The 63,621-nt window shown below is 49.8% G+C and overlaps 5 protein-coding genes across 5 annotated transcripts; 2 read left to right on the forward strand and 3 right to left on the reverse strand.

Moving 5' to 3' along the window:
- Positions 1-1,449: 1,449 nt before the first annotated feature.
- Positions 1,450-9,566, forward strand: CCDC65 (coiled-coil domain containing 65). Its single transcript, XM_059934572.1, has 8 exons — positions 1,450-1,772; positions 2,330-2,497; positions 5,672-5,841; positions 6,240-6,378; positions 7,541-7,738; positions 7,941-8,159; positions 8,560-8,712; positions 8,810-9,566. Exons 1-8 carry the CDS (start codon positions 1,641-1,643, stop codon positions 9,125-9,127), a joined length of 1,497 nt encoding a protein of 498 aa, XP_059790555.1. The 5' UTR covers positions 1,450-1,640; the 3' UTR covers positions 9,128-9,566.
- Positions 9,567-9,577: 11 nt separating this feature from the next.
- FKBP11 (FKBP prolyl isomerase 11) lies at positions 9,578-13,454 on the reverse strand. The gene is made up of 6 exons (XM_059934573.1): positions 13,207-13,454; positions 12,958-13,023; positions 12,502-12,589; positions 12,172-12,205; positions 11,750-11,820; positions 9,578-9,813 (listed from the first exon to the last, which is right to left on the reverse strand). The coding sequence occupies exons 1-6, from the start codon at positions 13,339-13,341 to the stop codon at positions 9,596-9,598; spliced, it is 612 nt and encodes a 203-aa protein (XP_059790556.1). The 5' UTR covers positions 13,342-13,454; the 3' UTR covers positions 9,578-9,595.
- A 7,234-nt stretch (positions 13,455-20,688) lies between these two features.
- Positions 20,689-40,619, reverse strand: ARF3 (ADP ribosylation factor 3). Its single transcript, XM_059935803.1, has 5 exons — positions 40,399-40,619; positions 25,455-25,694; positions 24,528-24,638; positions 24,166-24,290; positions 20,689-23,597 (listed from the first exon to the last, which is right to left on the reverse strand). The coding sequence occupies exons 2-5, from the start codon at positions 25,600-25,602 to the stop codon at positions 23,436-23,438; spliced, it is 546 nt and encodes a 181-aa protein (XP_059791786.1). The 5' UTR covers positions 25,603-25,694; positions 40,399-40,619; the 3' UTR covers positions 20,689-23,435.
- Positions 40,620-47,203: 6,584 nt separating this feature from the next.
- WNT10B (Wnt family member 10B) lies at positions 47,204-50,886 on the reverse strand. Its single transcript, XM_059934575.1, has 4 exons — positions 50,813-50,886; positions 50,428-50,690; positions 48,282-48,655; positions 47,204-47,662 (listed from the first exon to the last, which is right to left on the reverse strand). Exons 1-4 carry the CDS (start codon positions 50,884-50,886, stop codon positions 47,204-47,206), a joined length of 1,170 nt encoding a protein of 389 aa, XP_059790558.1.
- Positions 50,887-59,417: 8,531 nt separating this feature from the next.
- Positions 59,418-62,419, forward strand: WNT1 (Wnt family member 1). Its single transcript, XM_059934576.1, has 4 exons — positions 59,418-59,521; positions 60,253-60,506; positions 61,180-61,445; positions 61,931-62,419. The coding sequence occupies exons 1-4, from the start codon at positions 59,418-59,420 to the stop codon at positions 62,417-62,419; spliced, it is 1,113 nt and encodes a 370-aa protein (XP_059790559.1).
- Positions 62,420-63,621: the final 1,202 nt, after the last annotated feature.

The raw sequence follows: 63,621 nt of genomic DNA on the forward strand, positions 1-63,621 counted from the left end.
ATAAAATATCTTTGCTTTTCCCCTCTCTTATTCCTTATCATGTAACATAAAATGTATTGACTTTATTTTATAATATTTAAGTACTATGACCTTGTTATTGTCTTTATTTGGAGATTAGGTATGGTTTAAGAAGATGTGTATTGACGAGCGGTGGACTTGTGATGGTAAATTTTATGTGCCAGCTTGACTGAGCCACAGCGTGTCCAGATATTTGGTCAAACATTATTCTGGGTATGTCTGTGAGGGTATTTCTTGATGAGATTAGCATTTTAATCAGTAGACTGAGTAAAGCAGATTGCTCTCCCTTATGTGGGTGGGTCTTATCCAATCAGCTGAAGGCCTGAACAGAATAAAAGGGCTGAGTAAGAGGGAACTCCTCCTGCCTGACTGCTTGAGTTGGGACATTGGTCTTTTCTGGCCTTTGGACTCAGACTGAAACATCAGATGGATGGAAATATATATTTTATGTTGTAAATATTTATATTTGATATTTATATTTTAAATATTATACATTATATATTTAAAATATTGGTTCTGTTTCTCTGGAGGACTCTGATACAGGCATTATATCTCACATTTAAAACAACTTTATTGAGGCACATTTTGCATATGATAATTTGCCCTTTTCAAGTATATAATGCAATGATTTTTTTAACCCAAATTCATCAAGTTGTCCAAAATAAATCAGTTTCAGAACATTTTCATCAACCCAATATGATCTCTCATGTGCATTTAATGTTAATCTCCCCCCCTCCCCCCAAGCAATTTGTAGTTTACTTTGCATCTTTACAGCTTTGCCTTTTCTGGATAGTTCACATAAATGGAAACTTACAATATGTGGCCTCTTGTATCTGGCTTCTTTGAGCATGTTTCTGTGGTTTATCCACATTGTAGCATGCATGCATAGTCTGTTCCTTTTTTACTGTTGAATAGTATTCCACTGTGTGGAAAGAGCATATTTTGTCTACCATTCGCTTGTTTTGGGACATTTTGGTTGTTTCCAGTTGGGCTATTATGAGTAATGCTGCTAAGAACATTCCTGTGCAAGTCTTTATGTGGATACACTCTCATTTCTCTTAGATTGATGTCTGAAAGTGAAATTGCTGGTTCACACTGTAAATTTATGTTTAACATTTTAAGAAACTGCCGAACTGTTTTCCAAAGTGGCTGTACCATTTTGCATTCCCACCACCAGTGTATGAGGGTTCCTGTTTCTCCATATATCTCCAAAAATTTTATTACTTGTATTTTAAAATATGGTCATTATGTGAAAAGTAATCCAAAAAACATTTTTAAATGGTCATTTAGGAAGCTAGGGATTTTGAGAAGTAAAAGACCCTCTCTCAAAAACTGACTGCGGTCCTCCAGCGGGCAGAGGGCGCTCCAAGCCAAGACCTCTTCTCCTAGCCGTTACAGCGCCATCTTAGCGAGATCCCCGTTGCTAGGAGACGGAGATGCGTCTTTTGGTTTGGGAGCCTTGCTTCACCGCTATCCCAGGCTATCTCTTGCCTGAGGTCTGAGATCTAAGGTCCAGCTACCCTCCAGGGGCAGTTCCAGAAGTCACCGTTCTGGGGACATTTTCCTCCTACCCCCTCTAGCGCTGGCCTTGGCAGGCGGAGGATCCTCGCCCACATCCAGCTATGTCTAAGAAAGGGAAAAAGGCCAAGATGCCCCTGTCCGATGAGGAGCAGCTGCTTCTGTTTCAGCAGAAGTTGCTGGCAGAGGAGGAGATGGCCAAGAAGAAAGAGAGGCTCCTGAACCAGTTCTTGAAGGTGATGGATTTTTGCATTAACTCTCTGCCCAACCCCACACACCCCCTGCACTGGTCCTGTTGCCTTGACCCTGTCATTGTGGTAGCCTCATTTTCATGCTAGCCTCCGGTCCTCTGGAAATCTTAAGACCCAGATATACTTAGATTTCAGGCCATATTGTCTGGGGGAAGGGGCAGTCTCTGTGAAGCATGGAGGGAGGAAGGTGGTATAGAGCTTGACAATCACTCCTGAGCCCCAGAACAGGGACAGTAGGTGCTATCAGCTGTCTGAGCTGTCTGAAATTGTGATACTCTCCCTCGAGATGGGTCATTACAAACAATATCCTGCTCTGATGCTTCCACCCAGAAGGAAATTCACCCTAGCCCTCCCTAAAATGCCATTGGGCTGCTCCTGTCTTACTTCAGACCCTCCCAAAACAAGAACAGGAACTCCTGAATGTTAGCCATCAGGAGCTTTGGTCCCTCAGAAAAGAAAAAGGGTGACCTTGTTTGTTGTACTGTATCAGGGCTTTTAACCCTGACCTCTGGGAGGGGGTGGTTATTTGTTCCTTCACACAGGACAAGCTGGCCAAGGAGGAGCACAGCAGTGCTCTGAACCTTAATAAGATTAACACACAGTGGAGGACGGTCCTTCGGGAAGTCAAGACCAGAGAGCTTCATAAGGACATTGAGATCCTCAGCCAAACATTTGAACGAGTGGTGGACTGCAAGGACAGTGTCATCAAGGCAAGCTCTCTTCCCAAAGAAACACTTGAATACGACTGTCTTGATCTCTTCATAGAATGGGCCTAGTGAAGTAATTAATCTTAAAGCCCTCCCAAGACACATGAAATGAAAACTAGAATATTGAGCTGTCATCCTTCTCCCTCTGTTAGAGGAGCCATTCTCCTTGGTCATCTACTGCCCCAAACCAGTACTATATTAGAGTTGGAAGGCACAGTAGACATCACCCAATGACTTGAACTTAGTCCTATACCTTCATTTCAATGTGAGAAGACTCAGTTCCAGAGGCAGGAACCAGTTTGCTCAAGGTCACACAGCTAGTCAGTGAGAGAGCTGTGACTACACATGGATTTCTTGATTCCCACTCCAGTGCTTTATTCAACCAAATTCTGTTTGGCCTCTTTGATTCAACTTCAGTGGCCCTGGATGAGGTTGAGAAGATCTCCATCGGTAAGAGCAGTTCTGGATCTCTAAGCAATTCAATCAGCCAATCTTATGTTTTGGGGAGGTTCTTGAGTTGAGTACATACCATCTTCTCTTCTAAGGGATTTTTTCTCTTGAGTTCCAAATCCCTTATTCAGGATCCCTTGATGTCTGTTCCTGACTGTGTCACTGTCCTCAAAACTGAACTCATGAGCTCCTCCTTCTCTAGCCAGCCCCATTTCCCGTCCTCCACCATCTGATCTTCCTCATACTCTCTATTTGGGTGGCTGGTACCATTCACCAAATCACCCAACCCAGGAATCTGGGAATCATCCCAGCTTTTGCTTCCATTCCTAACTTCTGTTACTAAGTCTTGTATAAATCTTCTGCTTAAATATTTTTCAAAGTCACACCCTGCTCTTCTTCCCCACTGTCCTGCTGTAGTTGAGACGAGCATTATCTATTGCAATAGTCTCTTTTTTTAATTTTTAAATTTAATTTTATTTATTTATTTTGGGCTGTGTTGGGTCTTCATTGCTGTGCGCGGGCTTTCTCTAGTTGTAACGAGCGGGGGCTACTCTTCGTTGCGGAGAACGGACTCTGGGCGTGAGGACTTCGGTAGTTGTAGCGCGAGGGCTTTGGTAGTTGTAGCACACGGGCTCAGCAGTTGTGGCTCACAGGCTCTAGAGCGCAGGCTCAGTAGTTGTGGCTCACAGGCTTAGTTGCTCCGCGGCATGTGGGATCTTCCCAGACCAGGGCTCAAACCCGTGTCCCCTGCACTGGCAGGCGTACTCCTAACCACTGCGCCACCAGGGAAGTCCTCACCAGGATTATCTTTCTAAAGCAAATATCTGATCCTGTTACTCCACTGCGTAAATCTCCTTAGTGGCTCCCCTCTTCTACAGAAAAAAATCGAAACTCCTTGGAAGGAACATCAAAGCCCTTCATGATCTGGCCTCTACCTGTACCTTTCACATAGCCAGCCTTCTTTACTGTGCCTTTGCACATGCCATTCCCTATCTCCCCAGTTTTCCTGGCAAACTCTCACTCCTCCTTCAAGAGTGATACAAATGACATCTCTTCTATGAAGCCCTCCTCAGTGCTCTTAGTCAGATGTAGGCACTAAGTCCTTTATATCCCATTGTCACTGGGAAATCATCAACCTCATAGCATTTTCCATGCTGTAATTTCTTTTCAGAATTTACAAAATCGGAATTTAATCTGGACTTTATACCTGGTTTTTCTTTTTGTTTTTTGTTTTTTCAGAATTTATTGTAATTTTCTACTTATATAACTTTTCCTACTGCAAGACTTCAAGCTCCTTTGGGGGCAGTGAGAATGTCTTTTCATCTCTGAATCCTCGACATCCAGCACGGTGCTGGTACATAGCAGGTTTAGTAAACATTTCTTGAGTGAGTGAATAGTCTTCCATTATTAGCACCTATTTCAGATCTTTTTCATACTAAACATATAAGGTAACAGCTAGCAAGGTGGTAGTTTACAGTGAGTGGATCATGTGGGCATTTGGTAAATGTTTTTTCCCTTTATTCACTTTAATTTGTTTTACTTTTTTGAATAGGTAGTTCACTCACAATATTCAAAATTCAAATTCTATATAAAAAAGTTATATAGAGAAAAGTTCCCTCCCACTGGTGCCTTTCAGCCACCCAATGCCCCTCCCAATAATTTTAGTTTCATGAGTAAACCTTTTTTTTTTACACAAATGGTAGTATTACATAGTGTTCTTCCCCTTGCCTTTTTCACTTAATAATATATCCTGGGGATTATTCAACATTAGCCCATAAAGAGCTTCTCATTTTTTTTTAACAACTGCATAGTATACTGTATTGTAGTTTAACATGTTACCTTGTCCTCGGTATTTCCTGTGTCTTGGTAATTCGATCTAGAAGCTTGCAGGTGTTGTGTTCTTCTATTAGGAGGCACATTTGTGATGTTAGCAGCTGTTGATTATCCATTAATTCATTGGGGGTTGCAAAATGCTGATTTTCTAATAGTATCATTCTTTTTTCATTTATTAGTTTGAATACTTCTATAAAGAGATACTATCATTTACCATTCAGTTACCCAGAGGTATAGTTTATATAAGAAATGCTCTTTCTCTTCCCTTTATAAACCAATTAAAAAAAAAAAAAGAATCGGTTGTCTGGCATCCTCTAATGGTAACTGATTTTTTTTTAAAGTATCCTGATAAACTCATAATCAAACATATTTGACATGTTTTGATCCATTGCAGTTCTTATCCATATTGATGCTCACACGGTCCCTTTTTTTTCTAGTGGATGTGTTCTCGTTATTTATTGCTACATCACAAACCACCCTAAATTAGCGACTTACGACAACGGTTTATTTCACTCTCTCTCGTGGTTCTGCAGGTTGACTTAACTTACCGGGGAGGTTCTTGCCTGACATCTCTCGTACGGTTTTCAGTCAGATGTCATTTGGGGCTGCAGTCATCTGAAGGCTTGACTGAGCTGGATGTGTAAGATGACTGGCAGTTGATTCTGACTATCCACTGGGAGCTCAGCTGGGCTGTTGACTGGAATGAATGCTTCCACATGGCCCCTTCACCAGCACTGGCTTCTCACATTCAAAAGTGGCAGAGCCAGAGCTCCCAGAGCCAAAGAAGTGGCTTTAGGGACTAGGGAAAATAGGAACTAGCTAGCCGAATACATTTTTTATATTCTCACATAGATGCCATTCAGCCAAAATGGTAACTCTGTGTTTCCTACCCAGTCGTTAGCGAAGGACCTGTCAGAAGCTGAGGAGCAGTACGCCCACGCGCTGCGCAGCCACTTGCACAACATCGACCGGCTCTTGGCCCTGCAGAGATGCCGGCTCAGCCTCCTAGAGGAAAGTTACAATGTAGAGCTGGAGGCCCTAACCAAGGAGTTTGAGACAGAAAGGTATGGGGACCTAAGAGGAGATATGGGGGGGTTGAGCCCAGGGGACTATCCAGAGCCTATGTCAAGATGCTGCCTGTAATCAGCCACCCACTTTCAACTATCAAAATCCTACCCATCTACCTATCTGGGGGACAGGGATGGGAAGGAGACTTTTCACTGCAACTTTGTGTACTTTTTGATTTTTGTATCATATGAATGTATTACCTATTCAAAAATCAAAATAATCTTATTCATTCTTTCTGGCCCTGAAAAGAATAGAACCCGCCTTCCCTCCGTTCTTCTTCAGTACCTAAGAGTTTGTACCATTCATATAGTTTTATTACATACTGCTTTGCATTGTCATTATTGATCCCTATGCTTTATGCCTCAGAGCAGGGACAGTATCTTATCTCCTATAGGAAGACAATTATTGACCAACATGAAAAAGAGATTCACTACCTACAAGATGTCTTCATGGCCATGGAGCAGAACTGCATAGATTCTGAGTACGAAAGCAAGCTGGAGTTCCAGAGCATGTGGGACGATCTCAAAAACAAGGTACAGAGGGAGAGCAGATGGGCAGGAACTGGGAGAAAGTGAGAGAAAATCGCTCAAGGCTAGTAGAGCTAGAAGAGATCCCTTTAACCAACATAGCCAATAAAATGCCTGCTGCCGCTGTAGGTACCCCTACTGCTTTTTGTAATTTTGTGAAAATTGGTGGGGAGGGAGAACCATTCTGGAATGTCAAGGAAGTGCATTTTAGAGCTAACGCACACCAAGGAGATCGTCTGGCTTCACCCCTGTGATTTGTAGATGAAGAAATTAAGGCCCAAAGAAGTGAAATGACCTGCCAAAGTCATGCTGCTGGTCTGTGGTAGAGCCAAGGGGAGAGTTCAGTTCTCCTGTCCCTTGGCCCCAAGAGCTTCCACCACGCTGGAGGCTGCAGACTTAGCCAGCCTGCAGACCTGGGTTTGGGGGGTGGGGGCGCTTTGCTTCTTTTTTTTGGCTGCGTTGGGTCTTCGTTGCTGTGCGCAGGCTTTCTCTAGTTGCCGCGAGCGGGGGCTACTCTTCGTTATGGTGCGCGGGCTTCTCATTGCTGTGGCTTCTCTTGCTGCAGAGCACGGGCTCTAGGCGCGCGGGCTTCAGTAGTTGTGGCTCGCGGGCTCTAGAGCGCAGGCTCAGTAGTTGTGGCGCACGGGCTTAGTTGCTCCACGGCATGTGGGATCCTCCCGTACCAGGGCTCAAACCCGTGTCCCCTGCGCTGGCAGGTGGAGTCTTAACCACTGCGCCACCAGGGAAGCCCCCGCTTTGTTTTTATTTTGCCTCATAATGTTTCATTAAAATTTTTCATAAGCTTTCTACATTTAAAAATTGGAAGATTTCACATAAAAATCCAAATTTTCAGCTTCCCTTGAAAAATGTAAAGATCTGGTAACACTGGGCCACATTCCAAATGGAGACATTCATGTGAAGCTGAGCAGCTGTGCTCCCACCTCCCCCCACACACACACCAATGGAGCATTTCCTCTCTGGTTCGCCACAGGCCCCATCTAGCCCACAGCGCTTATTTATATCATCTGCCTGGTTTGTAGGCATTTTCACTGGCAACCTCTGCACCATGCTGTGCTACAAACAGTTCAAGAGGGGGAGGTTGCTGGTGGAAGTGAAAGGGTGTAATAGGGTAATTCCAAGTACTGGCTATTTTGGGGCCACTTCCCAGAATTTAGAAGAGAAGCACTTTCTAAGACTGCAACTGGAGCATAAAGTAGAAGATCTGTGGAGAAGGTTCCAGGATGCACTCAAGAATTACACTGATGCCACAGAGGATCGAAAGATCGCCTTTGAGACTCTAAAGGTAAAGGACGAGAAGAGCTCCAAAGAGATTGAAGCACAGATGAAAAAAATACAGAGACTACAGGTTAGTGCAGCCAACCTGAAAGACTCACTGCTTTACCTGTTCCACTATCCCCTGTTCTTCTTTCCTCAGTTTCTACTGGGCCTCATCACTGGTTGGGGAAAGATGGTATGCTCTGCTATCAGTCCCCAGACAGTCCTTTTACCTGCTCACTGAAGACTCTCACCTAGTCAAGTGTTTCCTCTAAACTACCCTGTTCCTCTAGGATTCCATAATTATTTTAAAAGGCAAGATCATGGTGCACGGCCGCGAGAGTGAAGAACAGAACCAGAACATTCGTGATGACAAAGAGTTGGTCCTTGTACAACTGCGAAAACTTAAGGCCCAAAGGACTCAGGCCCGGGGAATATCACAGGAGAACTTAGTCAAACTCACCCTGGAAAGTAATGCCACCCTCAAGGCCCTGAGGAAGATTGTCGACAAGGTAACAAAGGGGAGAGGGCAGCCAGAACAAAACCAAGGAACCTGGCTCCCTGCGAAGCGAAAGGGGCTGGGGAGACATAGAGGGCTTCCCCCTGCTTCCTGCCTGAGTGCACACTTGGAATGCCTACTGTATTCCATGTATTCCATGTATACAATTCCATGTATTGTATTCCCTCTCCTCTCACATTTTAAGTGAAATTACTTAATAATGAATGAATTTTAGAAGAATATAAAATACTTGGAATAGTGCTTGGCACATAGCTCTCTCTGTTGGATGTATTTATTACTTTTGTCTCCCATTTGGATAAGTAGCTCCCCTGGATTGAAGCAGGGGAACCAAATCCACTATTTGCCCTCCCCACCCCCTTTCCTAATAAAAGGTCTCTTCTTGCTTCCAATAGGGTGAAAAGATCCTTAAACTTGCTGAAATATGTAGGAAATTTGAAACAGAGGAAGAAAAAGTGCTGCCTTTTTATTCGTCGGTATTGACTCCCGAGGAGCAGGAGGAGATAGAGAAAATTGACCCAGAGGAGTTTAATGAGGAGCTTGGAAAGGTAAGGCTCCTAGGGCCCGGAGGCTATCGCCCAAGGCTGGGGCTGCACTTGCTAACGGGTCCTACCACACACCTTCTCCCTTTAATTCAATTCCCAGGTGATAATGGACTACATAGGGATGGAGAATTTCTGGAAAAGGTACAACAAAGTGAAACTGGAGCGACTGAGCCTTCAACACAGACGTGCCCAGTTGTTAGAAATCAATGAGAAGCTGCGGGAGATGCTCAAGCAGTACTTGGATGGCATCTCAGTGAGTGATGAAGTGCTGAGCCAGCTCAACCCACTCTTTATCGTCAATCATCGCAGCAACTTACCCCAGCCCCCGTCCACGCCTACAGCCCAGCCAGGTGACAAAAAACCTCCAACCACTTACAACATCATTGAAGCAGCCCATGTGATCTCCCACATCCTGTGATACAAGGAGAAAATCTCTTTTCAACCCCCAGAGAATGTTTTGAGAGACCTGAGGACTTTGCTATTAAAAATCTCCATGGAGTTTATGAGCTCCTTATATCTTTGCCATGTTGGATAGAACAGTCTACTTGGAGGACACTAGGAATACAGCGGCCCTAGGGGGTAAAGAGAATAGCTAGGCAACTACCCAGAGGCTTACTTCTCAATGATGGATTGCTCCTCAGAGTCAGGACACCATGGGAGCCAAAACACATACGTTCGGGACCCAGAGATCCTATGGTCCTTGGGGTAAGTTAGGACAGGAAGAGGAGGGCCAGGAGAAGAGATCCAAAGCCTCCAACCACCCCCATGCCAGGCAAGACCCAACTAAGAATGCCCTTTCTCCCCAGCCCTTTACCTTATTCCCACTTACAAAGGTAGCAGCAGAAAGTATCGGGTGAAAAATGCAAAGATTTTTTAAAATTATTGTTTATTTCTTTTTGCTCTTGTTTCGTTTCTCTTCCTTGAGCTTCTTTTTGGAGACTTTAGGTCTGCTGGCCTTTTTGTATAGGTGATACCCAATGAGGCCCAGGAGGGTTGGCACCATGGCCATGCCTACCAGAGGCAAAATGCCCTTCACCAGCTTTTGCCAGTAGTTGGCTCGGATCAGTGCAATGAGCTCCACGTCAAAATGCAGCTCTGCATCCGCTGGAGGCAGAGAGGAGGTGAAGGTTAGAATCCCTGTGCCTCTGACCCAGGACTCAAATCTGAATGAAAGCGGGGAGGGCAGACCACAACCACAGCACCAACTGTAAAGCTGGCAAGATTTAAATGTGGGGCTGAGTTCTCTTACAAAGGCAGAAGCAGAGGAGGGTTATGAGCTATCTAGTGACAGTCACATTTACCTCAAATATACAAGTGTGGCTTGTATTCACTGACAGGTCTTTGCCAGGACAGGAAAACTTTCTGTGAAAGACTTTACTTGTAAAGTCCATTTGTAAGTTAGAGACCTCTGTACTAACTGTATTCCATTTCTAAACAGCCACATGGAGAGAATCTTTGCAGGGCTGAAATTAATTGGATTTAAACTAGACTTTTTAAAATTTCACCAACCAATAAGCACACTCAATGTGATTGTTAAAAAAAAAATAGGTGTTTCAACATAAGGGCTAGAGAGGAAGAAGGATGTGGTTTAAGAAGTAAGGAGTGGGGCTTCACTGGTGGTGCAGTGGTTGAGAATCCGCCTGCCAATGCAGGGGACACGGGTTCGAGCCCTGATCTGGGAAGATCCCACATGCCGCGGAGCAACTGGGCCCGTGAGCCACAACTACTGAGCCTGCGCATCTGGAGCCTATGCTCCGCAACAAGAGAGGCCGCGATAGTGAGAGGCCCGCGCACCGCGATGAAGAGTGGCCCCCGCTCGCCGCAACTAGAGAAAGCCCTCGCACAGAAACGAAGACCCAACACAGCCAAAAATAAATAAATTAATTAATTAATTAAAAAAAAAAAAAGAAGTAAGGAGTGGAGGAATGGACAGGAATGAGTTGGGGGAGAAATGCAAACAAGCAGCACTGGAAATGAGGAGGTAACAGAATTTTGGGTAAAAGAATTTCTCTTTAGTCCCCTGACCTTCTCTATGGGTCTCTGTCTAAGCTGGAACTCGGATAAGAACTTTTATCCCAGTACTCTGAAGTACAAGTCATTTTCGCTAATAGAACATTTCTTATAACCAAAAGCAAGAGATATGCATCTTGGGAAATCTGTCCAGTCTCAGGCCTTCAAAAATAGGTATCAGCAGTGACCTGTGAGGGCTTTTAAAGTTAGGGGGTAGGCTTGGCCTTTTTTTTTTTTTAACTTATTTATTTTTAATTTTTATTTATTTAATTTACCTTGGTTACATCAGGTCTTAGTTGCAGCATGCATGTGGGATCTAGTTCCCTGACCAGGGATCAAACCCGAGTCCCCTGCATTGGAGGGAGGATTCTTAACCACTGCACCACCAGGGAAGTCCCAGGCTTGGATTTTAAAAGTTGTTTTTTGTTTTATTTTGTTTTGAATTACTTGACTGTGATCATTTTTACTATCTCTTTCCTGGTGGAGGCTGAAAGGAACGGTGGAGATGTGGTGAGAAGCCATGCCAACTGCACAAACAACAGTTTGGAGTTGTAGGAAAAGGGCAGGAAAGAAGTCCAGAGTTCTCGGAGAGGTGGCACAGGCAGCAGACTCATGTGGCTCAAGCAGGTGTCTCCTCCCTAAAAAGTTGCTGTCTGCCAGAGGACAAGCCAGTGGCTTTAACAGGTTATATGTTCCTAGTCCCTGCTGGTGATCTGAGGAGGAAAAAGGTGGCCCTGCAGAAGGAAGCCTCAGCCACTCCTGTACCTTTCAGCAAACTGGGTTTAGACCTTCTCAAGCTCCAGACAAAGTGCATAGCTCCTTGTGTGTAGCTCTTAAAGACTGGGTTTTTTTGTTTGTTTGTTTGTTTGTTTTTGCTGCACAGTGCAGCATGTGGGATCTTAGTTCCCAAATCATGGATCCAACCTGCACCCCCTGCATTGGAAGCATAGAGTCTTAACCACTGGATTGCCAGGGAAGTCCCCGGGACTGGGTATTTTGATAGCCACAGAGAGAGGCCTAGTCAGATTACCTGGGATAGATGGCGGAAATCCCCGTTTTCCATAGGCCAAGTGAGAAGGAATGATTACCCTTCGCTTCTCTCTGAGGGAAGGAATGTGAGTCATAGCCAGAGGTGGGAACAAGTAGGCCAGCCACCTCAGTCCATCTGAAGCCCCACCAACAAAACCCTCTGGATATTCACACTCAAAACATGAACTGTCCCACCTGAGCACCAAACAGGTTGACCAGCCAAGGCGTCCATCCCCCCACATGTCTCAACTCCACCAACAAAATCCACAGCCGGAAAGCCTGAGGCTTCATCCAAAGCCTCAGTACCCAGTGACCTTGACCTGCCCAGTATGAAGCCCAGGCCCATTCTCCTGCCTCCTCTAGGAGCAGGGATAGCAGAGCCATGCAGAGGGGGTACCCAAGCCCACCTGCCCAGATACTCACCCCACACACATGTCTAGAAGGCTCTGCTCCAGACCTTGAGGAAGAAGACACAACTGAATAGGAAACTACCTACATTCCCCAAATCCCAGGAGAGGAGGATCAAAGGCTCCCCTTGGACCCTCAATTGAGCTCCCCACTGCTGGAATCTCTGGCTTCCAATGTGGTATGGGGCAAGAGGAGTACTAGAAGCGGGGTTTGAACCTCAGGAGGTGGCTGGTAGAGCCCTGGGGTCTTATTCCAGGGGGCATTTCCACTGTAGCTTAGGAGTTGAAGAAGCTAAGCAAGGGCTTAGGTTGGGAAGAAGTGGAATGGGAGGTACGGCTCACATACCTGGTATCACCTGCTTTTGGCCAAGTTCTATAACCAGAGGATCTCTGGTCAGAGAAGTGTCAAAGATGCGTCCATCTACCAAGCTGCCCTGTGGGGGAAGGAGGTTCTAGAGCACACACCTAGTACCTCTCCCTCCCAGCAGGGCGCGCACACACCTGGGCCTCGGTCGGCAACCCCCTTACGACTGCTGCCTAGCACTCCCCTCGGGGCAGAAAGGGCTGGCGCTTCTCGGAGATCCCTCCACCCTTCACTTCTCAGGGCCCGGGAGGAACTGGCGGAAAAGCAGGCAGGTAGAAAGAGTAGGGAAGAGGAGCGCCCCTCCCCCGGCCACGTGCTGCAGGACCCCCAGAGCCGGAGTGACTCGCGAACCGCTTGCCACGTGTCCAAGCTAAAGCTGACGTGTTGCTGCAGGGCGCCGCCCCCCCAGGCCCCGCCCCGGCCCCCCAGGCCCCTCACCGAGTAGTGTATGTGAAGCGTGTCTCCAAAGGCAGCAGGCTCAGCACACGGTTCCGGGGGCTCCACCTAGGATCGCACTACAGGAGTCACGGAGGCTCCACCAAAGATCCCGTTCTTGCCCCTACTCAGCACCCCCAGTTCAGTCCCCGCACTGCCTCTCCTCCCCGCTCCCAGGTTCCTTGAGACCCCGGCATTCCCCTCACGAGGCCCGACCTCCACAGAGCCCGCCCGGGACTATCTCCTCCTCACCAGGGTCTCTACTTGGAGGGTCCGGACGGGACTTTCGGTTTCGAAGCCAGCCTCAGCCCGGCACACCGCCCCACAGAGCAGCAGCAGCAGCAGCAGCAGCAGACGGAGCGGGAGAAGCGGGGGACGCAGGGTCATGACTGGATGGGGGCAGGGCACGGGACACCCAGGACAGGCTGGTGGGTGGCAGCGCCCAGGCCAGACTGGACGGGACAGGGCGGGTCGCGACGCGCGCCAGCTCCTCCTCCTGCAGCCCTTCCTCCACCTTGTCCCCACCTCCTGGAGGGAGGAGGCCCCGGGAGCTCTCCCTGCCCTCTGAGATTCTGACCTGTCCGTTAGCCGTTCGGTCCCATAGCGAGGGGCTGGGTAACGTAATAGCACCCATTTACGATTAACTATTGTGTTCCAAACACTTGTCTGTAATCCTCAAAACCACCTTGAAAGGCAGGCATACTTGTTTCCATTTTACAGATGAGGAACTGGGTGTTCAGGTTAAGTAAGTTGCTCAAGGTCATCTAGCTAGGTGGCGACAGAGACAAGATTCAAACCCAGGACTACTTGAGTCCAGCCAGTTTGCGCTCTGGTCTTTCCTCTTAAAGATATATGTGTCCTCACACCTATCCTGGCAGTGTCTGGCTGGCCCACCGCAACCCAGCAGCTGCCAAAGGTCGTATCCCTCTCCCATATCCAGCCCTTCAGCTTGGTTTTCTGGAGGTCATATACCCAAAAGGAGGAAGGGTGTTGTCCCATCACCCTGTCCTTAAGGTAACTGAAAAGAGCACAGGCTATTTCACTGTAAGGATGGGGTGAATCCCTGATCTTTTCCTCTGACATTACCATTTCCTTTCTCCTTTCATCAACAAACTTGTCAAAAGGTCAGCTACATACACCTCTTTTATGTTTGTGCAAGGACTTCAGTTTTTTTGTTTTTAGAAATTCTTTTTATTTATTTATTTTGGCTGTGTTGGGTCTTCGTTGCTGCGCGTGGACTTTCTCTAGTTGCGGCCACCAGGGGCTGCTCTTCGTTGCGGTGGCTTCTCTTGTGGGCTTCAGTTGTTGTGGCACACGGGCTCAGTAGCTGTGGCTTGCAGGCTCTAGAGCGCAGGCTCAGTAGTTGTGGCGCATGGGCTTAGTTGCTCTGCAGCATGTGGGATCTTCCCGGACCAGGGATAGAACCCGTGTCCCTTGCATTGACAGGTGGATTCTTAACCACTGCGCCACCAGGGAAGTCCCAGGACTTCAGTTTTTAAAAGACTTTTTAAGTTATTTCAGGTGACCCTACCAATCCCCTGCTGCATGATTTAAGCCCTCACTGCCCACTCAGGCCTTGGGTATCTGGATTCTGCTCCCTTAAAAGTCATCAGTGAGCTCACAGTCACCATATTTTGGATCACTTCTTAGGCCTTGTCCTCTTAAGCATCTCTCTGGTCCATGATGCCGTTGAGCTCTGACTGCCCTCCCAAGCTCTAGACACAACTGTGTACTGGGGATCTCCACCTGGATGTTTGACCAGCACCTCAAATCAACAAACACAATACCTTACTCATTCCTCTTTCTCCTTCCATCCCACCTGCAACAATCTAGACTTCACTCCCAACCTCCTGTTTCTGTTCCTGGTTCTGCTATCAGCACTCTCTTTGATTCTCCTCTCACCCCCACATCCAACCAGTCTGCTTTGGATTTTCCCTCCTCTCCAGCTTTTTCTTTCCATTCCCACAGCTACCACCCTAATTAAACCTTCATTATTTCTCTCTTTTGGGGTTTGTTTTTTTTTTTTAAAGCCCCCTCAGCAGGAGGAAATTTCTGGGGGTGATGGAATGCTCTATATCTTGATAGGGATGTGGGTTACATGGGTGTATGCCTGTCAGAACTTATCAAACTGTATAAGATCTGTGCATTGCATTTTATGCAAATTATACCTCAAATTTTTTAAAAAGGAAAAAAAATCAAACACAAACAGAACTATATTTCCATGTCTCCCTTAAAGTTGGATAAGGCCACGTGACTAAGTTCTGGCCTATAAGACATAAACCAAAGTGTTTGAAATATTGTCCTGGACTTCCAGGGAGGCTGCTTAAAGGGAGTTAATTTAACTAAGCAGTGTGTCGCAGTGCTCCACCTCCTCCCCCCCAGTCTCCTTCCCTTCCTTCTTTCTGCTGCCTGGAATATAGATGAGATGAATTACACTCTAGCAGCCATATTAGACCATGAGGCGACCATGAGGATGTAAGTAGGATAGTGAACAAAAAGAAGTCATCAGAGACTGATAACTGTAGAGCCACCATACCAGTCCTGACTGCCTACCACCAGACACCTTTTAACTGAGGTAGAAATGAATTTCTAGGGACTTCCCTGCAGTCTAATGGTTAAGACTCCGTGCTTCCACTGCAGGGGGCATGGGTTCGACCCCTGGTTGGGGAACTAAGATCCCACAGGCCGCGCAGTGTGGCCAAAAAATTAAAAAGAAATGAACTTCTATCTTGTTAAAACAAAAAACAACAAGAGTAGTAAGTCCCTCAGCCTCAGCCTCTCCCTACTCTAGCCCATTCTGTTCACTGTTGCTATCTGTTCAGCTTCAGCCATGTTACCAACCTACCCACTAAAAAGCCTGCAATGGCTCCACATTGCCCAGTGAATTAAATTCAGACTACCTGATATGCCAATTGAAAGCTTTCATCATCTGGTCTTAACCTGCCTTTCCAAACCTGGCTTTGATTCCATTAAAATGAAAGCCTTTTAAAGACAGGAAGCTCATATTTCTCATTTCTATATTCTCATTGCCTAGTATGATGTCTGACACATTTGATGCTTGATAAATGTTTATAAATTGAATCAAATCCCCTTCATGCTCATGGCATCAGATGAACCTGCATTGTGTGTTTTCATCTCTGTGTGCAGTTCATGCTCTTCCTTCACCTGTCAAGCTCCTTCCAGGCCAAGCTTGAAGATCACCTCCTCTGTTAAGTCCTGATCCCCTAAGCTAGAAGTCACTTCTCTTATTTCTGAACTTCAGGCACACTTGGGGACTTTAACGTATTTTCCCTCGTGCTGTGGTTATTTGTGTATTCCCGCTCCTCCCTCCCCCTCTCCCCTAAAGAGCGAGCTCCCTGATGGCAAGGACAAGGTTGTGATCGTATCTGGAGTCCCTTAGGTGCCAGCTGCACAATACCCTCCATATAACAGATTCCAGACAAATACGTTTTATTTTGTGTAAATATTATATACTATGCAGTACTGAGAAACCATTAAAAAGGAAAACCTAACTATACTAATATAGAAAACCTCTAAGACAAACATATATACCTTTAAGTTAAAAAAAAAAAGGTAGAATAATAGATGTGATGAGCCCCTTTATATTTTAACCCCTCCCCAAATGTGTCTAGATACATATATTTAGAAAAGGAACTAGAGGATGCACACCAAATAGCTGAGGGTGGTAACCTTTGGGGACAGAGTGAGCAGAGGGGAACAAGTCCTACATGCTGCTCTGAACACTTCTGTATTGTTTGGAGCTTTTGCAATAAAAATTATTTTGGTTACAAAGATAAATTCTGAAATTAAAATATTGCATGAATGAACATGATACACAGCAATCCAAGGCAATGTGTGGGAGGTGTTGAGGGAGTTGTGCTAGCGGAGCTAAAGGAGCCAGGCCAGGAGAAAAACGTCCTTGTGATTAGAGAGGCCATGGCAGCTTTGCATACCTTAAAGGAAAGTACTGTTTCTAAACAAGGGAGAAAGGGTATAAAGGCAGACGGCCAGATATTTGGGGAAAATGAACCAACCAGTTTGGCTAAAGTAAGGGACTTAGCCAGAAGACCAGACAGAGGTAACTGGAGAGAGAAGGAAGAGCTGGTTGTGGAGAGCCTTGAATGGCAGTGGGAACCCACTGAAAGTTTCTGAGCAAAGGGGTGACCCCACATACTGCACTGAGGCATCGGCTGACTGGAATGGTGCCACTGAGGTGGACGGCTACTGTCTTGTCCAGCTCTGAGGCTTTGTTTGGTAAGTAATCTGAATGGGAAGGGGTGAGAGAGGATGGTAGCAGAAAAGGGCAAAACTAAGACAACGTCACCCACAGAGGGCAGCACAAGCCCTCTTGGACCCGGAAGGGACCATGGAGGAAGGAGCTTTCTCCTTGGATCAAGTTAGGAGGAACCTGAAGGACAGAGAAATGTGAGATGGTCCTGGGAAAGGTAGGGGAGCTGGCCCAACCCTGACTCAAGGCACAGGTTAATCAGAGGGTCACTCCTGGAGAGGTTTCCACCTTCAAAGGTGTCTGTCAGCAAGTAGGAGAGACTACCACAGACCCCTGGCTTCCAAGACTCATGAGGCACCCATCATGTCCAGCTTGGTCAAGGGCAATGACGTTTATTCATTCATCAAGGTTGAGTGACTATCATGTGCCAGATAGTAAGCAAGGCACTGCTTTTTAAATGGATTTAATATGTTTGACAGATTGTTAATAAAAAGCTTGTGAGTCAGCATATACAAATCTGGGTTCAAAATCGAATGGCATATTTTCAGGAGCATGTATATACCCTGGCTGACTAGATGTTTTCTTTTTAGGTATGGTTATGCACTCATAACCAGGAATGAAGCATTACCTCCCTCCCCAACTCTGCCCTTTGGCTGTCCTAGCCAGGGATGTATCATCCCATCAGTGCAAGATCTGGCATAGGCAAAAACAGATTCTCCATCTCCTATTTATTACCTAAAGGCAGTATTCCTATATTCAGAACTCAGAAAAAAGCTAGCATCCAAATCCCTGTGATTCATTGCCCCAAGCTAAGCCCTCCAACCCTTAAAAGGCCTTGTACTCGAGTCTGTCTTAGGACAGCTCTCAACAAAGTGTGGGAGGGAGTGCCAGGTGGCCACGTTCATTCTCAAACCTCCTGCCTGGCCCGGACTCACTGTCCAGACCTCCTGAGAGACAGCTCTCAATGCACCTGGTTTGGAGGAAGGGTCGGGGCAGGAAGGGTGCATGGGCAGAACTGGTCAGCTCTGGGCACAGAGAGCCAGAGTTCTGGCTTGAGAGGCACCCTCTCTACTCCACCACATTCAGCTCAGAAGCCAGCTTTGCTCCTAAGCTAGAGCCCAGATACTCTCTTCTGCAGCTCATGGCCATAGTGACACAAACAAGGAGACACTTACCTTCAAGGCTTGACGGTGAACAGTCCTGGCCCAGGTTCCTCACTTCCAGACCTCCAACCACTGCCTTCAGCAGCATTGCGCCCTTTACCACACTCAAGGCTCGGATTTCCTCAGGCCTAACCCTTTCTTCCCTTTGCTCAGGAACTCAGGGTCATCCTTACCCATCCCAGTAATCAGGGCCAGGAAACCTAATTTGAATGAAAAACCTGCAGGGGAAAAAAGGCACCTGGATCCTATGACTCCCCAGTGACCAGCCTGATACTCTAACCTCCAGTTACCAGGCTAGAAAGTAGAAAACTGGACTTTGACCCTTCTACCTCCACACCCTTCTGAACTGGGAAAGAGACTATTCTCAGTAGTATAACTGCCTGCACAAAGACACCACTCCCTGCTGCAAGCAGCAAGGGGGTATCCCCCCTACACACTTACTCCCCGACTCTCACTACCCCACGTGGTACTCTACGCTTATCCCAAGGATTCCAGAGTATCCCAGAAATAGATTCCCTGGTCTCTCCCTCAGTACTGTGGTTTGACTCAATTCTTAGCACATCTCTGGAAACACAGAAGGTACAAAATAAATACCTGTCAGTTTTCTGCTTTGACCAGTCTAGGTACTTGAAACTGGTGACTCCCCAAAGCCTTCAGACCTTATACCTCTAGTCTGAAAAAGTCATACATACTCACACTCATTCTCCCTGTCACTGCCTCCATCCCACCTGGACCAATCCAAGTACCTCCAGTGGCTTTCTCCAGGCTCATTTAGAAGCTCCCTTGCCCAGATTATCCTGAAGTGGATGCTAGGCCCAGATCCTCTGCCACGCCATGAATGAAGAGCTATTCGTGCTCTGGGAAGACAAGGTGGCTGTTTGTCCTAAGAGCTGGATGCTAAACATTTACCTTCCAGGTTAAGTCTCCCTTTCATCTCCCCATGTCCCCCCACAACCCCAAAAGATGGAAGGTTTAAGCAAAAGCCACAAGAGAGCTCCCTCCACCTCCTTCCTGGCATCCTAGACCGCCTACCGAGGGACAGAGGGACTAGGTCATCCTCTTCCCCAAGTTGTCAGGGGTCAAAAGACCCCCACTGGCCTGCCATCCAGCTAAAGTCCTCTCCATTATCATTATCTTATGCGAGGTTGTAGCTCTAGAAGTTATCTATTTATTAGTATACAAATAACGTACTTGGGAAAGTGCTCCTAACTTATCAGTCACCAAGCAGGACTTTTGAGGAGCCTAGAAGCAGGAAAGCATCATCTGATTTTGAGGGGTAAGTGGGTAGTGTTCAAAGCTTAAGGGGTTAATAAAGTGATGTCTGGTTGGAGCAGTTTAAGGGTTTCATAAGGGCAGAAGCACTGGTCCTTGAGGGTGATGACTTATTTTAATAGCAAGAGAGGGGCTGAAAAGGAGAATTACCAGGGGAGGCAGCAGGGAGGTAACTGAATACAAATGATATACTTCACACTGGTACTTGGGGCTCTCAGACCTATTATATGCCTAAATCCTGTCCCTTTCCCATATCATCAGGTTGGGAAGACCTCTGTCCTCAAAGCTTAAGAAAGAGGTAAGAGTCGGGAAGGCCTGCCGCGCTCATCCAGACCTCATCCCCCCCCACCCCAAGAAAGGGTAGCACCGCCCCTTTCTTTGCCTGAGTAATAGCAGGAGAGGAACACAGTAATGGTGGGAGTGGGATGGGAGGACAGAGGCTTGTCTTTTGCCTCGAAACATTATCTCTGGATGAGGCTTGGTCTCCTGACAATGGGGAACCACACACCTAAAGCAGAGGTGACGCAGGGCCATTGGCTGTAAGGAGGATCAAGTTCATTATACTACCCAGACCTCTACCCTTCAGGCTTACTCACTGCCAAAATCCAGAACTAGACGGGCGAGCAGACTCCAGTCTATGGATGAGGGGACCCTGTTCCAACTAGAAGCACCTGATGCGCAGGCCCGGGGAGATCTGAGAGTGGAGGCAGTGTGGGGCACTGCAAGTTCAGGGCCCTCTAGCTAATGAAGTCCGTAATGTCTACTAAAAGGTGATAAACATGGCTAAGTTCAGGGTTAAACCCTTTACAACTAGAAAGGCAAAGTCACGAAGCCCTCACACTCTGGGGCCCAATTCATTTAAGCTCCCTTTTGGGGTACGACGGGAAATAGTAAGCAGTGTGGAGATGAACCTAAGTTCCTCCATAACCTCACTCTCCCCATTCAAGGGTACCCTTTACCCCGCTGCTGAGAGAAAGAGCAGTCTGGAGAGCGGGACCAGAAGCAGAACTACCCTCACCATTAAACACTGTCCCATGGCTGCTGCACAAGCATGAAGGTCTGCTCCAGAGCTGCATAAAACAAGTTTAATTTCCAACCAGGGTCACAGTCATCGCGTATCCCACATTTTGAGCAAGGAGAGAGAAGGTGAGTTATTAAACATATACAGTCTACATTCCAGAGGAGGAAAAAAGAAGAGAAAAACCAGTTCAGAACTGCAGTTACCACTGTAACACCACAAACTTTTAGGGGGGAAATTTAGGGGAAATCCCCAGGGAGAAGAAAGGCTGGAACAAAGGAAAGCAAAAAATTAAACCTACCGGAGGAGAGTGGGGGAGGGAGTGGGCAGAAGTGGAATGAAACACCCAATCCCAAAAGAGCTTTTAGGTGAATGGGAATGTAGAAAGGACCACCCCTGCCAAAGGCCTAGCAGCCTGGGATACTACCAAGATCACTTACTGCCCCCTGCTGGACAGATCCTCAAGCAGCACTTATGTAACCTCTAAGGCTGCTTCCTAACACCCTCAGCCCCACTAGTCCCTGAAGCCCCCAAAACCAAGGTGGGGGTGGGTCTAAAATGAGAAAAACCCATTTGGGACTGGCATCTACCTAGGCAGGGTCAGAGAGGGCGTGAGGCAGGAGAAGAGGCAAAGTCCCCACCAACCACAAAGGTACAGAGTGAAGAATCCTAAGTAGGAAAGAACCAAGGAAAGGGGAGACAAATAGGCAACAGCAGTGATTAAGTTGAGAAGGCAAAGGAAAGGGTTCAGGGAGGGAGAGGCAACAGGAGCAGGAGCAAAAAAAATCTGACAAAATAGAGACAGAGGCAAAGAAAAAGTGTGGAGGGAAGTATCTGTGGGGTCAGGGGAATGAACGCATGTTAAAATGAGACAGAAGCTCCAGCACCCCCCTCCCCCCACCAAACACACATACACACGCATACACACATACACACAAAGGCCTAGAGAGCAAGAGACCTGCATACACCCGCTGCACCTTGGGTAAGTAACACATCACTAAGGAGCTGGCACTGGGGGAGACACCCCTGGAACCTCTCTTTCACAGTTCAGTCTGGGGTGGGCTGGGGGGTATTGATCCTCCTGCTGTAGACAAAGGTGACAGGAAGCCTAGTCCCATGGGGTGGGGCTTGGGACAGCCCTTCTGGGAAGGGGTCCCCCAGCCACGCTGTGGAGGCCCTGGGCCCTGACGTTAGCAGAAAGGTTACGGGCGGCCGTCTTGGAGCTCAGGGCGCAGCCAGCACACACAGGAGCCCACAGAAAAGCCACGGCTTCACAGAAACCGCAGAAGTCAGGACCCAGGCCAGGATCTCAGGGACAAGCGCCTCCTGTAGACAGAGACATAGTAGCAGCAGCTTCTGAACAACTACATCATAATGGAGGGAGGACTCTGAAGACCGCCGCATCCCACCAGCACCAACAACCACTTCAGAGTCCTATTCCCTCCATTCCAACGTCCAGATCCATTTATGGGAAGTGGGTGAAGAGGGCAGGGAAAAGCTGTTGGGATGGAGAGGGGGGAGAGCAGGATGGTCTGAGGGTCTGGAAACAGAAAATTTTCATCCTTCAGCACATCCTGGACTAGAGAGAACTGGAGAACAGGGGGATTGATACTGAGGTCTGCTATGTCACCCCCACTCCCTGCTCCTCATTAAACCAGCCAGCCAGCTCTGGTCAGACCAGCAGAACTACCAGGGTGAGGAAACTTCTGACAAAGGACAGATGAACCACCCAGCCCCAAGACCAGAAGATAGGGGGATAGGAAGGCAGGAATGGGACTGATCTGTGTATCACCTTCACCTAATAACAAGAGAGGATGAAGATGGAAAACCTGAGCCCCTCTCCCCAGTGCGCTGGGTCCCAAATACACCCCATGGTCTTGCTACCTATCCCCACCTCCCACCTAAAGCTCCTGAGGAACAGCTTTAAGGATGCGGGGGAGGATCATTTGAACACTCTGAGCTGGTAAGAGTGAGTGGGTTCCTCTCTCCTTCCCACTAAAAGGCAGGGCAGAATGGCATCTCCTTGGGAACAGTCATCTAGAGATAAATGCCACCCCCCTGCCCTAAGTGGGGTGGAGAGAGGGATAAAGGAAGATGGTGGCAGAAAGTCCATCATCTGTCCTATCATCCAGGAAAACACCTACCTGCAGAGGAGAGGAACCAGTGCAGGACTGGGGCAGCCTTCCCTCCCCCTCCTTCCCTTTATCTCACCAGCATGGGAGGGGAAGATGATAGGCGAGAGTGGGCAGTGTCCTGGCTCCAAGCCCTGAGCTGCACTCCACCTCCTCCACCCGCTCCTTGGCCCCCATATATATCTCTCTATACAGATATATACACGCGCACACATGCACGCACACAAAGAGAGGCCCGTGCAATTTCCATGTAGAACAGGGGGAGAGCGGCAAAGGAAAGGAAGACGGGGAGCAGGAGAGGGGCCTATGGGGAGAGAGAAGGGACTCAGATGCCAAGAGCACACCAACCGGAGCCAAACGAAGCAAACTGGAGAGAATACCACATCCCACCTCCCAACCCCAGAGCTTGGGGAGGGGGGCACCCCATGAAACCATAACAACCTTGTTTTTGTTTTAAATCCGGTAAATTGGAATGATTCATCATTAGGACAGCAACTGGGGACTGGTCATGGATGGGGGAGGGGAGGGAAGGGGCGGCAAGGCTCTTGTTGGGCATGCGGACATGAAACCCAGGGCCCTGGCCACACTGGCAACAGGAAGGAAAGGGTAGGGCTGGGGCAGGGAGACAGTAGGGGTGGGTGGGGTGGTCAGATAGGGCTGTCTGGCTCTCACTTCTTGTTTTTGAGCTGATTGGCCAGCCAGTCCAGGCCTTCGTACAGCCCGTCCCCGCTGGTGGCACAGGTGGCCTGAATGTACCAGTTGCGGTGACGCAGGGAATGCAGGCCCAACTTGTCTGTGATCTCAGCAGCGTTCATAGCATTAGGCAAATCCTGGAGCACAAGGGAGACAAACAAAAAGGAGCTTCAGGATCTTTCGAAGGCTTCTAGAGCAACCATCTACCAAAGACTTGTAGACTAGCACCCTCTCCTCCTCCTTCAGTGTAGGAACCCAGAGCAAGATCCTAAAGAACTACTTTGGATTTAATCATCCTAGAACTCCGGATCCAAGGCACTAAAGGTCATTCCACTGAGGAGTTGGAAACCAAACATGGGTTGGCAGGGAAGTGGAGAGGTGATTCAGACTGGGCGTACAATCAGGTCTGTCTGACCGTAAGAGTGAGGGCAGTTCCACTAAAGTAGACAATAGGTAAGATAAAAGAGGGACAGGAGGTGAAGGTGAACCACACCAGTCCCTCTGGACAGAAATGTTGCTAATTAAAGCTGGGATGGGGTGGGGACAAGAAGAAGAGCATAAAGAAGCCAACTAATCATATTTCCCACACTTACAAAATTGAGAGCATGGTCATGGGGCTTCCCACACAATGGGCCCCAAGACCCCATGATTTCCACGGCCAGGCTGCCCTCTCTCAAACCCAGGGGTAGGAAGAAGATGTCACACCTGTTTGTTTGCAAAGACAAGGAGCACAGCGTCCCGGAGCTCATCCTCTGCCAGCATCCTCATCAGCTCCTCCCGGGCCTCATTTACTCGCTCCCGATCATTGCTGTCGACCACAAATATCAACCCTAGGGAGGCAGAACATGGGCTGCACAGAGACGGCAGATCAACTCCCCTCCCCCACCACCAAAAGAAAACACCCTCCTTATACCCTCCAAATATCTGCTCCCTTTTTCTCCTTGTCTCCCACCCCTAGTAACTGCAGCAGGGCAAGAGTTGGTTACCGATAACCAAGAACAATAGCCATACTCTCTGCTCACACCCAACCAACCCATGCCAGTCCATAGGCAATTCACATGCCCTACCTTGGGTGTTCTGGAAGTAGTGTCTCCAGAGAGGCCGAATCTTGTCTTGGCCACCCACATCCCAAACTGTGAAGCTGATGTTCTTGTACTCCACTGTCTCCACGTTGAACCCTTTGGCAAAAACAGACAATGGTCACTTGGCCTGAAACACCAGGCCTGCACACGATGCCCCAGTGGGTTGTTTGTTTCCCCCAGCCATGGCCATGTCCTAGCAAGGGAGAGAAAGCTAAGGCTTCCTCAGACCTGGTGTTCCTTGACTTAGTAGTGTGAAGGCCAAAAAGAAAACCTAAGAGAAGTGGAAGAGGACGAAGAGGGCCAGTCAGGAAGTTCACAATCACCTGGGTGAGACAACCTTCCCCATTCATTCTCTCAGTTTTTGACTCTCCCTCCTGCAAAAGAAATGACTCAGCCCCACTCCTGTACCTTGGCCACCAGAGTCTGCCTCAGCTAAGAAGTGGGGCCTGTGAGGCAGAGTGAAGAACAGGAAGTGAGCTATAGTCCTGGAGCCCCAAATACAGAACCAGCTGCTGATGACGATCTGGAGCCGCCTTTACAAGGCAAATGTTCTCTCTCCCGCAGACAGGTCTTAACCGGGATCAGGGCCACCAAGGATCTAAACTGAAGCAATTCCAGGCCTCTGGCAGGAACATCAAAGCCCTTCACCTGCTTTTCAAACAACAGAGAACAAACCAGCTCAGTGCCTGAGGGCCGCTGTTGGGTGCCAGGCTGAAGTTCCCGCATTAGAGAGGGTCAGGGTAGATAGGCAAACAGCAGCCCCAGCACCTGCTAGTAAGCTAAATAACCATTCTTCCCTGAACCCCACAAACTGCAAGGACTTGCCTGGTGGCCAGATGGGGGATCTAGGAATAGGCCCCCTGTCTGGCTCAGCGGTTGGCATGAAAGCCTACAGCCAAGCTGTGCCCTTACCAATGGTGGGGATGGTGGTGACGATCTCGCCCAGTTTTAGCTTGTACAGGATGGTGGTCTTTCCTGCGGCATCCAGGCCCACCATCAGGATGCGCATCTCCTTCTTCCCAATCAGGCTCTTGAGAAGGTTTCCAAAGATATTACCCATGATCACAGCAGCCGCTTTCTGAGGACAGTAGGGCGCAGTGAGGGCAGTGGCAGTCTGGTTTTGGCTTGGTCCGTGGTATGGAGGACTTGATCCTAGGCAAAGAAATGCAAACTTATTACCACCATCTGCTTGTCAGGATTTCACATTAATGACACCGGCTAAAGTCATGGCTGGAGCTCTTTCATGACAAACTGAGAGCCTGAGGGTACTAAGAAGATCAAGGCCCACTCAGACACATCCTGAGCCTTTGGGAGCAGAGATAAAGCAGTGAACATTCACGACCCCTGTTTCTGCCAGTAATCTACCCATGTGACTTTGGATGAGTTGTTTCACCTGTCCTTATCTGCACCTGTAAATGGAGGGGGTTGAACTAGATGATTTCTAAAGTCCCTTCAGTCCTGACATTCTACACTATACCCCAAGGCATTGGGAGATCATTAATGCCTCTCCCTCCCCCAACCTTACCCTGAGACTTCTGGAAAGGGTGGGAGAGGAGGGAGTGGAATGAGGAGTGACTCCTAACGAGGTTCAGGCTTGCCAGGTTCCCAAGGTTTATGCTCTCAGCTCTAATCAAGACACTCTGCTTCTTCCCTTCCTATATTTCTACACCGTCCTTTTACACACCAAATTAATGAGGAAGAAATAAGAAAGCAGCGCTCCTAAAAGAGGCTGATCTTTTCCACTCTGTGAAATGCCAGCTGCTAACGTCGTGCCCTGTTCCTACAACGGTGCACTGAGAGCTGGGAGACGGGGTGGCGAGAGGCTGCCCCTCAGTCCTCAGCCAGGTAGGTCCTAGGCTCGCCGTGGCCCATCCCAGGACAGCTGCTCCACATGGCCACCTGCAATGAGGCAGTCAGCTCATCCTCTGCTTCTGCCCTAACCCCCTTCGGTCTATTCTCCACAGAGCAGCCAGACTGATTTTAAAGCCGAAACCAGGTCATGTTGCTCCTCTATTCAAAACCCTCTCTGGGCTTCATAGCTCCTTTTCAGTAAAACCCAAAGCCATACCAAGGCCTATAAAGTCCGGCACAATCTGCATTCCCGTTTCTCTCATCAGATCTACTCTCCCCTGTGCGTACTCCACTTCAGTTCCCCAATACTTTCTTGCCTCAAAGCTTTTGTCCTTGCTATTCACTCTGCCTGGAATGCTCCTCTCCCAGACAGCCTTCATGCAGCACTCCCTCACTTCCTTCAGGCATCTGTTCGACCGTCACTTTATCAAAGAGGCCTTCCATAACCACCTATAACACACACACACCACTCTCTACACCATTTATCCCACTTTATTTTTCTTCATAGCATTTATCACCATCTGACATGTTACATATTTGTTTCCTGCTGTACTGTTTTTCCCTCCTACTGTAACGTCAGCTCCTTATCTATTTTGTTCCCTGCTGTGTTCCCTACCTTGACTAGTACCTGGCACACAGTAGCTGAATAACTGAACTAACTCCCAGGTCTCTACTGACCTGACTAGCAGTTCACTCAGGTTAGACATTTCTGCCTGCTACATAATAGGGAAAAATGAAGGGAGCAGTTAGAACACTACAAAAGTACAAAATGCCTATCTGCCCACCCCATCCACTGCCCCCGACAGACAGAATCAGAGTCATTCATTCCCTCTCTTCTTCCCTCCCTTCTCTATGGCTCAGGACAGCCACAGAAATGAATCTTTGAAACAACAATGAAACGGGGGTTCAGAATCACCCGTGCCAGCCAGTTCTCTGGGCCTGCGGGAGACATGCATCAGTGGGCAGCTTATTCAGCAGTCACCATATGCCAGCTGCTGGCATTCTCTACAGAGTCTAGGAACCAGAGATATACACACGCACACCCCCAAACCCAGCAGGCGAAAGAACAGGTCAAGACAGAGTGCACACAAACCCAAGAATGTGAAAGGTGGATGGGGAGGAATCCTATTTACAAGCTAAAGCATGGCGGGGTTTGGTGGGAGTTTGTTTTTTCAAAAACGATTTCAGGTTTTTTTTGTTTGTTTCCTACTCTCCTCAGTTTGCAGCGAATTCCAGACTAGTACAAAGGAGCCAGATCAACAGTCCCTGGAGACCAAAGTACTCGTTTTTCCAAAAAGCAGAAACAATGAGTGCTTATGGAGTGTTTCATCTTCAAAGACCTCCCCAGACATCCACTAATGCGCCAGGCGTGGTGCTCCGGGTAGGTTCCGCAGATGAGCCCTGCCCCTGACCCAGAGCGCTCACACCCCGGGGGGAGGGCCTGGCTCAACTTTGGCCTCAACTTCAGCCAAGTCGCCCACTAGCCATCCTCCCTGCTCATCCTGCCTCAACCACCCAGGCAGACAGATTCCCGAAGATTTCCTGAGGCAGGAGGGGACACCTGCCCAGCTAATAAGATCAGATCCCACCAACCTTGGTAATCTGTGGTAGTCAGACTTCTGGTTCTGCTGCCGTCACTTCCAGAAATTTAGACCTTCCCCAAGTCTTCCTAGTTTTTATCTTGTCTCCAGCTCAGGTGTCATCTCCTTCAGCTCCAGATGATACTTTGCTTTAAAGCTTAAGTAACAGGCTTTGGCCCAGACTCTGAATTGAATTTATACCATACATTTATCTTGCTTTCCTTCATGACTGGAACTGTTGCTGGCTAAATGATTACCAACTGTGAGTCGAGTAGTGGCTGAAAGATATCCCTTGCCCCAGAACATGCATACACTCCTTTGGTTTGCTCCTTTGCTAAGCTATCATGCTAAAGTCTTGGTTCAAAATCTGATCCCAGTGTTACACTTATTTCTATTTTCTGGCATGCTACATAAAGCACCCTGAATTATCGGAACCACTCAAGTGGCACTATGTTATGGAGTTTTTTCTTCTTTTATAAGTCTGTATATTTACTGTCTCCCCAGTTTAACTGTGTACTCACCATGGGCAAGGACTATGCCTTTTATTTATTTTGGATCTTTCCTTGCTCCCAGTGCCAAGCCCACAGTAGGAGTCTAATCAAGCACATTGGCTAATTTTAGCCTCATCTGAGGATGTCCTTATATCATTTCTTCTGTCCTAGCAGTTATCTCCGTGTAATGCACAGATGGTTGCTTAGCTTTCCTGTCAATTCTTGGCCATTTTCCACACATACTGACCCCAAGACTGGTTTGGGAAAGCCATGAAAGGATTAGAAGACTAAAATTGGTAAAATTTTCTCTTGCCATTTAATACTCAGTGGGGCTGATAGATAACAAACGAAATATTCAAGTAGTTACCATGTGTCCCCCATGGCAGCCCAAACCCTTGAAATTAATGGACATTACAACTCTTCTTTAATATAATCAGGAGCTTGACTCAGATGAACATTCCAAACGGGGTGTTGGCTTTCTTGTCTTGGCTTTCCCTGTCCCTGCCTGTTTCCAGATAGCATACTGCCCCTACCATCAGGATGGTGGCAACTTTCAGCTTTGTGCCATGAATACAAATCTATGGCTATACAGCCAATTCTCACTTTCACCATAATGCATTCCTAGAGAAAGCTCTGGGAAGCAGATGGCAAACAAACAAACAAACCCTGGATTGTATCCCTATGTACTGTACTGCCTGTAGTCATTCTCTTTTGCCACAGATGGCACTCCTGTGTCAACAGGGCAAAATACCAGGGTTCTATGGGCTGGTAGAAACAGGAAGCAGTTAAAACTAAAGGTGAGTGGCTCAAGATGAAAAATGGAATATAGTCACATCTCTATTAACAAAGAGTATGTCTCAACATTCTATTTTACAGTTACAAACTTTGTTATCTCCTCCGTGTGCGACACTGCAGGAGTTCAACCAAGCACACTGGCTGATTTAAGCCTCACCTGAGGATGTCCTCACTGACAATCACTTACTGCCCCCAATCCCTCTCTCCCACCCTCCAGGAGGGGCAGGTCGTTGCTGTCACTGACTGTTCAGTTATCTGGACTTGAGGCATGCCTGCCTCACCCTCCAGGGGATTCTGAGAGTCACAGCTCAGTCTGCCACACACACTGCCCACTCCTGAAGCAGGCATGTGTCCTGAGACACCCCGACGGGACTCCTGATCCAGCACCTCCTCTTCAGGATGCATGGGCCCAGGGAAAGGACGACCAGAGCCTCCCAAATCCTGTGCTGCCCAGGCAGGGTGCACTAAACTGCAGGGTGCAGCTTTATTCCCAAACAATCTTCAAATTGAGATATCACTAAGAGAGATGCTATTTTTAGCACAGCCAATGGAGCAGACCAAAAAATTTAAGAAAACCAAAGCAGGGTCTGCCTGTATTTAGTTTCCTTAGTGCAGCTGGCTTGTGACCTCTGTAAACTTTCCAAATTTTTGCCTCAAGAGCACTGTAATCAGCACACAAGAACTCCTAGATTAGTATCTCAATGAATTCTATTAGACTCAAAGATTTCCCAAAGCCAAGAAACAGCTTCTGATGTCAGCTTCCATCCATTCATTAAACATTTATTGAGTATAATGAACCAGGGATACAGAGGAAGACAGTTTCTGCCTTCATGAAACTCAGTCAATGGGAGAGAAAGACTAGGAAACAGAGGATTACTGTGTGAGGATAAGAGCGGGATAAGCACATAGTTTTATGGGGACAGAAAGCTGGAGCAGTTAATCAAGACTGGAGGATAAAGGACGATTCCCAGACATGATTCTCAGGTCACACCTGAGCTGACTCTTAAAGGAAGAATAGGAAATAATCAGACACTAAGGAATAGGGAAGGTGGGAGAGGGAACAGAGTGTGCACAGGCACAAAGACTTGAGTTAGAGAGAGCATTTATTAGCCAAAGCCAGGTGCAACTGGGAGGTCGTTTATGTGGATGCAGCATGGTGAGTAAAAGGAAGGGATGAGGCTGGAGAGAGAAGCAGGAGCTAGATCATGAAGGGCCTTAAAGGTCATACTGAGTAACATGATCAGATACGTGCTTTAGAGACCATTCTGGGCTTCCTGGGTGGCGCAGTGGTTAAGAATCCGCCTGCCAATGCGGGGGGCACGGCTTCAAGCCCTGGCCCGGGAAGATCCCACATGTCGCGGAGCAACTAAGCCCGTGCACCGTAACTACTGAGCCTGCGCTCTAGAGCCCGCGAGCCACAACTACTGAAGCCCACGCACCTAGAGCCCGTGCTCCGCAACAAGAGAAGCCACTGCAATGAGAAGCCCGCACACCACAATGAAGAGTAGCCCCCGCTCGCCACAACCAGAGAAAGCCCGTGCACAGCAACGAAGACCCAAGGCAGCCAAAATTAAAAAATAAAAAATAAATTAAAAAATAAAGATCATTCTGGGGCTTCCCTGGTGGCGCAGTGGTTAAGAATCCGCCTGCCAATGCAGGGGACACGAGCCCTGGTCCGGGAAGATCCCACATGCCACGGAGCAACTAAGCCCATGCACCACAACTACTGAGCCTGTGCTCTAGAGCCCACGAGCCACAACTACTGAGCCCGCAAGCCACAACTACTGAAGCCCGCACGCCTAGAGCCCGTGCTCCGCAACAAGAGAAGCCACTGTAATGAGAAGCCGGCGCACTGCAACGAAGAGTGGCCCCCGCTCGCCGCAACTAGAGAAAGCCTGCACGCAGCAACAAAGACCCAACTCAGCCATAAATAAATAAATAAATAAATAAATAAACAAACAAACAAACAAACAAAAAGAAAGACCATTCTGACAGCAGTTTAGGGAATACGTTAAAAGGGGGAAAGACTGGAAGCATAGAGACCACTTGGGAGGTACAGTAATACAGATAAGAAAAGTTCTGAAACAGAGGTGGCAATAGAGAGGACAGGACAGATGTGAAACAACAAAATAGTAAAATCCACAGGATTTAATGACTAATTAAACGTAGGAAGGAAGAGGAGAAGAGTCAAAGATGATTCCCAGGTTTCTGGCCTGTGTGATTCAGTGGCAATTCTTTAGGCAGAAAACATAAGAGGAACAGATCTGAGAGTGAAGATGTTTGTTTTTAGATTAACGTGAAGTTTCAGGTGCTAAGGTATGAAGCTCAGGAGAAAAGTCTGGTCTGGGTATATAGACTCATCTGCATAGATAGTAACTGAAGCCCCAAGAGGAACCAAGATGATCCAGTATGACAGCAGTTACCGGCTGCCTACCAACAGCCACCTTCCCCTTCTTTCTGCTAACAGAACCCCTACTTTGTTCAGATGTTGGCAGGGAGTGGGTATGAACTACCCCTCACCAGCCCTAGGGTATGAAAACTGATCAGCTGAAGGGTTGTGGGCATTCCATTTCTCTTGCCAGTGACTGAGTCACGAATGGTTAGGCACTAATTCTGGGCAATAAGATGTAAGGAAAGTCTGCTGGGAGTATCTGGGAAAGTTTTCCTCAGTCTTAAAAAAGAACATATGTCAATGCTCTCTTGTCCAGCCTTTGGATGTTAATGTAGAAGGGTGAGATGCTGGAGTATCTTGGGTACATGAAGGGACAGACATAAGAACACTAGGATATCAGAGCAGAAAAACAGAGAAAACTTGGGTCCTTAATAACACTGTTAAGTTGCTGGATTAAAAAAATAAATAAAAAGTTATGTGGCAGCCTGGAAGGGAGGGGAGTTTGGAGGAGAATGGATACATGTATATGTATGGCTGAGTCACTTCGCTGTGCACCTGAAACACAGCAACGATTAACACTGAAATTAACGATTAACATTGTTAATCGGCTATACTCCGATATAAAATAAAAAGTTAAAAAAAAAATAAGTGTTCTACCCCTGGACTACTTCTGTGTGTGGTAGAATATACATAACATAAAATTTACCATTTTAGGGACTTCCCTGGTGGTCCAGTGGTTAAGAATCTGCCTGCCAATGCAGGGGACACAGGTTCGAGCCCTGGTCCAGGAAGATCCCGCATGCCACGGAGCAACTAAGCCTGTGCGCCACAACTACTGAGCCTGCGCTCTACAGCCTGTGAGCCACAACTACTGAGCCCACGTGCCGCAACTACTGAAGCTCGCGTGCCTAGAGCCCGTGCTCCGCAACAAGAGAAGCCACCACAATGAGAAGCCCCCGCATCTCAACAAAGAGTAGTCCCCACCCGCCGCAACTAGAGAAAGCCTGTGTGCAGTAACGAAGACCCAATGCAGCCAAAAATAAATTAATTAAATAAATAGATCTTTAAAAAAAAAAAATTTACCATTTTAACCATTTTTAAGTGTACAGTTCAGTGGCATTAAGTACACTCACACTATTGTGCAACCATCACCACCACGCATCTCCAGAACTTTTTCATCTTCTCAAACTGAAACTCTGTACCTATTAGACAATAATCCCCCTCTCCCCAGCCCCTGGAAACAACCACTCTACTTTCTGTTTCTGAATTTGACTATTCTAGATATCTCATAAATGTGGAATCAAACAATATTTGTCCTTTTGTATCTGGCTTATGTCACCTAGACTTCTTGCTAGATGTTTAATAAATCCTTTGATTGTTTGAGCCACAGGTGTGTTTTCTATCTTTTGCAACTGATACATCTTAATTGATATATCTAGGGAGAGCGTGTACAGTGAGACAGGAGAAAAGGCCAAGGGCAGAAACCTAGGGCACATCAACATTTAAAGCAATGGGCAAAAAAGAAGGCCAGGAAAGAAAGTAGGAAGCAACCAAAAGAGTAGAAAGGAAATCAAGAGAGTGAGACATCAGAGACACCAATGAGGAAAGAACATTAAAAAAAAAAAAAGGAGGGTCAAAGGCTGTAGAAAGGTCAAATTAAGATAAGGCCTGAAAAATACCTACTGAACCTAGCTACTAGGCAATCAGTGATGACCTTGTTATAAATTAGAACATATCTAACTAAAATTAGCCTCCATTTAACTCAACTAGCAGCATTTGGACTCAAGCCAGAATCCTACGCCAGTTTCCCTTCTAGTCCGAAAGGAAGACTCCAGTACAGGATGACCTGAAGGAGGCCACAACACCAAGTGAAGAAGGATTCTAAATCGCCCTGATAAAGACCCAAACACCGAGAAAGGGTATGGCTTTTCCTACGGACAACCCTCAGCAAGTTAGTCAGAGCAGAGCATTAAGTCTGCTTCAGAATACATGACTTCGCTAGATAAAACAGTGACTGGATAAAAACTAGACTCATTTGTTTCTTTGGAACATTCTGTGGCACTATCCTCTCACCAAAGCTTTCAGCTTGCCCTATTCTTAGAATCTGACCAGTTTACAACTGCACCATCTCCTGATATTCAATGGCTGCTCCAATGCCCACATCGATAGCCTTGGATATCCAGAATACTGTACTTTGCTAATTACAAAATCACTTAAATTCCATGAGTAATCAGCCTAAAGCCCTAGTAAATCTTTGCCCCAATCTGGTCCCACTATGCAGGTCAAGATGGAATTGCCAATCTTAAAATTTGTGTGGAGACACAAAAGACCCCGAATAGCCAAAGCAGTCTTGAGGGAAAAAAACGGAGCTGGAGGAATCAGACTCCCTGACTTCAGACTATACTACAAAGCTACAGTAATCAAGACAATATGATACTGGCACAAAAATAGAAATATAGATCAATGGAACAAGATAGAAAGCCCAGAGATAAACCCACGCACCTATGGTCAACTAATCTATGACAAAGGAGGCAAGGATATACAATGGAGAAAAGACAGTCTCTTCAATAAGTGGTGCTGGGAAAACTGGACAGCTACATGCAAAAGAATGAAATTAGAACACTCCCTAACACCATACACAAAAATAAACTCAAAATAGATTAGAGACCTAAATGTAAGACCGGACACTATAAAACTCTTAGAGGAAAACATAGGAAGAACACTCTTTGACATAAATCACAGCAAGATCTTTTTTGATCCACCTCCTAGAGTAATGGAAATAAAAACAAAAATAAACAAATGGGACCTAATGAAACTTCAAAGCTTTTGCACAGCAAAGAAAACCATAAACAAGACGAAAAGACAACCCTCAGAATGGGAGAAAATATTTGCAAACGAATCAACGGACAAAGGATTAATCTCCCAAATATATAAACAGCTCATGCAGCTCAATATTAAAAAAACAAATAACCCAATCCAAAAATGGGCAGAAGACCTAAACAGACATTTCTCCAAAGAAGACATACAGATGGCCAAGAAGCATATGAAAAGCTACTCAACATCACTAATTATTAGAGGAATGCAAATCAAAACTACAATGAGGTATCACCTCACACCAGTTACAATGGGCATCATCAGAAAATCTACAAACAACAAATGCTGGAGAGGGTGTGGAGAAAAGGGAACCCTCTTGCACTGTTGGTGGGAATGTAAATTGATACAGCCACTATGGAGAACAGTATGGAGGTTCCTTAAAAAACTAAAACTGGAATTACCATATGACCTAGCAATCCCACTACTGGGCATATACCCAGAGGAAACCATAATTCAAAAAGACACATGCACCCCAATGTTCACTGCAGCACTATTTACAACAGCCAGTTCATGGAAGCAACTTAAATGGCCTTTGACAGACGAATGGATAAAGAAGAGGTGGTACATATATACAATGGAATATTACTCAGCCATAAAAAGGACTGAAATTGGGTCATTTGTTGAGACGTGGATGGATCTAGAGACTGTCATACAGAGTGAAGTAAGTCAGAAATAGAAAAACAAATATTGCATATTAACGCATATATGTGGAACCTAGAAAAATGGTGCAGATGAACCGGTTTGCAGGGCAAAAACTGAGACACAGATGTAGAGAACAAATGTATGGACATCAAGGGGGGAAAGCAGCGGGTGGGGGCAGGGGTGGTGGTGGTGTGATGAATTGGGAGATTGGGATTGACATGTATACACTGATGGGTATAAAATGGATGACTAATAAGAACCTGCTGTATAAAAAAATAAAATTAAATTTAAAAATTAAAAAAAAAAAAAAGATGGGGCTTCCCTGGTGGCGCAGTGGTTGAGAATCCGCCTGCCAATGCAGGGGACACGGGTTCGAGCCCTGGTTTGGGAAGATCCCACATGCCGTGGAGCAGCTGGGCCCGTGAGCCACAACTACTGAGCCTGCGCATCTGGAGCCTGTGCTCCGCAACAAGAGAGGCCGCGATAGTGAGAGGCCCGCGCACCGCGATGAAGAGTGGCCCCCACTTGCCGCAACTAGAGAAAGCCCTCACACAGAAACGAAGACCCAACTCAGCCATAAATAAATAAATAAAAATTAAAAAGGAGATTAAAAAAAAAAAAAAAGAGCTCCTGCTTTAAAAAAAAAAAAAAAAAAAAAAAGATGGACTTGCCAGTGAACAGGTGAAACAGGAGGCCATGATTTGGACAAGGCCACCCATCATAGAGCAGCCTAAGGATACAGAAGACAGGGAATCACCTGCCTTGAGCGATAAGAGCCATCTGTGATCCCTTAGTACCTCAAACACACTTCTACTCTAGGACTTACCACAGAATGTTTTATTCACCTTTGTGTGTTTTGCTTCCCAGAGCTGGAACTTCCCAAATAATGTGCCTTTAATGCAATACAGGTCAGCTGGAGATACTGATCCCGTCAATACTGGACAGCTAGGCAGGGCTTAGGGTGGCTAGAGCCCATGGGCCAGTCATCTCAGGTTGCAAGCAGCTATGCCTGTTTCACTATTACCATTTTCTCTGTATGCCATGGTGGGAAAAAGTTTGGGAAGTACTTCACTAGACTCTCAGTCCCTTGCCAGCAGGGACCATGCCTTATTCATGTTTCATGTTCCCAGCACCCAGCTCCATGACTGATCTGTAGCTAGTGACTGATATGCTTGTTGCTGAACACGGTTCTACTGATGATGGCAAACGTCTGTGAGGTTGAGGAAGACAGTATTCTTTAGGTGATCTCCAATCCTTTTCCTGTATCTGACAAACTGGAGAAGTGGCTTCCACGTTCTCAGAGCCCTAGGGTTCCCTGGATGGGATTCAGAGCCTGCCTGGGGGAAAGGGAGAACTATATGAGAGGCTCTAATTATGTTCCGCCACTCTCCACCACTACCACAGCAGTAGCACTTTTATGCATTTTACGTATCAGACTTCAAATAAGATTTTATATAAGGTAAAGTTCAATTGCTTTTTTTTTTTTAAAGTGGAGGATAGGGGACAAAACCACTCCAATAGAGAGCAAATGTACTTCTGCATCCTAAATCATGTTGAAATTTAAACATTTATGCTTGACACTCTTGTGTTTAAGCTCATAAAGGACAGGTTATGGGAATTCCCTGGAGGTCCAGTGGTTAGGACTCCGCGCTTTCACTGCCGAGGGCCCGGGTTCAATCCCTGGTTGTCAGGGAACTAAGATCTGCCACACCCAGGCATTTCACCTTTCTTCAGGAATATGGTGCTAATGGTGGATCCCTGAAATCTTGAGCCATTTCCCTTCTGGTCCATATGGTGCAAGCAGATCCTTTGCAGAAGTCCATGCCAAATCTCTTAACACCTTCATAGACTCCCTACCTCAGTCAGTTCTTTCCTAGACTACAATACAAAGCCTTCAAACATTTGTAGAACTTCCTCCAAAAGCTCCCCATGTCCTTTCATTATCAAAAAGCTTTATTAGCATTCTACCTATATTTGCAATAGATGTTGGAAAAGGTACAGTAGACAGAATTACAGATATCGCAACTCTGGATCTTAATACAGTACATTCTGAAACAAAGGCAGACATTTAAAGGAGATATGACTAAGTGAAAAGAGTGGCCCAGGAAATGGAGGATGCTGAAATACTAACTGAAATCTAAAATAATGGGAGCCAGGAAACTAAATGCCCAACCTAGGACAATCAGGGTGCTCTTTTATGGAAGAGTCAACCATTACCTCAGAGTCACACTGACCTTTCTAACATGAACACTATTTTTGAGCCCCCATATCCTCACCCTACATCCAAGTTGATAGTTCAGGGCCCCTGCCTTGCTCCAGCTTCACCTCCCACTCAGGCAACAGGAGCTGCCTCTGTGAGGCTGATGCTGAAAAAAAGATTTCATTGCTCGTAAGCCTACGACCAGCACAGAAAGTCATGGTAACAATCATCCCTCTACACAGGCGCTTCAGGCGGCAAGTTGTTCTTTTGTAAACCTCCTCTTTAAGGCAGCCCTGAGTGCTCATGATTTCTATGATGATGGTGATTATTAATAGCAGCTAACATTCACTTGAGGCTTACTATGTGTACTTTGTATAATACTAAGTGCTTTACATGTATTACCTCATTTAATTCTCATGCCAACACTATGAATAGGTACCATCATTATCATACTCTTTACAGATGAGGAAAATGAAGCTAAAAGAGGACAAATAATGTCACCAAAATCACACAACTAGTAATTAGCAGAGGCAGGATTTGAACTCAATTTTGTCTGATTCCAAGGTCCACACTCTTAATTACCATACCATTTTGCCTCTAAATTCACTTGAAATAAAAATGGTGAAGGGAACTATGCGTACACCTGAAACTAAAACAATATTGTAAATCAACCATACCTCAATTAAAAAAAAAAAAAAATGGTGAGGAGAGCCAAATACAGTGACATGTTTTGAGTCTCAAGCCTCTTGACATCCATTTCTAAAGGTATATGAGGAAGCAGATTCCACAATTTCCCTCAGTTACTGATTCAGCTTGAACAAACCTGGTTTTAAAGAACTTCCTCCTTCTGACCAACAAATCCCACCCACTGTCCTCTGAGTCCATTTTCTCTATTATGACTGCAGTGGAAGAGACTAGCAGAGGTAAACACACTTTATGACCCTTTGTGCACTTAAGACTTCACTTCCACTCTTTCTAGCCTGCTGTCTGCTCTCCTTTACACTTGCATTCAGTTTAATAATAGCAGCTACCATTCACTGGCACCAAGTCTATGCCAGGCACCACATACATACACTGGCTCCCTTCTCCATAATTACCAGGATCCCAATCTACAGACAACACTCTGAAGGACTTAGGTCTAATGGAGAGACCCCTTTGCCCACAATGGGGAAGCAGGAGATCTGGGATTTCTGATAAATAATGACTGTGTTCTAATATTTTTCTTTTGGGGTCTTACTTTCATTATCCATGACTGTTTTGTGCCTCTTAGGAAGGTGGAGAGACCAAGACATCTTAATTACAAAGGCTAAGGACCTTTACACCCTCACTCAGCTATTTTCAGGCACTCTCCCTGACAGCCAAGCCCTCTCCTCTTTCCTTAAACTGTGGTCAGAAAACCAGAGTTCTATTCATTCACATCCTGTATTCATCATGAGTGCCTACAGTGTGCACAGACAGTGTGGGAGATACAAGATGAGATCCAATTCCTGCACTCAAAAAGCTTCTCTTTGGAAAAGCAAGACATACACATAAAAATTTTGACTACGCAAGGTAATAACTCTATGCTGGGAGGCAGGAGGTATGTGTATATGGGATACAGGAGGACCCTTCCCAGCTGAATCCACGGTCAATGATCCATTCTGTGAAAAGGTGGATCAGCTTCTTTCTTAGAGTGAGCTTTTCTAGACGTGTTATTCAAACTCGGGTCTAAGGTACAATGACCAATTCACTGACCCATTCCAGTCATAGCAAGTGGAGACCCCCCAACAACAAGCTCAAGACAAAATGGCAGCAAAGACTGTCAACACCTGATTAGGGACACGGAAGGAAGTATGCAGAGACTAGATTCTGCCCTGTTGCACTGACCCAAGCAATCAGACTCCTGCAGCAGATCTCCTACCAAATAAAACTTTCATGCCATAGACCAGGGGTGACCCAATCCAACCGCGGCAGAGACAGGTTTTAAGTTACATTTCTCCCTCACCCGATGACCTCACTATTCCTTCTCACTCCTGACCACATACCACACTCCTCCTGGCCTGGCCAGAGAGAGACCAGCAGTAATACAACCCAGAAAGAAGGCAACTCCCCCAAAAGAGGAGCTACCAGTTTGCTAATCAAGTGGCCCGTTTTCAGCAGGGAATTCCACACACCCCCGCCCCCTTCCCGCAGACATTGGTATAAGCAATGGCTCCATTTTCTGTTCCGGGAATCCTGGTACTTCCTAAAGAAAGAAAGCGGATTGGAAGACAGAAACTCAGAGCCAGTGACAAGATGCTCCCTCCTCCTGTGAGACCGCCCCCGCTTCGCCTGGGGGAGGAAGGCACCACCTCTCTTCTCCAAGCAAGATCAGATCCCCTCCCCCTCCTCCTGCCTCCTCTCCTCTTGCTCCCCACCTGCTGCCCTCTTCCCGACGTGCGGTCCCCAAGACCCGAAAGCTCAGCCTCCACCAGAATAGTGCCCCTGGGGTGCCCCACTAGCCTGTGTTCCCGGTTAATCCCTAAACCCCCTAAGCACCCCTGCGCCACGATGGGGGGAGGGGGTGTCACCATAGCAAGGCTTCTCTCTGGTCTATTACTCAGGTGGAGGGGGAGAAGGGGTAGGAAAAAGCGACATTCCCTAGCCCTTTAATAAGAAAAGGATACAAAACAGCCATCACCGCCCCCGCGTCACCTCACCTTGGACTGCTTTGCTCCCCCTTAACCCCAACCCTTCAAAAGCCCACCTCCTGGAGGCGAGGGGAACCTAACCGCAGCCCAGGTCGCCCCCTTGTGCGAGGCGGAGGACAAATCCATGTGCGCCCTCCACCCCCACCCCAGCTCCGTGTCCTTCAAATGCGGGGGCAGGCGTGTGGCTGGCCCGGCGGCCCCTCTCCGAGCTCTCTGGTGGGAAGGACCACACCGGCCCATGCCAAGCAGTGCCGGGCGGGCGGGCGAGCGAGCGGGGGTGGGGGTGGGGGTCTATCTTCTCAGCTCCCACCCCGAGTCTCTCCTCTACCGGGACCCGCCTTCCCTCCTCCCCAGCCCCTCACCTGTTCCTGCTCCCAGCTCCGCCGCTGCGGCCGCCGCCTCCGCCCCCGCAGGTTCCGCTCGGCTCTCGCTCCACTCTCTCCGGCTCCCTCCGCCGATTTCAGCGCGGCTGCTCCCCTGGCCCCGCTCCCGGCTCCCTCCTTCCTTCCCTCCACCTAGCACCGGAAACCGCGACGGCTACAGGAGCTGTGCGGCGCACCCTCACCCCCAGACCAGGATACTTCCCACCTCCCCGATCGCGCGAGAACTGCGCGGCGGCGAGCGGCAGTTCTCGCGAGATCCATCACCATGGCAGCTGCTGCAGCAGAGGCAGCGGGCGCCTGAGTGGAAGACCTGGCGGGGGCTGATGTGGGGGCTGGAAACTGCGGGCGGCGGAGGCGGGAGCTAGGAAATGGGGGTGAGACAGTGGGCACAAAGGTGAGAATCCCAAGCCTCAGAGCCATGTCTGTTATTTAAGGACTGGGCCGCATAGTGGGCACACTGGAGACTGGGACTCCTTGGGCAAAGTCAGGAAGGGGCAGAGTATGAGTGAACAGCCCTTGCTTTGGACCTTACCCCTTAGCTCTCATCTTCATTTTTTTTTTAACCTTTTTTTATATACACATTTATTTATTTATTTTTGGCTGCGTTGGGTCTTCGTTGCTGTGTGCGGGCTTTCTCTAGTTGCGGCAAACGGGAGCTACTGTTGGTTGCGGTGCACAGTCTTCTCATTGCGGTGGCTTCTCTTGTTGCGGAGCACGGGCTGTAGGCGCGCGGGCTTCAGTAGTTGTGGCTCGCGGGCTCTAGAGCGCAGGCTCAGTAGTAGTGGCGCACGGGCTTAGTTGCTCCGCGGCATGTGGGATCTTCCCGGGCCAGGGTTTGAACCCGTGTCCCCTGCATTGGCAGGCGGATTGTTAACCATTGCACCACCAGGGAAGTCCTCAGCTTCATTTCTTAATCAGGGCTACGTGCACCCCCTGAGAGCCCTCACTGCACCAGTGTTTCTACTCACTACTAAGGCTAAGTTGCTCGGGGGTGAGAATCAAGAGATCTTTTCCATAGGGAAAAGGGAGAGTGATGAATTGAAGAGACTGAAGGAAACAGCTGGACACTGGGCCAGTTAGGAAGTTGGGACTTGAAATACAAACGGTTGAAGACCAGTATTCAGAGGTATGGTTTGAGGAAGTATACCTAGATGAGTATGAATTTTAGGATTACAAGGAAAGTGGGGGATTTTGCACCCGTGTTTCTCTATTCCTGCCAACCCCCACTTTCCTCACACTCATTTCTGCAGCTGGTCTAGACATGCAAAGCTGCCTTGGAGCAGTCACAGCTGTGATACAAGAAGGGCGCTAGTAATGCTAAGAATGGAAAAAGGTTCTTGAAGTGCCCTTTCTCCTCATTTACAGCAGTACAGATCCTCCTCAGCGTACAATGGGGTTACATCCCAATAAACCCATCGTAAGTTAAAACATCTTAAGTCAAATATGCGTTTGCACCTAACCTACCGAACATAGTAGCTTAGCCTAGCCTGCCTTAAACATGTTCAGAACACTTACATTAGTCTACAATTGGGCAAAATAATCTAACACAAAGCCTATTTTATAATAAAGTGTTGAATATCTTATGTAATCTATTGAATACTATACTATACTGAAGGTGGAAAACAGAATGCTTTTATGGGCACAGAATGGTTGTAAGTGTATCAGTTGTTTACCCTTGTGATGGCATGGCTGACTGGGAGCTGCAACTCACTGCCACTGCCTAGCATCACAACAGAACCTCATACCAAATAGCCTGGGAAAAGATCAAAATTCAAAATTAATTTACAGTTTCTACTCGAGGCATATCACTTTTGCACCATCATAAAGTAAAAAAATCATAAGTTGAACCATTGTAAGTTGGGACCATCTGTACAAGGGAACACATGGCTCTTCCCTAAAGCTTGAGCCAAAATTGTTGCTTTTTTAATTTGTTTTTGTTTTTGGTTTTTTTTTTACCTTGTTTCTTGTCTCCTTCCAAGAAGAACTAGACTGGTAGATAGCTACACTCTGTCTACCCTTTATCCCCATCAATCCCTGGTGTATGAATTCACCAGTCCCTTCCTCTTATTCCAGTTTGGGTTTTTTTTTTTTTTGTTTTAAAGTCTTTATTGACTTTGTTACAATATTGTCTTGTATTGACTCTGTTACAATATTGCTTTGTTACAACATTGTTTTATGTTTTGGTTTTTTGGCTGCAAAGCATGTGGGATCTTAGCTCCCCAACCAGGGATGGAACCCACACCCCCTGCATTGGAAGACAAAGTCTTAACCACTGGACCGCCAGGGAAGTCCCCCCAGTTTGTTTTCTCTCTTATTTTAACCTGAAGAATAACACAACCCTAGAATGTGAAGTCAAGAGGCCCTTAATTTAAGATGGTGAAGGATGAGTGATAACCTACATGAGAAAAGAATCCAAAAAAGAATGCATATATGTATATGTATAACTGAATCACTTTGCTGTACAACTGAAACTAATACAACATTGTAAATCAACTATACTCCAATAAAATTAAGATACTATTTAAAAACAGAAAAAGGATGGTGAAGGATGATTGAAAACAAACTTATGGTTACCAAAGGGGAAATGTGTGGTGCGGGGGGGGGGGGGGGGGCGGGGGAGGAGGAGGGATAAATCAGGAGCTTGGGATTAACATACAGACACTACTATATTTTTTTAAATAAATTTATTTATTTTATTTATTTTTGGCTGCATTGGGTCTTCGTTGCTGCAAGTGGGCTGTCTCTAGTTGTGGCGAGCGGGGGCTACTCTTCGTTGCGGTGTGCGTGCTTCTCATTGTGGTGGCTTCTCTTGTTGCAGAGCACAAGCTCTAGGCGCACAGGCTTCAGTAGTTGTGGCACACGGTCTCCGTAGTTGTGGCTCGCGGGCTCTAGAGCGCAGGCTCAGTAGTTGTGGCGCACGGGCTTAGCTGCTCCGTGGCATGTGGGATCTTCCTGGACCAGGGATTGAACCTGTGTCCCCTGCCTTGGCAGGCGGATTCTTAACAACTGCACCACCAGGGGAGTCCCCACACTACTATATGTAAGATAGGTAACCAACAAGGACCTAATGTATAGCATAGGGAACTCTACTCAATATTCTGTGATAACCTATATGAGAAAAGAATCTGAAAAATAATGAATATATGTATACATATAACTGAATCACTTTGCTGTACACTTGAAACTAACACAACAGTGTAAATCAACTATACTCCAATAAAAGAAAAGAAAAGATGGTGAAGGGTGAGGTGGATAACAAGGATCATGTTTATAGCAAAGAGAGTTGTATCCATCCTGGGTTATTGCCATTAAGGGCCTTTGCCCTCCTAAGCTCTCTGTTTTAAATGGCAGAAGACTCCTCCAGTGTTATTACAGACTCCTAGAATGGGCCCTGTGATACCTCCACATGATTACTCTTTTCATTTCTTTTCCTAGAATTTTCTAGGCACACCCCACCAGGTTATGCCCACACACTGATCACCAAAATTATGCTTTGCCACTGCCCTTGCTAGTGCCTCAACCATACCAACATGCCTTGTGGGACTCTGACAGGAGGTGACACCTGTCAATGTTCCTGCCGAAGTCTTCAGATCCTCTCAAGGTTGGGTCCGGGTGTGACAGAAGGATGGAAATGGTGACAGTCTAGTATGGTTAGCAGCAAGTATCGTGAATTTGAGTCAGAACTGTTGAATGGAACTGGAGAATCTCCCAGCCCTTCTATCCTTCACCGTCTAGAGTCTGGAGAGGAAAGTGTCTGTTGCAGCATTACTGGGCACTTCCCATGGAGCAAAGAGGAGCACAGACAGGAGGGGTGCTGCTCATCTGGCAATAAGCCAGCCAATGCCACTCCCCAGCTCCCCAGCCACTTGAAAAGCTAAGGGAAGAAGAGCTCTGTCCAGAGCTGAAGGAGGCCAAGAGGCCTGACTTACAGCTCATCAGTCTTTCTCCCTCCCCCTGGCTGCCATTGGCGCTAACTAAAGCTGAAATTTTAGCCACCCGCTCTGTGGGTTGCACACTCCCACTCCCGTCACTGACCCCAGGCCTGGGCCTGAGCCCAGAGCGTGTGCCGGGAGCAGGGGTGGGGAGGGGGGTGTTGGTCTTGCTGACAAAATCCATTTGGAATTTCTCAAGGTTGTGGTTTGGGGCTTAAGTTTGCCACAGAGTGTGTCTGACGAAAGAAGAGAGAACGCTAGAAAGAGAAAGGGAGCCAAAGAGAGCACAGACGAAGGAAATAGGGGAAAAACTGAAATATTCCTGCTGTGATTTCATTGGACATTCTCCTCCCTCTTCCTGAGTGTGAGAAATTCCCATTCTGGATATTCCTTATCATTATTCTCTCATATCCTGTGTGTATTCTAGCTGCATCCCTCTCTCCCCAACTATCCCATACATATGTTAGGCTCAGTCAGTGCCTAAAGCCTACCTCCATCTAATTTCCAAATCAAGAATTCTCAGTGCACAAGCAGAAATTCAGGACATAAAGTTTTGCCATAAACTACTGCCCTAAACCAACACCCCTTGTGGTTCTTGCCACCCTGATGCTACCGTCATTTCACCTGATTTTGAGGGTAATTTGGGTAGCAGATATAGCTATTGCCTAGAGGAGTGAAAAGGACTATTATTTCTACATCCCCTAGCCAAGGAGATGACCTGATAGAGTCAGCATCTTGCAACTCCATAAATATTGTTATTTGTAAAGTTCTAAATTTGTGATGCAGATTCCTTTTCTGAATTGAAAGATAATTGTTTATTTTCTTTTCTTTTTTTAAATAAATTTATTTATTGCATTTATTTATTTATTTATTTTTAAATTTTTGGCTGCGTTGGGTCTTCGTTGCTGCGCACGGGCTTTCTCTAGTTGCGGCGAGTGGGGGTTACTCTTCGTTGTGGTGTGCGGGCTTCTCATTGTGGTGGTTTCTCTTGTTGCGGAGCGGAGCACAGGCTCTAGGCGCGCAGGCTTCAGTAGTTGTGGCATGGAGGCTCAGTAGTTGTGGCTTGCGGGCTCTAGAGCGCAGGCTCAGTAACTGTGGCGCACGGGCTTAGTTGCTCCGTGGCACGTGGGATCTTCCGGGACCAGGGATCGAACCCGTGTCCCCTGCATTGGCAGGTGGATTCTCAACCACTGTGCCACCAGGGAAGCCCTAATTGTTTGTTTTCAATGATACTGGGCTAGGAATAGAAAGAAATCGGAATTGAAATAAAAGAAATTCTGTTTTCTCTAGTTATGGTTATCTCCTGAAAGATAAAGGCATTGTTTTATTGAGATTAAATGCAGAAGAGCTCTGAATAAGGAAAGACAAACTACATAGGCAAATAATTCAGTGAGAGAGCATGCTGGTGTTTCTGGTTTCCAAAGTAAAAAACTCTAATTTTGAGCGTAGGAATCCTTTCTATATGTTTCCCATTAGTCTTGCATCTATCTCCAAGTTCTCTGATTTGGATCCAGAGAGAAAAGAACCTGCCCTTTTGGGTCCAGGTTCAATGCTGGGACATCTTCAGGACATGAAAACCCCAGAAAGGAGGTGACCTCATGGTATGTAGGGTAGGGGTCGAAACAAACCACAGCCAGAGGACCAAATCTGGTCCCGCAGTCCATTTCTGTGAATTAAGTTTTATTGGACATAGCCATGCCCATTTGTTTATGTATGGTCTATGGCTGCTTTTGAGTAATTATGGCAGAGTTGAGTAGTTTCAACAAAGTCCGAAAGTCTAATGTATCTACCATCAAGCCCTTTACAGGGGAAAAAAAAAAAAGCCAACCCCTGTTTTAGGGCAGTGACCAAGGCAAAATTTGGAGTTGAGGCACAGAGAATGTAAATAGGGCCTATGTTTACATCTCTAGTCCCTCACACCTAGAAGTCCCCCCGCCCTGCCCAGGTTTTTCCACACTAAAAGTCGCCAGGTCACCTGAAGACCATCTGAAATCCTTTGTGGAACCGGGCATTATATACAAAAAGTCATTGAGTGTGGGAGGGTAGGAGAATTCACCCATCAAAGAATCCAGGACTGGGATCCCAAATGTGGGTAGAAATATCACCATCTGTATTCACTGGTCCAGTAACTTAATTTATTTTTGTTACAAACAAGAACCAAGAACAAGTCTCAGTACAATAAATTATCCATTCCCACCCCCCCTGCTGAAGAAAGAAAAAGAGGCTCAGAGAATCTTAGGTAAAATTCTTCCTTTGGAGGGTTCCCTTTAACATCTGAATTGGGGGGGCAGCTTCCCTAAGGGCCTAGACAGACAACTTTCAGGGCTTTTGAGTGCCCTGTACTCTGTCCCTTCCCTAAGAAAAACCTCTCTACAACCATCTCCCATTACTCCCTAAGAGGGGGCCCAGGCTGCAGTAAAGGAGTTTGGGAACAGCAAATAGGAGTGAGTGGTCTCCTTCTGGATACAGGTCTTATGGCTCCACACAATGCCTGGGGCTATCCCTCAAAAGAAAAGAGTGGTCAAACTATAGGGACTCCCCGGCCAAAAGGGAGTGTGAATGAGAGTTAAAGGGACCCCAGGATGGGTAGAGGGGGGCAATACAGTTCATTTCATCTTAGTCCATTCGGATGTTCAAGGAGCAGAAGAGGGTGACAGCTCCCCCTCAAGCCCTCCTACTGTGGGGGAGAAGGCCACACATCACAGACTCCACCTGACCCCTACCACCCCCAAAGCTGTTTCCAGGTAGATACTTTGAGCTTCCAGGGGCCAAGATTGACCGTGGACAGAAATCAGAGCAAAAGGCTGCAAAGGTGCCCCTCCCCTTCCCCAGCCCCTCGGTGAGGCGGACCCTCACTTACACACGTTGACCCACTCTGTGACCTTGCACTCATCACATAGCACGTAGCAGCACCAGTGGAAGCGGCAATGACAGCGCTCAACTCGTGTCTGCCGGAGCACGTTGTGGCCGCGGCCACAGCACAGGCTGCCACAGCCATCCAGCAGGCGGCTGGTCTTGTTGCAGGCCCGGCCCCGCGTGCCTGGGGAGCCCATGGTGGGGTCTCGCTCACAGAAGTCAGGAGACTTCTCAAAGTAGACCAGTTCTCCTGAGAGGCGACGGGGACGAAGGCGGGGTTGGAAGGCTCCAGAGTTGCGGTTGTGAGTATCAATGAAGATGGCCCGGCCCAGCCGCTCCCTCAAGGCTGCCCCTACCACCCGGAACTCTGGGGCTGACCTCCAGCACGTCTTGAACTGGCAGCTGCCTGATGTGCCATGGCACTTGCATTTCCGCTTCAGGTTTTCAGTTACCACCTAGAGCATCAGCAGGGAAGAGGTGAAAGGGGAGGGCAGCAAACGGACAGAGCACAGACGCACAGGAGAGGGGAGGGAACAGAGGGCACAGAGGGACAAACAGAGGCAAGAATGACAAGGAAACATCAGAAGAGAAAGGGCACTTCGAGGCTAGGTAATAGCCCAACTCCCTCATTTTATGGTTGGAGAACTGAAGCCGGAGCAGAGTGTAATTTGCCCATCTTCAATAACTAGCTGGCAACAGGACTCAGCTCCAGTTGTCCTGACTCCCAGTCCAGTGCTCTTTCCAGAGTGAGCACTGCCAAACCAGGGAGTCTAGCACCCCTAAATTCTGTAGGGAAGACAGCTATAATAATAGCTACCATGTAATGAGCACCCGCCAAGGACTAGGCACTATTCTGGGTGCTCTATTTGCTAGCTCACTCTTAATGACACTGTAAGGTAGGTATCATTAGACTTTTAACAGATGCAAAACTGAGGTTAAGTGACTTGCTCTGCTCCAGGCCACCCAGCTGGTGAGTGGCAATCACCCACCACATCCTCTTGCTATGCTGTGCCTCCCAAGATCTAGCCAGGCCTCGAAAGCTAGGGAGACGGAGGGCAAGTTGCACGCACATACCTGACGCCCCACCCTGTTGTTGTGGATTCGCATTCGTGCCTGGATGTCCCGGGGAGCTTCCCTGGAATCCAAGAAATCCCGAGAGAACTTCTCTCCAAAGTCCATGTCATGGTTACAGCCACCCCATTCCCATGTGTCCTGGGGGCCAGGGCTGGGGCCTGAGCCAGGGCCCGGGCTGGGCAGGGAGTGGGGAAAACTCTTGCCCCGGGACAGAGCCTGCAGCTGCAGCAGTTTGGCCCTCAGCCGATCCTGCTCGCCACTGCCCTTCCAGCCGCAGCTGCAGCTCACCAGCTTGCCCAGGCTGCAGGCTGTGGCTACCGCATGCATGACCCCAGCAGCCAGCATGGAGAAGGAAAAAGCGCTCTCTCGGAAACCTGGGGATGAAAAGGTTATGATGGTAGGGGTAAGTCTGACAGGCAGCTGAGAGTAAGGAGGCCAAAGGAAATAAACAGCCACACTCCAATTCCAGAAACTCCTGACTCCTGATCCTGCCATTTACCAGCTGAGTAATTTGGGAGCAAGTCACACGGGAAGTAAGGGAACCGAAAGCACAGAGCCTCAGTTTCCTCATCTTTAAAGGGAGAGGATGGTTTGAGATCATCCCTGAGGCCCATTCTTGCTCTGTTAAGTCTGGGATTTTCAGGTATGGATGAAAGAGCTAGCCTAAAGGGAAAGACCCCTGGGGATGAGAGATGACTAAGAGAGAGTCCCTGAGGTCTTTGAAGATGTGTTCACTTAGTTCTACATCTGAAAGCCTTAGAAATTCCCCAGCCCTGCAGGTGGGGTGGAAGCAAGAGTCCTTTGGTTGTGTGTGTGTGTGTGTGTGTGTGTGTGTGTGTGTGTGTGTGTGTAATTCAAGATTATTTTAATCAGCCTTTTAACCAACCTACCCTCCACCACTCCAACATCCCCAAAGTACGGGAGCTGTGGAGCTGTCCTTCCTTTTTCCAGCTTCTAGTTTTATATTTGCCCATTAAGACTGCCCTTTATGTTTATCCTAACCTGCTATCACTCTATAAAACACTGGGAGAGGGAGAGAGGTGGGGGTGATTCTCCCTAAGGCCCTCTTAAAATGTTGGCTTCTTTGTTATGTTTTGGGGGTCACAGAGGCTTAGGATGACAAGCCTTTCCCGGGCTTAGATAGACACGCTTTTCACTTGGGCATCAAAGCCTTCGCCAACACCAGGCCCTGTGGAAATGGAGGGGGTCCCTCACTTCCTTCTAGGCAGGGGCTCTCTGGAGCCCTGACTGGATGAGAGACAGCACCTCTCAAGGGGCCAGGCCTCTCCCACCCCAGGATGCAGGGCTCCTGGCCCAGCCTCCTGATCCTCCAACCCCAACCCTCCAGGGGGGAAGCTGTTTGCACAAGTCTTGGGAATTCCCCTGAAGATGGCAGCTGCCTATTAACCCTGTGGTCCCCAAAGTATTGCCCCCACCCTTGGGCTGAGCCTGAGATGGATGTTTACTCCTCTAGGGAGTAAACTCGGGCATGGCCTGGCAAGAGACAGGGCTGCCTCTCAGACCGGGGCCCCCAGACCAGGCCCCGAAGTGACCTGTTCTCCACCCCTCCAGCCGCTCCTCACCTGCTCAGGTGAGAGCCACCTGGGGCCCTCACAGCACAGAGGAGGGGGACGCTCCCCGGCTTCAAAGCCATCAGGGTCTTTGTTCCCACCTTCTGCTCCTGGGAACCCCAGTAATTAGGGGAGTAGGTTTAACCCTTAAACGGTTGGGGGCGTCACCCCACCCCCGCTGAGGCTCTGGGGACACCAGCCTGGGCTTGTCCCATGGCGAGGGAGGGACAGAAAACTGGGGGAGGGGAAGAAGGGGGGCATTTGAAGTTTCCAGGGCTGGGGGCACCTCTTGCTCGCAGGTGCAGCCCAGATCAGCTGGGCGGAGGCAGGAAAGGGGGGGCCCTAAGGTAGGGGAGCAGGGACCCAGCTGCCTTGCCGGCAGTGCGCAGGTGGAAGTCAGAAGCACGGGGCCCCAGACGGGTGGCCAGACCCTACCCCGCGCGCGGCTCCGGGGGGAATTCCCGGAGAGGCCCCTCCCGGAGTCGTGAACTCGTCCCTTCCCGCCTCCGCTCGCCTCGGCCTGCCCCCCGCCCCCCAGCCCCGGCGGCGGCGCAGACCCGCCCCGTAAGGCTCACCGCGCTTGAGGATGGCGCTGTGGTGCGGCAGGCGGCCGCCGCCCTCGAGCGCCGAGCAGTTCCAGCGCTGGTCACGCAGCTGGTGCTGACACTCGTGGACCGCGATGTGCAGGCCCTGAAGCGCGGACGCCGTCACGTCGGGGCTGCGCAGGCACAGGCCTAACTGCCGCTTGCTCAGGCCCGACAGCGTCAAGCATACGGTGTTGGCGGTCAGCGGCGGCTCGCCGGGCAGCTTCAGACCCAGAATCTCATTGCTTAGGGCCCTGGGAACCGAGAAGGCATTTGAGGGTCTGTGGTCCAGGCCTCGCGCCCCCTCTGACTCCTCCCGCCCCGCCTCTAGCCCAGGGCTTTCTCTCGTGGGCTGGGTGACAGGGGAACTGCTCACCGACTGCACAAAGCCAGGAACAGGAGACCCGCGAGGCCCGAGGGCGGAGGCCGCGGCCGCGGCTCCTCCCGCATGTCGAATCCCGGGCCCGAAGGCCCCGGTGGGCAGATCGATCAGGGCCTGCGGGACAGGGAGACTTAAGGATGGCTCCGGAATAGGGTGGCTCGCCTGGGCAACCAAAGAATGCCCAACTTCGGGCTCCTAACTCACCAGTGCCACCCCACCGACCGTTCTCACCCCCCTCAAACAAAACAATAAAGATCACGCCTTGATTCCCAGAGTACCTGGGCCCTGGAGGAAGTCCCTGCCTAGAAGCTGGGACTTACGCTAGTGCTCTGGAGCCGATCTAGCCAGACACAATGCCTGGCACACAGGCACACTCACGTGCAAACAGATGTATAGACTCACAAACAGCTCTCCACTACCTTGCCCACCGCTCCCTTTTCAAGGGCCCCAAGACTGGCTTCCCCTGCCCAGCACAGCTTCACCCTCTCACTGGGATGCTGGGCAGGATTGGGAGGGGGTTCCCCACCACCCCCAGCTGGCAGGGCGGGGGTGGGGGAGTGTCGCCTCCAGGTGCCGTCTAAGGCCAGCAGCTTCTCTGAAAAGGGTGGAGAAATGGGCTCCCCATCCCACTCTGCCCCCTTCAGCCCCAGTAGGGAGCGAGGGGAGGCTCCAGGTGCGGCAAAGTCAGGGAGGGGACCTTGGTTCCCTCCTGAAAGGGACCATGGAGCAAGCTGAGACCTCTTCCTCATCTGCCACCTTCCCTAACTACATGTTCCCCTCCTCCTAGCATCGCCCGTCTGGTCCCCGCCAGGTCCCCAGTCTCAGTCCCCACCCCTTTGCTCCCGTTCATTGCCCTCCAAATCTGGGGCCACTCCTTTATTTGCTGTGTCTTTATCTCTGGCGATATCCCCGGCTCTCTCCGCATCTCTGTGCCCCCGTGGGCGGATGCGTGTCTGTCTGTCTGACTGCCACTGTGCCTGTCTCGTCCCCGTGTGCGAGTCCCTGCCCTCCCTGCTTTCCCGGTCCCGATTACCTCCAGCTGCTCTGGTGCGGAGTCCGCCACCGGCGCGGTTGGGTAGCCTGGGCTCGGGCTGTTCAAACCGTGGGGAGACTGCGTCGGGTTCTGCCCCCTCGGCAGAGCCGCATTCTTCCAGGGCAGGGCCACTCCTCTTCGCCGCTTCCCCAGCGCCGCCGCGGCCGCCGGGAGGAAGGGAGGGAGGAAGGGAGGGAGTGATCGAGAAAGCTAGCAGGCGGGCGAGCGAAGAACTGGGGGCTCTGGCTCTACTCGCGCCGAGCTCACCGGCGGCTCTGCCGCGGCTGACAGAGCTGCGGCCCCTCCCCGAGCCCGGGGCATCCCCACCCCACTCCTCGCACCCCCCGCCATGACCCGGGGAGCCCAGCCGCTCCCCCTCCTCCCAGCGAACACACACACCCTCTCCCCCGACGCCTGGGTTCAGGCTTGGCCCCGCTGAAGGGGGAGGTGGTCAGAGTTCCGCTCACCTGCTCTGGGACCGCCCAGGCTGCAAGGAGGGCGCAGTGACCCAGTCTAGGGAGCCAGGACCCTGGTCCCGAGTGGTCATTTCTCTTTGCCTCAGTTTCCCCACTGATAGCTGGATGGTTGCAAGGTGCCCTTGAGAAGATGAAGATGGAGCTGAGATGGAAGTTTTGTCGCTGGACAGACAGTCTTGGGTAGAGCCCTCAGAGAGAGCACACTGCAGGGCAATGGGAGCCGGCAGGAGCAGCTCCCTTCTGGGTGGCTTGGCTTCCGCCCACCTCCGAGCCCTACGCCTGCCTCTTGGGAGGGGTCAGCTCTGGCCTCAGAGCTTGGCTTTAGCAGCGGCTCGGGTAGCTCCAGAGATCTTCAGCCCGCCCCAGTGCTTCCCTTGGCTTACCTTCATCCTTGCCAGCAGAGGTCTCCTGCCCTTCCTAGGATCCCGGGTCTGCACTCCGGGTAGCCCATATTCCTGCTCCAGACTCTCAGACTTGCTTCACGTGGAATGAGGAGGGCCTCGGGATCCCAAGCTGAGCCCAGCCCAAGGACAGCCAGGGAAACAGCCTGATCCTGGGTTGCACATACAGAGGCAAACCACCTTAGGGAGCTCCAGCGGCAGCGAAGGGGTTAGGCGCCACTGCGCTCCTGCCTGACTCACCCTCCCAGCTATAACCACTGTGGGCTATTTTTGCCAGAGAGGGGCCCCCGGCTTCCCAGCCGCCCCCCGCCCCTGCCAGACCGCAGCCCAAGGCACCGCTGGCCCCGCGCGCCCAAGGCTGGCACGTTGACTCAGAGACAGGCCCCCCGGGGAAGCAGAGCCACGGGGCTGAAACCCACAGCCCCAGTCATCGCTTCCTTGGTAGTGGCCGTGCAGCTCGGCCGGGCAGCCAGCCTCCACTCTGTGTGGCTGCAGGTCCTGCCCCGTGCTGCAGGGGGCATTGCTGTCTAGGGGGCGAAGCTGTCTGAGAGAGATTAGTGACTTTCATCTGTTGGGATATGTATTAATCACCTTTATGTGCCAGGCCTCAAGCAGGCTAGGGAGGTGAAAGCGCCATGGTCCTGACACTGGACAGCTGTGACCACAGAGGGTTGCTTGCTTTTCTCTGCTTTCCTACCTCTGGGGGAGAGGGGAGTATAGGAGAAGGAGCCCTAGAGCTCTTGCCCCTCCTTCCTGTTTAGGGGCCAAGAACCAAACCGTGTGTGGCTTTTGAGGCCACCAGAATCTGCACCCTGTCTCAGTAGCTTTTGTCCTTACACCTGGATTCAGTGTCCTTGTCCTTCTCCCTGGATGTCAGCCTGGAAGTTTACCTAGGTCCCTGGAGGGGGGGACGAGGTTTCCTATGCCCCTCTTCTCCCACAGGGGGACCTCTTGGACACTCGTATTTCTCCATGCGTCTCCAGGTCTCCCTCAGGTTTCAGACTGTTCCTTCTTATTCTACCCTTGCTGGGCTGCAGTATAGTCAGGTGCCAAGGAAGGGCCAGGGTCAGAACTACTGCCACAGATTCCATCTTCTTAGTGACCCCAGGGCTCCCCAAGCTGGCCTAGCCCAAGTCCAAGGACGCATACTCCTGTTCCCTTTCCCTGCAGAAGCCCAGCTCTGGGACCTGAGTCCACAGGCAGGCAGACTGGGTGGCCTGAGCTGGCCCCCAGTGCCCTCGGCCCGACCGGCTGGCCTGAGCACTGACCCGCAGGCGGCTGGAGGGTGGTGTGGCAGGCGGGGCCTGGAGAGGGCTGCGGGTACACACCCATTGCCTAATACCCCAAGCACGCGGCCAGCTCCAGGAAAGGAGAGGGGCGGGAACCAGAGAGACCTTGACAAGGGTTGGGGCCATGACAGCAGGGGGAAAGTGAGGGACTGTCATTGCTTCAGGGAGGGAAATGGGAGCAAGCTGGTCCCCCTTCCCCTCAATGGGAAGGGTAGGGGGCTGCCTTCCCATCATGGGGACGGACGCACCGAGAGCAATCTGAGAAGAACACTGGGGCCCTATAGGGCGGGGGTCAAAGAAAAGAGAGATTGGGGGATCGAGCAACTGAGGCGTCGGCTAAAGCTGAGTACAGTCTCGAAAGCCTCCTCCTCTTCCTCCCCCTCCTCCCCCCACCCCGTGTTTGCTTTGGCCCAGGGTCCCGGGTGACTCATCTATTGCTGAGCCGCTGATAGGGGCGGCCAGGCCCGGGGAACCCAAATTATAGGCCCTGGAGGGATGGATGCGCCCGCGGCGGCGGTGAGCTCAGCTGCGCTGCCCACCCTCCGCCTCTCACGCCTTCTGCTGCAGCACCGTAGGCCACCACCCGGAGGCACCAGAGGTTCCGCAGCCCGACTACGCTGGACTCCCAAGAAACCCCCCCACATTCAGCAGTTGGCCCCAGCATATCTGTGAGATTACCCTCGACAGAACTTTGCCCCCTTCTCTACCAGAGACTGATGCCTTCCCAGCCCAAGGAGATAGTGCCACCTGCTGGTGCTTCAAAGGAAGGTAGGCTCCTCTGCCCATAACTCTCAGCCCTGGTCCCCTGCTTCCTCCCCAGACCCCATCTAGGTAAAGCCTCTCTCCCCTCTGACATATCTCTCTCATTTCTATTTCAAGGGGGGGCGGTGGCTTGCTATTAATTTTCTACTTTAAGCCTTTAAAGTTATCCATGGTCAAAAGTGATACAAAGAAAAATAAAGCAGGGTAAAGAAAATAGGTAGTGGGATTACATTTTATACAGGAGGAGGAAAAGGGAAGGAACAAATTCATGGAGATAGCTGAGGAAGGGCATTCCAGAAGACAGAAAAGCAGGTGCAAAGATCTTGGGACAGACACTTACTTGGTACATTCAAGGAATTAGCAAGGAGGCCGGTGTGGCTGGAGGGAGGAACCCACAGCGGAGAGAGTGGTAGGCAATGAAGTTAGAAGACAAGGAAGGAGCAGGGTCAGATTATATAGGGCCTTGTAGGCAAAATAAAGATTTTGCCTTTTCCTTTGAGTGAGATAGGGAATCACTGGAAAATTCTGAGCAGAGAATGAAACGATCTCACTTTGTTTTAGAAAGAATGGCTCTGGCTGCTGTGTGGAAAATAGATTATGGGGCCCAAGGACTGGGGCAGGGAGAACTGTTAGGAGGCTATTGCAGTAGTACAGGAGAGAGATATGATGATGGCTCTGACCAGTGTTGTAGAAGTGAAATAGTAAGAATGGATCAGGTTCTACATACATTTTGAAGACAGAAGGGCAGGACTTTTTTTTTTTCTTTTTTCTTTTCTTTTTTTACTGATTTGACACAGATTATAAGAAAACAGATGAGTCAAGGATGGCTCTAAGATTCTTGTCCTGAGCAACTGAAAGGATGGAGTTGCCATTTACTGGGATGGGGATGACTGAAAAAAGAGCAGGTGCAAGGGAAGAATTGGGAGTTCAGTTTTGGACATTGTACATTTTGAGGTGTTTATTCAAGTGTTAGATATGCAAGTCCAGAGTTCAGGGCCAGAGATAAAAGTAGGGAACATGAGACTGGATAGTTCACCAAAGGAGTGAGTGTAGACTGAGAAGAAGCTCCAGATTGAACTGGGGTGCAGTCCAATGAGTTATGTAGAAATTGGGTACAAAGGTGGAACCAGATAAAGAGACTGAGAAGGTGAGCAGCCAGGGAGGTAGGAACGGTGTTCCAGAAATCAAGAGAGAATATTTCAAGGAGGAAGTGTTCAACTTTGTCTGCTATTCCTAAAAAGTTTGTCAGGATGAGAACTGAGATTTGACTGTAGAGCAAAATGGAGGTCATGGATGATTGTGATAAGGAAATGTATTGGGTTAGACGGTGTGATTAGGGTGGTGGAAAGAGAGAATAAAGAAAAGAAACTGGTCCTGGTGATTAAAGCAACGCTTTTGAGTTCTGCAGTAAAAGACAGCAGAGAAACGGGGCAACCTTGGGTGGTAATGTGAAGTCAAACAAAGTTTTGGGGTTTTTTAGATGGGAGACATTACAGCATGTTTGTATGCTGATGGGTATGATCCAGTAGAGAGGTAAACTGATGATGCAGGAAAGAAAGAGAGGACAATTGATAGAGCGATGATTTGATCTAAATAGAAATTTGGGCCAGATCATACAGAGTGTGACCAGACCTAGAGCCCTCCCACTCTTCCCCACTATTCCTGGTGGGTGGAATGGTGAAACAAAGGATACTGAATCCTTCTTTCCTCTCTTCCCACCTCTGCTTGTCACCAGTGGCCACAGACAGGACTGCCTTGTCTTTGAGCCCAGCTCCCTCCTCCATGGGGTTTTATCAACCCACCAAGCCAAAAGATGTGACCCAGGCCCCAGTGGGAAGAAACTCCTAAGGGACAAAGGACAAGCTGCCTATGGTACACTGTTTACTTGAGCCATCTGTGCTGGGTGGCCTCTGCAGAGGCCACTGGCTTTTAGACCTGTGGAAGATGCTGGGCCAGTACACCTTGTCCCTCAGGGTCAAATCCTTGGAGGTGCCAAGCATGCTGGACTGGGCAAAGGGCCTGGAAAATATATTCCCCTCAAAAATAACCTCCATCAGGCTTCATTTGGGTTAATATGCATCTCTTTTAAAATGCAAGTGCCCCAGGAAGATTAATTAAACTTATCAGGCATTTATTTCTTAGAGTGATTTCCCTGCATTGGAGGGGAGGCCTGATCATTTCTGGGACTTGGAACCCTTTAGGAATAGGCCTGGGTACATTGCTCGGTCAAAAAGCATCCTAAAGGCAGAGGAGATGAAAAAGAGAGGATCAAAAAGGGAGGCAATCAGCTCGGTGCTTTGTGACCACCTAGAGGGGTGGGATAGGGAGGATGGGAGGGAGACGCAAGAGGGAGGAGATATGGGGATATAGGTATATGTATAGCTGATTCACTTTGTTATAAAGCAGAAACTAACACAACACTGTAAAGCAATTGTACTCCAATAAAGATGTTAAAAAATAAAGGGGAGGAGGCAGGGGACTTCCCTGGTGGTCCAGTGGTTAAGACTCCACGCTCCACATGCAGGGGCCCGGGTTTGATCCCTAGTCAGGGAACTAGATCCCGCATGCCGCAACTAAGACCTGATGCAGCCAGATAAATAAATAATTTTTTTTTAAAAAAAGGAGAGGCAGGAAGATCCTAAAGACCATTTTTATTTATCTGCCAATTTCGGGAAGAGCTCCCGGCCTGCTATTGCTGCATGGTCACAAGCAACCAGTAAGGTGGAAAGAGCATGGGCTTTGAGTCAAAACAGTCTGGGTTTTAACCTGGCTCTGCCATTTATTCCCTCGTTAGCTGTGTGGCCCTTGGATAACTGCCCAATGTAGTTTTTCCTCCGTAAAATGGAGAGAGAGGAGAGATGTAAAGGAGGAGATCCTCCCTCTTCCAGGGGCCATCTGTGTGTGGTGGTGGGGCATGATAACCAGGCTGGCAGTGCCCCCTATGCCCCATATAGGGAACAGCTGCCACTTCTTCGATAGGAGGCAGAGGTGGCCTTGAGGCTGAGATAGAGTCCTAGGAGGAGCGACTCCCAGGACTCGTAGAGATGGTCGCAGGTGCTCTAGGTATCCTGGCATGGTGAGAGTGAAGAGAGCCAGAGTTTTGGGGGAGAAGACAGAAACCTGGCAGAAAAATTCAGAAAGAAGCAGAAACTTGGAGACACAAGTTCCCTCTTCTGGGTTCAGTTTAGCCAGCAGCCCTTCTCTTCCCAGCGCCTCCATGCACACCCCTGACATCTGCTCCACTGCCCTTCCTTTCTGAGCCTAGTCCTCAGGGACGCTGCCACTCCAGGCCTCATCCATCTTGATACCACCTTGGTTACAGGCTTAGTCGCCCCTCCCCCAGTGACATGCACAGGCTGACACATGCCACAGGGTGACACACTATAGGATGACACAAGGTACACCGGGTGAGAGTGACACACCTATGCATATTTAATCTCCCACTCATCCGCCCACCTCCGCACACAGTTCCAGACACTCTCTGTTCCTCGGCCAACCTTCTGGGTCTCTCCTGACGTAGCTGCCACCTCCTTCCCGACACCTAGGAGATGATGCACTGCCCCAGGTGGTGACAAGACGACTAGATGACCCTTTCTGACCTGAGCTAAGTTCCAAGATTCCTGGGAAAGGCTCCTAACATCCCTCTTCAGAACATGGATTTTCTGTGCACGAGGACACCCGGGAGTGTGCGCTCTCAGAACACACTCACGCATATTCTCACCCTCAGTCTCATTTGCACTGTCCCACTTAGCGCGCACACACACAGCCACTTGTGCACTCCTTCCAGCCCACCCCACAAGCACAGACTGCCGCTGCCTCAGGCCCCTCTCCATGGTGGGGCTCTGTGTGGTCAGCGCATCCCCCAACCCACCCCTGGGATTTCCCTGACCACAGTCCCAGCCCCACCCCAGTCTCCCCCTTTTCCTTCCCTGTCCAGCCGTCGGGGGTTCCTGGGAGAGGAGGTGTCTCCCCAGAGCCGCTGCCCAGAACCACAGCTTTCCTTCTTCCACTCAGGATGGGGGAGAGAGGAGACGCCGGCGGGGACCGGGGTGACGTCGAGGGGACAGCCCCACAGCGGGCAGCGAAGCGGTTGAGCTCCTGGCGGTTTGTCCCTGCAGCACACTGGTCGCCGCGCCCCCTGGCGGACGCTGGTCCCCGACGGGCTCCGGACGCGGAGAGGAGTGAGGCGGGCGCGCGTGGGAGGGCGTCCCAAGGGGAGGGGTCGGCGGCCAGTGCAGGTCCGGAGGCGGGAGCCAGCGGGTAGGGGGCGGGGGTGAGCCCCGACGGCCAGCCCGTCAGCTCTCGGCTCAGACGGGCGGGAGCCACGGCCCCGCTCGCTGCCCATTGTCTGCGCCCCTGACCGGTGTGCCCTGGTGCCACAGTGCGGTCCGGCGGGGCAGCCTCCTATCGTCACTTCAGCCAGCGCCGCAACTATAAGAGGCGGTGCCGCCCGCCGTGGCTGCCTCAGCCCACCAGCTGGGACCGCGAGCCATGCAGCCCGTCGCCCGCCCCCGGGGCTGTTAGAGCCAGACTGCGGACTCTCGCCACAGCCGCCACCGCCGCGTCCCGTCCCACCGCCGCGGGCAGCAGCCAAAGCCGCCCCAACTGCAGCACAGAGCGGGCAAGGCCGGGCAGGCCATGGGGCACTGGGCGCTGCTGCCTGGCTGGGTTTCCGCTACGCTGTTGCTGGCGCTGGCCGCTCTGCCTGCAGCCCTGGCCGCCAACAGCAGTGGCCGATGGTGGTAAGTGAGCTGGTGCGGGGTCGCCACTTGTCTCGGGGCACAGAGCCAGGGGCCAGCCCCATCCAGCTCCCACGCTCTGGGATCCGTCCGCAGACAGGCTCCCTCCAGCGCTCTGACTTCCCTTGGAGACACCGAGGGGCGCTCTGGGGCGGAGCTGCTCCAGAGTATCCAGCTCTGCTTAAGTGGGGTGAATGGTCCGCCCGGTGGCCCACGATACCCCAGCCAGGGAGCCCACTCCCATCTAGCACCGCCCTTCTTCCAAGAGCCCCAAACCGAGCCTCACGGCGGTAGTCACACCACAGGTTTCCCAGCCTCGGGAGAAAAAGGGCAGGCGTGCACTCAGAAAGAAGCCAAGTAGAGGGCGGAACTCCCAAGCATTTCACGCCTTGTGTGGGCATGGATGGCAGGTCAGGGTTTGCTCGCCAGGCTGCCCGGGAGCAGGCTCTGAGAGCCAAGGTGACTATCTAGTCTCCGGTTCTCCATGCCTCTGCTGTCCAGCTCCGGGCGCAGGGCCCCCGAGCAGCCCTAAGATTCCTGGGAACACAAAACTCTGGACGCCAAGTCCTTTCAAACTAGTGAGCCCAGGAGCGTGGAACTGTTAACCTTACTATTGATCTCCCGCCGCTCTCGCCGGCAAATGGCTCCAGGAAGAGGACAGGGTGGGCATGACCTTTCTGGTTAGGGTGCAGGTCCCCTTCCAGAGCTTGAGCTCCTATCATGCGTCTCACCAGGGGCATCGTGAACGTAGCCTCCTCCACGAACCTGCTGACCGACTCCAAGAGTCTGCAACTGGTACTCGAGCCCAGTCTGCAGCTGCTGAGCCGCAAACAGCGGCGGCTGATCCGCCAGAACCCGGGGATCCTGCACAGTGTGAGCGGGGGACTGCAGAGCGCTGTGCGAGAGTGCAAGTGGCAGTTCCGGAACCGCCGCTGGAACTGTCCCACAGCTTCGGGGCCCCACCTCTTCGGCAAGATCGTCAACCGAGGTGGGTACCCAGGAAGATGACGCTTCCTGGACCAGGGCAATGCACGGTCACCCTCAGGGCAGGGGCGGGCAAGTGCAGGGAAGATGTGCGGGGCGCCTGCAGGGTCACACGATCCACCCGCCAGCCCTAGCTCTGGGCCAGACTCGTTCTACCAGGGGCTTTCAAGCCGTGCACCTCGGGTACGAAGCTAACTTTTCTGAGCCACTGCCCCAGAGAAAGGGAGTTCTGAGTCGTGGACGCTGGCTGGCCACTGCTGTCCCTCAGCCCCTCTCAAAGCTGGTCTCTGCGGGCGTCTCTTACCTCCAGCCCAGCAAGTCTTGCATCGCTGACGAGGGCCGGGCCGAAAGTTTGGGCTGCGGAGAAGTCTTGGCGGTGCAGAATTCTTCCACTCCCCTCTTTTCGGCTTCTCCCTCTGGGGCTGCCCCACTTCCACCGAGAAGCCAAAATGCTCCCTGAGTCTCAGTAACGTGTGATTACAAGCGTGGACGTGGTTGCGTGCCCACGCACTTGCTTTCTCCGTGAGACCAGCTTCCCAACACAGCCGGTCGCCGGGCTTTCAGGAATCTAAGGAAGGATTTGGGGCGTGGGACTCAAGGGTCCCAAGCCCTCCACTGAAGCTGCCTGCTGCACCCCCGCGTGCCCACTAGCTGATCCCCGCTCCCTTCCCCAACAGGCTGTCGGGAAACAGCATTTATCTTCGCCATCACCTCGGCCGGGGTCACCCATTCGGTGGCGCGCTCCTGCTCGGAGGGCTCCATCGAGTCCTGCACGTGCGACTACCGGCGGCGCGGTCCTGGGGGCCCCGATTGGCACTGGGGGGGCTGCAGCGACAACATCGACTTCGGCCGCCTCTTTGGCCGGGAGTTTGTGGACTCCGGGGAGAAGGGGCGGGACCTGCGCTTCCTCATGAACCTTCACAACAACGAGGCGGGCCGCACGGTGAGCGGGCTTGAGGGTAACCGCACCCGAAACAGAATGGCAGGGTTCTCGGAGTCCCTCGCAGAGGCTAACCTCGAACTTGGGAAGTAACGGTCGGTGATAAGGTCAGGGGTTAGGGTAAGGAGCCAGGCGAGGGCGTTCGGAGGGCGCGGAGGCTTGGAAGGAAGCCAGAGAATGAAAGAGATAGTGGCTGACAACGGAGACGTTAGAGGTCATGTAACCCATAGACTGTATTGCCTACAGCCACTCCACTGTACAGGTTCAAAAAACCAGGTTGAGAGGCAGAGACAGATTCGCCGGGTGGAGCAGAGTTGGGCTTAGTGTCCAAATCTCTGCAAGACATTTCGCGCCTCCCTTCCTCTGTGCGCGGCTAGGCCTGGGCCTTTGCTGAGGTTCCGGCGACGTCCGGGAGGGGGCGGTATCTGGGAAGGTGGCCCTGACTCTGACAGTGCCCTGGAACACCCTTTCTTCTCCGTTTCCCCCAGACCGTGTTCTCCGAGATGCGCCAGGAGTGCAAGTGCCACGGGATGTCCGGCTCGTGCACGGTGCGCACGTGCTGGATGCGGCTGCCCACGCTGCGCGCCGTGGGCGACGTGCTGCGGGACCGCTTCGACGGCGCCTCGCGCGTCCTGTACGGCAATCGCGGCAACAACCGTGCCTCGCGGGCGGAACTGCTGCGCCTCGAGCCCGAGGACCCCGCTCACAAGCCTCCCTCCCCCCACGATCTCGTCTACTTCGAGAAATCGCCCAACTTCTGCACATACAGCGGACGGCTGGGTACAGCGGGCACGGCAGGGCGCGCCTGCAACAGCTCGTCGCCCGCGCTGGACGGCTGCGAGCTGCTCTGCTGTGGCCGGGGCCACCGCACGCGCACGCAGCGCGTCACCGAGCGCTGCAACTGCACCTTCCACTGGTGCTGCCACGTCAGCTGCCGCAACTGCACGCACACTCGCGTACTGCACGAGTGCCTGTGAGGCACTGCGCGGACTCATCCCTAGGAGCGTTCTCGGCAAGCCCACCCCCAAACAGATTCGCTGGCACCTAAGACCCAGATCCTCGCCCACCCAGCCCCTTCAGCCACACTCCGCGACTGCTACGTATCCGATCATTTCTCCCACCTCCTCCTACCTGGGGACTCCTGAAACCACTTGCCTGGGGCGGCATGAACCCTCTTGCCATCCTGACTGACCTGCCCCGGACCTACCTCCCTCCATCTCCGCAGGAGACCCCTTGTTGCACTGCCCCCTGCTTGGCCAGGAGGTGGGAGAAGGATTCGTCCCCTCCTCCATCAGGGTCAGCTCCTGACGTGTAGCTCTGTCTCCTCCACCGCGCCAGCAATCTGCCTGCCTCTCTCCCTCTCCTTTATCCTCCGTTTTTTCCAGGTCCCCACATGCCCTTCCCATTCTCCTGCCAAGGGTGCAGACCCTGAACACACACCTGAGCACCAGGGCCTTTGTCCTCCCCACCTACAGCTGAAGCGGGAGGTTCAGGGTGAAAGGGCAGCTGTGGTGATGTGGAACATGAGGTTGGGGGACCCCGCAGAAATATCCCCATTCTTCCAGCCTCTGTCTTGGAGCCATTGAACAGCTGCCAGCCATGCCTCCCTCAGCCACCTCCTACCCCCTTCCTGTCCTGCCTCCTCATCAGTGTGTAAATAATTTGCACTGAAACGTGGATAAAAAGCCACAAGTTTGGTTGTTGTAAATAAAACTATTTATTGTGCTGGGTTCCAGCCTGGTTTGCAGAGACCACCTCCACCCAACCCAATCCTCTCCATTCTTCTCTCCTTTTGCCCTCCAGCCTTTTCTGACCCCTCTTTTCCTCTCCCCACTTTCTCAAAGATGCCTTTGCATACCGGAATCAGTATTTCCTTCCACTGTAGCTATTAGTGGCTCCTCGCCCCCACCCATGTAGTATCTTCCTCTGCAGAATAAAATCTCTATTTTTATCAATGACTTGGTGGCTTTTCCTTGAATCCAGAACACACTATTGCTTACCTCCTTTAAACAAATAGGATACATTGTTGGGGAACTGGTTTCCTGACCCTAGAAGAGGACTCTGAGATTCTGTCCCTTGGATGACCCTAATGAGGCCACTGGGGATCCAGATCCCCAGAAGAACCCGGTCAGGAATCAAAAGATGCTGCGAGGTCCTTCTTCCTCTTTGAACACCAACT

Source organism: Balaenoptera ricei, chromosome 10, assembly GCF_028023285.1.
Source record: "Balaenoptera ricei isolate mBalRic1 chromosome 10, mBalRic1.hap2, whole genome shotgun sequence".
NCBI lineage: Eukaryota > Metazoa > Chordata > Mammalia > Artiodactyla > Balaenopteridae > Balaenoptera > Balaenoptera ricei.

Bases quoted from the DNA above. Each gene is read 5' to 3' on its own strand.
- CCDC65 (XM_059934572.1), top strand. From the start codon at position 1,641: ATGTCTAAGAAAGGGAAAAAGGCCAAGATGCCCCTGTCCGATGAGGAG. The intron at 7,739-7,940 runs GTTAGTGCAGCC...CTGTTCCTCTAG, and splicing joins AAAAAATACAGAGACTACAG to GATTCCATAATTATTTTAAA. The intron at 8,160-8,559 runs GTAACAAAGGGG...TGCTTCCAATAG, and splicing joins TGAGGAAGATTGTCGACAAG to GGTGAAAAGATCCTTAAACT.
- FKBP11 (XM_059934573.1), bottom strand. From the start codon at position 13,341: ATGACCCTGCGTCCCCCGCTTCTCCCGCTCCGTCTGCTGCTGCTGCTG. The intron at 13,024-13,206 runs GTGAGGAGGAGA...GTGCGATCCTAG, and splicing joins CCCTCCAAGTAGAGACCCTG to GTGGAGCCCCCGGAACCGTG. The intron at 9,814-11,749 runs GTAATCTGACTA...CTCTGCCTCCAG, and splicing joins ATTTCCGCCATCTATCCCAG to CGGATGCAGAGCTGCATTTT.
- ARF3 (XM_059935803.1), bottom strand. From the start codon at position 25,602: ATGGGTAATATCTTTGGAAACCTTCTCAAGAGCCTGATTGGGAAGAAG. The intron at 24,639-25,454 runs GTAAGGGCACAG...TTTTTGCCAAAG, and splicing joins CACCACCATCCCCACCATTG to GGTTCAACGTGGAGACAGTG. The intron at 23,598-24,165 runs GTGTGACATCTT...CTTGTGCTCCAG, and splicing joins TTGTCTTTGCAAACAAACAG to GATTTGCCTAATGCTATGAA.
- WNT10B (XM_059934575.1), bottom strand. From the start codon at position 50,886: ATGCGGGAGGAGCCGCGGCCGCGGCCTCCGCCCTCGGGCCTCGCGGGT. The intron at 48,656-50,427 runs GTGAGCCTTACG...TTTCATCCCCAG, and splicing joins CAGCGCCATCCTCAAGCGCG to GTTTCCGAGAGAGCGCTTTT. The intron at 47,663-48,281 runs GTATGTGCGTGC...CTGATGCTCTAG, and splicing joins ACAACAGGGTGGGGCGTCAG to GTGGTAACTGAAAACCTGAA.
- WNT1 (XM_059934576.1), top strand. From the start codon at position 59,418: ATGGGGCACTGGGCGCTGCTGCCTGGCTGGGTTTCCGCTACGCTGTTG. The intron at 59,522-60,252 runs GTAAGTGAGCTG...GCGTCTCACCAG, and splicing joins AACAGCAGTGGCCGATGGTG to GGGCATCGTGAACGTAGCCT. The intron at 61,446-61,930 runs GTGAGCGGGCTT...CGTTTCCCCCAG, and splicing joins ACAACGAGGCGGGCCGCACG to ACCGTGTTCTCCGAGATGCG.